The sequence below is a fragment of the Talpa occidentalis genome, unplaced genomic scaffold (assembly GCF_014898055.3).
Source record: "Talpa occidentalis isolate TD23 unplaced genomic scaffold, MPIMG_talOcc4v2.1 talOcc4.9, whole genome shotgun sequence".
Classification (NCBI taxonomy): domain Eukaryota; kingdom Metazoa; phylum Chordata; class Mammalia; order Eulipotyphla; family Talpidae; genus Talpa; species Talpa occidentalis.
This window is the reverse complement of record NW_023605305.1, coordinates 112,045,235-112,108,537: the sequence shown is the minus strand read 5'-3', so window position 1 is coordinate 112,108,537 and position 63,303 is coordinate 112,045,235. Positions and strand designations below refer to the sequence as shown.

At 48.4% G+C, this 63,303-nt stretch overlaps 2 protein-coding genes across 4 annotated transcripts; one reads left to right on the top strand and one right to left on the bottom strand.

The window, feature by feature from the left end:
• The first annotated feature begins 10,448 nt into the window (after positions 1-10,448).
• TRIM45 (tripartite motif containing 45) lies at positions 10,449-27,262 on the top strand. 2 transcript variants are annotated; one of them, XM_037501099.2, is made up of 6 exons: positions 10,449-11,166; positions 12,814-13,547; positions 16,207-16,336; positions 16,898-17,012; positions 18,015-18,141; positions 18,949-20,015. In XM_037501099.2, the coding sequence occupies exons 1-6, from the start codon at positions 10,679-10,681 to the stop codon at positions 19,095-19,097; spliced, it is 1,743 nt and encodes a 580-aa protein (XP_037356996.1). In that variant the 5' UTR covers positions 10,449-10,678; the 3' UTR covers positions 19,098-20,015. The 2 variants fall into 2 exon arrangements, with proteins under 2 accessions (XP_037356996.1, XP_037356998.1); XM_037501101.2 differs by lacking the exon at positions 18,949-20,015 and adding an exon at positions 26,988-27,262 and having other exon boundaries at positions 10,475-11,166.
• TTF2 (transcription termination factor 2) lies at positions 27,061-58,343 on the bottom strand. Of its 2 annotated transcripts, none has more exons than XM_037501097.2 (23): positions 58,293-58,343; positions 58,105-58,207; positions 55,790-55,876; positions 51,672-51,738; positions 49,897-50,868; positions 49,481-49,595; positions 48,999-49,151; positions 47,934-48,061; positions 46,469-46,550; positions 45,193-45,309; positions 43,907-44,069; positions 41,136-41,241; positions 39,466-39,647; positions 38,625-38,778; positions 38,247-38,338; positions 37,135-37,217; positions 36,623-36,756; positions 35,692-35,862; positions 33,393-33,451; positions 32,437-32,587; positions 31,697-31,779; positions 30,321-30,395; positions 27,061-28,066 (listed from the first exon to the last, which is right to left on the bottom strand). In XM_037501097.2, the coding sequence occupies exons 1-23, from the start codon at positions 58,318-58,320 to the stop codon at positions 27,922-27,924; spliced, it is 3,450 nt and encodes a 1,149-aa protein (XP_037356994.1). In that variant the 5' UTR covers positions 58,321-58,343; the 3' UTR covers positions 27,061-27,921. The 2 variants fall into 2 exon arrangements, with proteins under 2 accessions (XP_037356994.1, XP_037356995.1); XM_037501098.2 differs by having other exon boundaries at positions 48,999-49,148.
• Between the last annotated feature and the right edge of the window lie 4,960 nt (positions 58,344-63,303).

Here is a 63,303-nt window from a genome sequence, read left to right as displayed (position 1 = left end):
CCGGGGAATGAACTAGTGCTGCAGAGGCTGCGGGCAGCCTCACAGCCCAGTGCTCAACCGCTGCGCCACCGGGGGAGGCCCCACCCTCCTTCTTATGGGGACATAACTCATACTGGGTTAAACCCCATCCATGTGATCCCATTTAACCTTAATTCCTATTTAATGGCCCTATCTCCAAATACAACCCCATTTTGAGTTATACTGAGATTTGGAGGCGGGGGGCACAAGCCAGCCCATGCAATAAGAGGGAACTAATAAAAGTTAGCTATTATTAAGTGCATGTGTTGGGCAAGGCAAATGAATGTGAAAGCAACCATAACAGCAGAGATAGGAACAACTTTGCTTTTTCCTCCTATTTGACCAAGAATACATGTTTAATGTTTAAACAGTTGGGTCACAACAGAAAGCCTTGTCCAAATAGCTACTGATTCAAACCAGGTCAGAGGCCCCTCGAAGACAAGAGCACAACAGCTCAGCAGGTGGATGCTGTTAAGGGGACTGAATTGGCTAATGGCCTCCCCAAACCACAGGTTACTACTTTAAATGTTACAAAAGACCAGAGAGCATGAAAAGATGAAAAATAAAACCAGTGTGGGTCCAATCTTCAAAGGAAGAGAACTGAGTGATAGGGGCAGTTGGATTCCATGTGACTAAACTAAATTGCTGAGAACTACAGCTGTCTGTGGGCTAGAGGTAAATTCAATCTTGTCTGTCCTGGGGCTCTCAGGATGGAAAATAGCTTTTTGCTTTCCTTTTCACTAAAACCCCTTTTACAGTTCTGGAAGGCTGAGAACATTTGTGTTTGTTAAAGTCATGCAGAAGAGACAAACATATACTTACCCCTGGTGCTATACAGTGTAAACATCAGAGGCAATTTGCAGGAGGAGGGCGATCCTTGGGGTCTTGTTAGAGAGGTGCGCTTGGACCAGACACACCTGCACTTGACTCATCAGGGTCAAGCATCCCAGGAGCAAGTGACACTTGCTCCTATTGTAACAAAAAGTCACACTTCCTCCATGCAACGCTGCATGCACTTGTAGAAAAAGAAGGGTAAGCAATGATGACTCTGGGGGGGTCCCCCAATTGAGGAAATGGCCTGGTTAGCTCCAAAGCTCAGGAACTAGTAGGTTGTTCTCCTGCCAAGGGCTTTCCAGGCCCTCCCGATGTGCATGCTCAGCCCAGAAAAAGGAATGATCTGACTATCTACAAGCCATTGTAGGGAGGGGCAGGCGATTTCCACTGTGTGTAAATGCGGTTGGACTACTGGCCAATTGAAATGGCAGTGCAAAAGGGTAACCGACTCTGTATGGAGATCTCCCATGGGTGCGGCTCCACATTCTGGGTGAGCCAGCTCCCTGCCAGGCATGGCAAGAAGAGACCTGGAGGACTCTGCTCAAATTCACATTAAGACCCAAGTTGTGATTTTTAAAAAGCAAAACAAATAAGGATTTGGGTGATCATTGTGTCAATATTGATTTATCATTTATAACTCCGTCGTGCAGAATGTTGATAGTGGGGAGACTGTGTGTGAGCAGATGGGATACATGAGAACTCTGTGCTTTCTGCCCAGTTTTGTTGTGATGTAAAACTGCTCTTAATTATGGGCCCTTTTCTGTGGTGTAAAGACGACCTACTCACTATGATTCCCCAAGCACAGAGCGCTTCTGAGTCCACTAAGTGATATATCCTTCAGCTGTCCTCTCTGCTGCAGATACTCAATTGCTTCCTGGGTGTATCGTGGTCCAGAATCCTACCATTATCAGTAATGAAACAGTAAAAATGTCTTCAGCATATCTTATGGAGCAAATGTAATTACACTAAAGGACAGGAACACTTTAGCAAAGAGATCACATATATTTTAAGCAGTTATAAAAAAATGATGATGCTCAAATTTTTATCTTCAGCTTTCATCGCTGTCTGCCTCTGCAGACGTGTTCCCAACAACTGCCCGGGACCATCGTCTGAGTCAGGGTCTACCTCTGCTCAAAAGCCCAAACTCGAGACACGAGAGTTGGTGGCAGGAAATCAGGTTTAATCAGGAACCCGCAACCTAAGGAATAAAAATAGACACATAGATCAATGGAATAGAATTGAGAGCCCAGAAATAAACCCATACTTACATTGGCAGCTGATTTATGACATAGGAATAGAAAACACACAATGGAGAAAGAAAGTCTATTCAACAATGGTTTTGGGAAAATTGGACAGCAACATGTAAAAGAATGAGACTAGCCCCCTCTCTCACACTATGCACAAAAAATAATTCAACATGGATTAAAGATGCGAATACAAGAGCTGAAATCATAAAATACATAGAAGAAAACATAGGAGAAAAACTCCATGACATTGGCTTCATGGTGTCTTTGGGGACTCAACTCCAATGGCCAGGGAAACAAAAGCTAAAATAAACTCACGGGACTACATCAAACTAAAAAGCTTCTACATAAATGAAAAAATATCATTAAAATGAGAAGACACCCTAGTTTGGACTAACCACATTTCAAGAGCTTAAAGGTTACCTATGGCCAGAGGTTACCACACCGGATAGGGCCGGTCTAGAGCAGTGATGCACACGGCACAGAAATGATAAGAAGTGTTTCTAGCACACAAGTTCAAGTCCCGAGCCGGCCCTTTAAGCCTTTTTTCCACCCAGATTGCCGCTGCACAGCGCCCCTCACACAGATATTCAGAGACATCCTCCCTGCAGGCCCCTTTGAAATCTGGTGCTCCCACAGTATCATTCCAAAGATTTTCTTGATGGGATTCTGTCTAAAAGAAAGTCGTGAAATGCTGAAAGATAGAAATGATTTGTCTTTCAGAGTTTCCTGAAGATACTATGAATTCTTCATTAATAATAGAAGAAAACTTTCAGGTCCTGTACACTGTGCAGAAAAAAATGAGGAATTTATTAAAACACAGTGGAGGTTTAAATGCTTCCTAGAAAGTAGGTACTTAAAAAAGTAGCTGCTGTCCATACAGACATAAATAACTAGGCTTTGCCTCGGTTGGTGGGGATTACTCATGTTTCCTTGCAACTAGGAACATTATTTATAATTCCTTGCAACATTGCAGGGACTAATGTATAGACTTCCCTATATGACATAATATATTGCATTCTATCCCGGCTCTAAATGCTGTTATCAGGGTGCAATGCACTTTAGCTCAGGAGGGAGCTGTCATTTGTGTCAGGAAAGGCACTACATTAAATCACTGTCCGCCCTTTTCCAATCATCATATTCAGGTTTTATCACTCAGAAGAGTGAGGGAAAAGGCTTTTATTTGCTTAACATTTTCAACAGCACTTCCCTCCCCCCTAAAAAAAGGGAGGGAGAGAGAAAAACAGAAAGTAGAATGACTATAACAAAAGAATCTGCAATCCCAAAGATTCTTGTGAAGAAAACAGCATGACATAAAGCACAATGCATGAATGTTTTATTTATAGTCACAAAAACCATTATTAAATGCCTGCCTCCCATCCCAGGCCTCTTTGAAATAAAGGAGGAAATTAAAAAACAAATAGAATTGATATTTAACTGTAGATGGCATTTTTTAAATTAAAAAGTCTTCACTGAAAAATCAAAATATTTTCCTTTACACATCAACCTTTTCAAATACATAGTCTAATATAACCTTAATATAATTTAATAAAATGACATCCCTAGGATTTTATTTAATGCATTTCAGTAAAGGAAAAAAATAATAAAAATGAGACTTGGAGAAGCATATGACTGTGTAACACAACAGAGCATTGTTAACTAGTGAGGCTGAGGAGTGGGTGCTTGGGCATTAGTTAATTCACTTCTCTCCACTTTCTCGGGGGTGGGGGGATAGTAAGGGGGACCCGAGTGTCAAAGCTGCCCTTTGGCTACTCCTAAGGCCTAGGTGCATGGACGTTGTCCTGGTACACCTGGAGGAGTCTGCACAGGTACTGGAAGAGGGATTCTGATCATTTGTCAGGGAATTTCAGGTTCTACTGGGATTGTGTGTGTAAAAGGGTTTGGGGGTGAAGATGTACTCTTAGAATCCCTTGGGCCTTGGGAAGGCATGTGACTGGAGAAGGGTCAAGGGGGTTCTTTCAAAGCAAAGGGCTCATCACGGCAGGGACCCAGATGATTGGGTCCAAAAGCAGGACTGATTGGAAACAAGTTCCTAAGGACAGATGAGTGGATTAAGAAGATGTGATATACAATACATAATGGAGTACTACTCAGCTAAAAAAGAGAGGTGAAATCTTGCAATTTGCAACAAGGATGGAGCTGGAGGGCATTACACTAACTGAAACAAATCAAAAGTAGAAACACAAACCCCCAATGATTTCACTCATATTTGAAATAATAATTAGAATTAGCTCAGGCGACAGTGAATTTCCAGATAAAAATCAAATGCAATGCGACAAATTCTCCATTCTACCTATCTCAGTTCCAAATACACAAAATAGAACACAAGCAAAGCACCATCTCAACTTTATTAGTTGAGATTTCATTGCAGTTACTTCCACCAGATGGCACTAAAGACTCTGCATTTTAGGAATCAGACTCAAAATCAGAAGGCAAAAAGAATATAATGAATAAAAAAAAAATAACAGAAATAAACAATGACATGTGTTGTCATTGTGTTAGTTTCTTAGAAACTAACCTTGAGTCTTGGCCATTACTGGAAACATTTAGTAAACCACATTGTTTCAGACCCGGTGCCCAGCGTTGGGATGCAAAATAAAACCTCCCTGGTCCTCAGGAGCTCAGGGTGGGTGTGGAGGGTGCTAGGAACACAGAGGGCAGAATCCGACATGCAGGCAGGCATAAAATTGAAATGCTGCTGCTGGAGACTTGACAGAGGCCATGCCGGGATACTACAGGCGCCTCAAAAAAAGACGTGGTCTTTGGAGGATTCCCAGAGAAACTGAGCTTTGATGAATGTGTAGGAGTTAATGAGGGAGAGAAGAGCGGGCAGGCTGTCCTGAGCTGAGCGAGTAGCTGGTGCAACCATGAAAAAGGCTGAAGCACTCCGGGGTCAGGAAGTGTGAATTCCCCGCCTCGCCAATAACAAGTCTTTATTAGATGCCTGCTGTGTAGACATAGTTGGTTGCCAAGGGCTTTTCATCTCAAAAGAGAGATGAAGAATGTGTGTGTGCACACACATGATGTGTTATTTGTGTTTACATGTACACAAACACACATGTACATAAACACACATATGCACACATAATTCACTTAAAATTACAACGTAGTACAAACGGCAAAGTGAAATGTGTAGAAAAAAGAGCTATTAGAGCTCTGAAACCTTGAAATCTGAAACCTTGAAATAACAGGATGTTTGGATAAATACCAAATGGTGTCGTTTATATGTGGAACATAGAGAAACCAAACAAAGGATCAGACAGACAAACTTAAAAACTGACCCTTGAAAGCTAATCATAGATCTGAGGCACCCAGGAGGGAGGGGGAAGGGAAAAAACATAGGGGAGAACACATGGGCTGTGGTGGGGACTGTGGGTGCTTTGGTGGTGGGAAAACTATGCTAACCACAACTGAGGAGGGAAATCTATATTGAGAAAAAATGAACAAGGATGTAAAATAATGATATATCGTTTAAAAAAAAAGAAATGACAGGGGGTTTCCAGGAGGTAGTATGAAGAAGGTGTGATGTAGGGGTAGGTTTAAATAATAAAAGTGGAAGAATTCTGCAGCCAAAATTGGCAAAGATTAAGAAGCCTGCTTGGCAATGCTGAGGGAATAACTAAAAGGCCAGTCTCGTGGACCTACTGCGGAATCCAGAGCTTTGCTATAGAGATAACAAATGACTGAAACATTTAGAATGAAGACTGACTTAGACCGTTTTATAATTAATTTGGAAAAACTGTGTAGGAGTGATCCAGAAAAGGTGATGTGTTGGGATAACTCAGAGACGATTGTAACTCGAGTTGAGAGTGATAAAGTCCTGTGTCAGCCTAAAAGTCTGCAGTCAGGTATTGGCGGCTGGGATGGAAAGATACTGGTACCTGCCTGGAGATGGAAAGAGAGGAAGGAGGCCAGGAGCACTATAAGGTTTCAAGCTGAAGGGGAAGGAGATGATATCGTCAAGAGAATAAAACAGGAAAATTCAGAGAGCACAGTCCAGTGAGCAAAGCAGCAGTGACATTCAAGACACGTGGGGTGTAAGGTGAAGGGGACGTATTCGGTGTGATTTGTAATAGATGTCAGGAAAATGCAGGGTAAAAGTTAGTACCGGAAGTGCAGATCTGGGGATCATCTGCATAAGAGGAAACGTGGACATTTGGGTTGTTTCCATAGCTTAGCTATTGTAAATTGTGCTCCTATAAACACAGGGGTGCAGTTGCCCTTTTGAATTCATGATTGTGTCCTTTGGGTAAATACCTAGGAGTGGAATTGCTGGATCGTATGGAAGTTCCATCTTTAGCAGGTTGAGGAATCTCCACACAGCTCTCCATAGTGGTTGGACCAGTCTGCACTCCCACCAACAGTGCAGAAGAGTTCCTTTTTCTCCACATACTCACCAACATTGGTTGCTGCTAGTTTTTTTAATATGTGCTACAAATAGATGACTGGATCAGAAGATGTGGTACATATACACAATGAATATTACTCAGCATTCAAAAAAGATAAACTCATGCCATTTGCAGCAACATGGATGGAGCTGGAAGGGATCATGCTCAGCGAAATAAGCCAGAAAGAAAAAGAAAAATACCGGATGGTCTCCCTCATAGCAGGAATCTAGAAAACTTAAATAAGGGACCAGGAAAATGAATAACTACAAGAAAGTAAAAATCAAAATCAACAGGCAACTATAAACCAGAGGCACACTTGAGGGGGGGGAGTAGGATCAAAACAAGGGGGGTGGGAATTGTATGGGGACTATAACCAAGATGAAAATACATACATTGTGCAAAAATGAAAAATGATATAAAAAATAAATAAAAAAATTAAAAAAAGAGGAAACGTGGAGAGAAAAGGTGGGGAATAAAGTATAGGAAGGCGAACAGCAAAGCAGAAGCATCTAAGCTGCCCAGGAGAGTCGAGTATTTCAGAAGCCAATAAGGAAGTAAGGTTTAAGGACGGAGAGGCTCATGACAGTGGTGAATACTACAGGACTCTAGGTTAAGGAAGAGCCAGTGACGTGGTCACTTCGGACCTATGAGAAAAGTTTCAATAAGAGACAGGAGTCAAAGTGAGTTTATTCAGGGGAGGGAAACAATAGGCAGTGATCATGACTGAGAAGAAAATGAGACTACCCTTGAGAAATGTAGTAGTGAGAGTCACAAAGGACAATAAGTGAAAAGCTGTTGGTGGAGGAGGGTCTGTTTCCTCCTTCAGTGCTTGGTTATAACTCTTGGATTAAAAAAAAGAAGAAAGAGGCTTCCCTGGTGGTCTAGGGGTTAAGTCACAGCGCTACCATCGCTACCACCACAGTGGTCCACCCAACAGCCTGATTGCTCCCCAGCTGGGGAGCTACCCACATGGCGCAGCAGACCTCTCCTGTTTCACCTGCTGCTCCCCTCAACAGTGGATTTCAGTAGATTTGCCCATTCTGCTCCCCACTCTCTCTCTCTAGTGAATTCTTTCATCTCTCCCCCACCCACCTCTGGCCTACACTCCAGTTCTTCTACACAAAAATAAATAAAAATCTTTATTTAAAAAAAGAAACAGGGGGCCTCCCCGGTGGCGCAGCGGTTGAGCGCTGGGTTGCGAAGCTGCCCGCAGCCTCTGCAGCGCTGGTTCGATCCCCGGCTGCTCCCCGGCCACTGGAGGAGGGTCCCACATGGCGCGCAGACCTCTCCTGCCGCCCGCTGCTCCCCTCAGCAGTGTACTTCGGTCCTTCTGCCTGCTCTGCTCCCCGCTCTGGCTCTGGTGAATTCTCTCACCCTCCCGCGCTTCTGACTGTACCCAGTGCTTGTATAAATAAATAAATCTTTACAAAAAAATAAAAAAATAAAAAAAGGAATAGGGCCTCCCTGGTGGCGCAAGGGGTTAAGCATCGCACTATGAAGCAATCCGCAGCCTCTGCAGCACGAGTTTGATCCCTGGCCAGGGAGCAACCCACAAGGCGCAGCAGACCTCTCCTGTCTCACCTGCTGCTCCCCTCAGCAGTGTATTTCAGTCAATCTGCCTGTTCTGTTCCCAACTCTGTCTCTGGTGGATCCTCTCACCCTCCTACCCTGCATCTCTGGCCTGTACCCCAGCTCTTGTATGCATAAATAAATAAATCTTTAAAAAATAAAAAAGGAAGAAAGAAATATTAAGAAAGGACTGACTGAAAAATCTAGGAGCAGCAATATTTGGGGGAGGCAGGGAACACTAGACACAGAGCAAAGATCTTGAGGGGTTAACTTTGAAACAGAAGGCAGTTGGGAGGGGTAAGAGAAGAATCATAGGTTTTTAAGTAAAAACTAAGTAAATTCTTCAGCTAGTCTTGCTCTTCTCAATTAAAGGCAGTTACCTGTTGAGTTTATAAGGGATCACATGTTTACAAAGGTGGAAAGGAGACGGCATAAGTGTCTGGGATAGAATCTTAGACAAGGCATCCTAAGAGTTCAAGTCTCAGGTGTGTTACTTCGGGCTTATCACCAGGCCTCTTTGAAACTTAGTTATCTCAGAGTTGCTGAAAGATTAAATGGGATAACGAACATGGAAATGATAAAGTACTTCTTAAACAAGAGAAGCCTGGACACCTGCCATGCAAAATGTGAGTGCATGAATAAGAGATGGGGCAAAGCAGCAGGGAGGCTGGATGAGGTTCAGAGGAACAACATATAGCAAACCCAACTGCAGTTTCTGCCACTAACTGCAGCTCACAGGAACGGAGAACACAGATTCTGAGTCAAAGCAGGCGTGGAGAAGTACAAGAGTCTGAAGCGATGGAGGTAAGAATTCTTTTAAGACAGACCTTTGTAGGCATGCTTAGTTTTGGAAATGACATGTAATTTTTAAAAAGTGGCATTTGACTCATTGAAATGTTACATTTTGGAAGTGGCTAGGCTTTCCAACTTTTTAATGTAGTTTCCTTTTCATATTTTGCAGTCAACAAGTTTTGTTTTTCAGACTGACATTGTGTTTTGAAACTCAGGCTCCAGGCACTGCGCCTATAGGATAAAGAAGACATCAGCGACAGGGCTGCTGCTCCGGCCAGGCAGGCGGTGAACAAGGCAGCAGGAGGTGACTGGGCACACCAGCCTCGCTTAGGGGACTGGAGACCGCGGCGGGTCAGGAATCTGGATTTCTGGAATCTGGATTTTCCCCTGAGCCGAGCCAGGGCACTCGTGGTAAGGACACCTTAAAGGAGGCGACACATCGCAAAGTAAAGGCCGCCTCATGCGTTCATCATCCCGATGGTCTTGTGAGCCCACAAAGGGTTTGTGGCTCTTTGACATCCTGCACCACCCCATTGTGACAGCTGCGGCCCCCCAATGGGCTGATAAACTCAGCGGGGCGCACTCGCTCCTTTGCTGCTGCACCTGAGCGCAGCGTTCTGGGTGACACGGTTAACCCTTAGGTCGCCGGCACGCACGGCCCAGAGGGGTGAGGCCACGACTTCTGCACCCCCAGAAGCAGGGGCCCAGCCCCCCTCTCCCAGGCCCCTCCACGACCACCCCCACCCCAGGCGGCTGGGCCCAGGCCAATGCCAGGGTCCCAGCACCCGGCCCTGGGGGACCCCTAGCCCCCGGGAAAAGCCAGTGACGGGTCTGGTGATGAGCCCCCGAGCGAGCGCCGGCCCCCCGCAAGCCGAGCCCGGGCAACTCGGAAACTGAAATAAACTGGAGAGACCCAAGGGCCGCCCGTCGCCGGCGCGCGCAGTGACGCGCCGCCCGCCGGAGGCCTCCGGCCCCGGAAAACGCCGCTTCCTACAACTCCCAGCAAGCTCTGCGCCGCGCGGGGCCGACTGACGGCACCACCCGCCAATGGGAGAGCCCGATGTGGGCTCCCGTGGCCAATCCGAGAGCGCCGGGGGCCGTCCCTGCGGCCGGGGGCAGGTCGCCACAGCGACGACGAAAGGGGCGGCCCCGCGTAGGGTGACGCCGCCGGCCCGCGCCGCTGGCTCGCGGCCTGGTGCGCCTCCCGCCGCGCGGCCGCCCCGCCTCCAGGCCCCGGCGAGCCCGCCCCTCCGGGCCATGCGGGCGGGCGAAGATGTGGGGCTTGCGGAGCGCAGAGGCTGCCCGGGCCGGCCCTCGGCAGGGCGGCGGCGCCCGGCCCCCTCGACGGTGATTGGACTCGCTGAGTGACGCGCGCCGGGGCCGGGGCGGGCGCGGCCGGCGCGGAGCCCCCTGGCGCGGCGGGCCGGGCGGAGGGAGGCGCGGGCGGCCCGGCCTCGTCACGCGGGGCGGGGGCGGCACTTGTCGCGCGTCGGGCGCGGGGCCGGGGGCGGCGGGAGGGGGTCGTCGTGGGGGCGCGGGGCTGGCCCGAGACCTGGCCGTGCCCGGGGCGGGGGGCTGGGGGCCTGGGGGGACGGGGGGGCGTGCGCGTCTGGTATGGGAAGCCGCGGAGAGGGGACCCTCCTGAGCAGATCTGCGGGTGGTTCCCTTTCGCCCTTTGATTTGCCCGCGAGAGAGCTCCCATGGTCTCTGCTCGAGCTCTGGAAACGTCCTCTCCGGGGGGGCTTAATCACGGCTACTTCATTATAGAAGCACCCCTGGCCTTTTCTGATACTGGGCGCGAGCGCGGGGAGCATGTCCGAGAGCAGGAAGCCGCTGCTGGCCTTCATGGGCAAGCTCCCCGGTGGGACCGCACCCGGGAGCTCGGGCAAGACTCACTGCCCTTTGTGCATGGGGCTTTTCAAGGCCCCCAGGCTCTTGCCCTGCTTGCACACAGTGTGCACCAAGTGTCTGGAGCAGCTGGAGCCCTTCTCGGTAGTGGACATGCGAGGGGGAGACTCGGACACGAGCTCGGAGGGGTCCATATTCCAGGACGTCAAGCCACCCGCGCTAAAGCCGCAGATCGGCATCCTCTGTCCGGTATGTGACGCTCAGGTGGACCTGCCCAAGGGTGGCGTGAAGGCTCTAACCATAGACCACCTGGCCATGAATGACGTGATGCTGGAGAGCCTGCGTGGGGAAGGCCAGGGCCTGGTGTGTGACCTGTGCAGCGACAGGGAGGTGGAGAAGAGGTGTCAGACCTGCAAAGCCAATCTCTGCCACTTCTGCTGCCAGGCTCATAGGTAAAGACGGGTTACCCCACCTGGTGTGGCTTAAGAGTGGAATACAGAGAGGTGTCAAGACAGAAAGCCCTTGGCGAGCAGATGGAAAGGAAAGCTTTTTCAAATGCCACGGAAGGTCAACGATTAATAGACGATGGGAGAGCAAATACTCAGACCAGTGGTGAAGCCCTGGAGGCTTTTATAATACCCCTGGTTATAGCAACAAAGGTTTGCATAGTCCCTTTCCATTTACAAAGCACATTCACATTTTCTTTGGATCGTCAGTCCACTTGGATAGTGGATAATTGTACTGGGTGCTGGAGAAACAGGAGAATGAATTCAGTAGTATAGCCTCTGCCCTTGATCTCATTTGATCCTTGCAACTCACAAAAGTAGGCAGTGTTCACCCCTGTTTATTTGAGGAAGCTGAAGTTCAGCAATATCGTATGATTTGCCTAGGTCCCACAGCTGGTAAGTATGTAACAAAACAATTTAAAATCCAGATCTTCTGATTACATTCTGTGCTCTTTCTATTAATGGCTGCTGCCTTCTCTATGCAGAGTAGTGACTGGGGACTGGGGGGACCCCACCCCAGACTTTGCCTTGTGCAAACCTCTAGAGTTCCTCTGGAGTTGGAAAGGTAGGCTGGTTGGTGCTAACAGGGGTTCAGGTTATGTCTTTTATGGTATTTGATGGGCAGCTTGTCACATGAACAGATCTCTGCCTCGTCTCTACCCTCTTACGCCAGGTCATCAGATATAAAATGAGCAGAGTTTTAGGATTAGTTTAAAATACTTTTAAAATTCTGCCTTCCATGTCTTGTCTGACCTCACCAACAGAGCAAATGAGAAGTCTTCAGTCTTTCTATTTTTAACTTGTGATTATATGATAGTCTGTCTGCCTTGCTGCGAGCTAAACAGCTGACCCTGTTTTCTCTACAGCCACTCTTCTGGTGCCAGAACAGACACATAAGTTTCAAGTTGCTGCAGTGCTAACAGTGACTCTTGACTAGTCACTGTGGTTTCTTAGGGATCCCCCTGAATCTCTTGAGGTACACAGAAAGTAGAATTAAAAAAAGCTTTGATTCACTGACTTGACTTCAGTGAAATACTTCTAAAATGTGTATAATTCTCATTGAAGAAAATTCTAGCTTGCCGCTTTGGGTAACAGAGGCATCAGGGGCGGGAAATGCTTTGCCAGAATCTTAGAGGAACGCTGGGGAAGAGTTCCTGCTGCGGCCAGCTAACTGCTCTTCAACTGCCTGGGCTTGGTACCACGCCACCCGGCACCGTTTCTCTCTCTTCAGTGCTGGCTTGCACCATGCTCTTTCCTCTAGCTTGTAAGAGTAGGCTGTGGGTCTTGTCTAAACTTACCAAATTCACTCTTTGGGGAGAGTTCTAGGGTCTAGCTGCTACACTGTAATGGAGCCATGTCCCAAGCCAGCAAGCCCTCGTCCACTGTCACGGACGCTGTACCATGGCCCTGTCCGGAAGATGCTGTCCCCATGTACAGCCGGGGAACTGGAATCACGAGATGGGGTGGCCAGGGGGAGGTTAGAGGGAGCAACTGACCTCAGATTTGTTGGACTTCAGAGCCCCTGCTCTTAAAACTGCCAGACTGTCTCCCAGCTCGAATTGTTCCCTAACCTCTTTCTGCCTCTGCTCTCAGGCGGCAGAAGAAAACGACTTACCACACCATGGTGGACCTGAAAGATTTAAAAGGCTACAGCCGGGTTGGGAAGCCCATCCTGTGCCCTGCACACCCCGCGGAGGAGCTGAGGTTGTTCTGTGAGCTCTGCGACCAGCCCGTGTGCCGGGACTGCGTGGTGGGTGAGCACCGGGAACACCCCTATGACTTCACCAGCAATGTCATCCACAAGCACGGGGACACGGTGCGGGAGCTCCTCAAAGACACCCAACCCCACGTGGAGGCCCTCGAGGAAGCGCTGGCACAGATCAAAGGGACAAACAGTGCCCTCCAGGAGCGAGTGGAGGCCGTGGCAGCCGACGTCCGCACCTTCTCTGAAGGCTACATCAAGGCCATTGAAGAACATCGGGACAAGCTGCTGCAGCAGCTGGAAGGCATACGGATCCAAAAGGAGAACTCGCTGCAGCTGCAGAAGGCACAGCTGGAGCAGCTGCTGGCAGACATGCGGACCGGAGTGGAGTTCACCGAGCACCTGCTGACCAGTGGCTCAGACTTGGAGATCCTCATCACCAAGGGGGTGGTGGTAGAGCGGCTCACTAAGCTGAACAAAGTTGAATACAGCACCCAGACGGGAGTGAACGATAAGATATGCTTCTCCCCCCAGGAGAAAGCAGGCCGGTGCCGAGGCTATGAAGTTTACGGAGCCATCAATACCAAAGTGGTCGACCCAGCCAAGTGTGTCCTCCAAGGAGAAGGTAGGCAGACATTGCCCTCTGGCACTGAGAGAGCAGCACACAGGGGCTTGGCCTGTGAGATCTGTGGCCCTTCTGGCTAGGGCCTTCAGCCAGCCAGGGAGAGCTCCCTGCTGGCCAGTTGGCCAAGAGGAGACTTACTAGTCCTACTAGGATAGCGACCCCTCCCTCTTCCTTCGGGTTTGTTTGGGTTGATACAGTGGATGTCCTGTGCAGGGGTGAGCCACGAACCTTTTCCAATTTGAAAAAAAAAATAGTAACTGCCAAGGAACGCAAGGATTGTGCTGTTTCTCTAAGATGACAGAACATCTTAGAGATGGGGCCCAGAGCAGGTGGCAGCTTAAACTTCAGGACAGGGCGAATCCCACCTGCGCAGGGAGGAGCGTGGCAGGCCCAGGCTACAGATAACAAGTTCTGAAGGGGCTTTCGAGGAGCGAGGAAGATAAGATTACTTTCTTCTATCCCCTTTTTAGTTCACTATCACTGGCATTTAAAAGAATAGGGTAGGCATTTCACTTCGCAGAGGGAAAGATGATTCCTTTTGACCAGTGTTTTGGTCCTTAAGGAAGCATGTTATCCAAGCATACATTGACAGTTCAGTCCTGACGGGAAGAGTGTATCCTAGGTTCACCCCGGTCCTGGCATGGGAATTTTTTTAAAATTTAAATGTTATTTTTATATTCCCCATGCAATTACAACCCCCTTATTTTGACCCCAATCCCTCCTTTCCCCGCCCCCCACCCCCCATAGAGTGTCTCTGGTTCATAGTTGTTTGTTGATTTTGATATTTTCTTTCTTATAGTTATTCTTTTTCCTGGTCCCTTATTTAAGTTTTCTAGATTCCTGCTATGAGGGAGACCATCCGGTATTTTCCTTTTTCTTTCTGGCTTATTTCGCTGAGCATGATCCCTTCCAGCGCCATCCATGTTGCTGCAAATTGCATGTGTTTATCTTTTTTGAATGCTGAGTAATATTCCATGGTGTATATGGACCACATCTTCTTGATCCAGTCATCTATTTTTGGGCATTTGGGTTGTTTCCAAAGCTTAGCTATTGTAAACAGTGCTGCTATAAACATAGGGGTGCAGGTGCCCTTTGGAATTAAAGTTTCTGTGTCATTTGGGTAAATACCTAGGAGTGGAATTTCTGGATCCTATGGAAGCTCTATGTTTAGTAGGTTGAGGAATCTCCACACAGCTCTCCTTAGTGGTTGGAGCAGTTTGCACTCCCACCAACAGTGCAGAAGAGTTCCTTTTTCTCCACAAAGTCACCAACATTTGTTGTTGCTAGTTTTTTTAATATGTGCCATTCTCACTGGTGTAAGATGGTATCTCATGGTAGTTTTGATTTGCATTTCCCTGATGACAAGTGATGTTGAACATTTTTTCATATGCCTGTTGGCCATTTGCATTTCCTCTTCAGAGAAGTTTCTTTTTAGCTCTTCTGCCCATTTTTTGACTGGATTATTTTCTTTGTTGTTGTTGAGTCTCATCAGCTCTTTGCAGATTTTTGTGATCAGTCCTTTATCATTAGTGTTGGGTGCAAAAATGTTCTCCCAGTCGGTGGGGTTTCTCTTTGTTTTTGTTATTGTCTCTTTTGCTGTGCAGAAGCTCTTTAATTTGATGTAGTCCCAGCTGTTTATCTTTGCCTTCACTATCACTGCTTTGGGTGATGTGTCTGTAAAGATGTCTTTGATGTGCAAATCCCGTAGTGTTTCGCCTATATTTCCTTCTATGTATTTTATGGTTTCAGGTCTTATGTCTAGTTCTTTAATCCATTTTGAGTTGGTTTTTGTGCATGGTGTTAGGTGGTAGTCAAGCTTCATTCTTTTGCATGTAGCGACCCAGTTTTCCCAGCACCATTTATTGAACAAACTTTTTTTGCTCCAATGCGTAGTCTTTGCTCCTTTGTCAAAGATTAGTTGATCATAAATCTGTGGGTTTATTTCTGGATTTTCTATTCGATTCCATTGGTCTATGTGTCTGTTCTTGTTCCAATACCACCGGCATGGGAATTCTTAACCGTTTTGTGGGCCTAGGTCTCTTTGAGAATCATTGCTCCCAAAGGAATAGCCACTGATTGGGGCATGCCATTTCAGGAGATTCTTAGACCCGTTATAAGCCTCTTCTTAGACCTCATTGTAGTTCATGAATGCCTGGAAAGAAACCTCTTTCATCCTACTGCTACACTAGGAGCTATAGCTACTGAATATTCCCCCCCAATATTGGCACAAGCTACACTGTAGTTCTCACCACATGAAGCATCCAGACTATACCCCCCGGCCATTCCAGCAGGATCTGCAGAGTTTTAGGGTTGCCAGTCTCTCACAAGGTCTAGCGGTTTCTTCTCTGAATGCCTATAGCCAACCCTGAGTACTTCCAAAGCTTCCTTAGGGCTGAAGTTAAGATCCAGAAGTCCATGCGATCCACGAGCATCCGCTGACTGAGAAAGCCAGGCTCACCAGAAAGGCCTCCCCAAGAGGTGTGCCCCGGAGCCAGAGTAGGCAGAGAAAGGAGCAGGAAACAGGAAAGCACCATCTTTTATGGGAAACGGGAAGCACAATCTTTTGTTCTCAAGAGAAAAAGCAAGATGGTGTCTGATCTGGGGCTGTCGCTGCTGCAAGTGGCCTTTGAGATGAGGACTGAGTGTTTGTCTTTCACAGATCTCCACAGAGCCCGGGAGAAACAGACAGCCTCTTTCACCCTGTTTTGCAAGGATGCAGCAGGAGAGAGCATGGGCAAAGGGGGCGACAACATCCAAGTCACAGTTGTCCCTAAAGATAAGAAAGACAGGTTGGTAATTCCGCAATCAGGTGTTCCGGGGAATGAGCAGTGAGGAAACCGGAAACTGGGGGCCACTCGCAGTAGTGGAGAGGTACTGCCTGGGTGCGACCTCCCTCCGATGATGCTGTCAAAAACATGTGATGTTGCCAGTTGGGACAGATGTGTTTTTTTTACCTGGGCTTTATGCCCATATTCAGTTCTCTCAAGGTCTCACCTGCCTTTCAGATTGTCTTCCTCCCAAACTTTGAACGGACTGAAAAATACTCTGTTATACCAGATGGTGTCCTCCGAATTCAGCACCACTTTCTACTCAGTTGTGCTGGAAGCACCTGCATCTGTCTCTGGAATTCAAGGAGGGAGGACGAAGCAGGGAGGGTCCAAGAAACTGGCACCTGTGTTGCTTCCCTTCTGCTGCAAAATTAATTTCTGAGACAAGTGGAAGAAGCGTCCTGCTTGGGGGACCTTCGCGATGAACACTGACTTTAATGGCTGAGGATTTACCTGGCAGAATAATGGGCAGTTGCAGGGGCTGATGAGAGTGTTTTATGTTGAACGTTCATGTCCTTGCAGTCCGGTGAGAACAATGGTCCATGACAACAAGGACGGCACGTACTACGTCTCCTATACCCCCAAGGACCCCGGTGTCTACACTGTGTTGGTCTGTGTCAAAGAACAGCACGTGCAGGTGAGCGAGTCCCGGCACCTGCTTCCCTGCGCGCCTTTCCCCGGCCCCCAGGTCCTGTGGTCGTAGGATGTGGAGACATTCCCACAGGGCCACGTGCACGGAGGGAGCGAAGTCAAGAGGCCCCATTTTCCTTCTCTTCAGAAATGCCCCCAATTTTGCTGCTCTTACTTGCACCCGAGGACGCTGGGCACCCCTAGGAACGCCCCGTCCCCCTTGGGCTTCCTGGCAGTTAGCTTGCATTCTCCGTCTCCCATTGGTTTGTTGGAGTCTTCACTTGGGAAAGATGCTCGACTTCAGGGGACAGTCTGCTCGCGGACAGGCGTTCGCGTTCCAGACTCTCGCTCGGGAACTTCCCGCGCCGCGCAGCCTGCGCCTGACGTGCACTTCCAGGAGACGGTTGGCAGAGCCACGCCTCTCCTCTCAGCCAGCGGCACCTGGTTAGGGCAGGGGCTGGCGGAGGTGAGGGCGGATGGGCCGAGACCCTCGAGGGGACCCCCGAAGTCTCAGACATCTCCACTGATCACCCCTCAAGAATGGAGCGGCAGAGACGGGCTCCGTGAGGGATAGCCTGAGTGGGTGCCTGGGGCACCAGGCGGTCTGCGTGCTTCCCCTGGGCGAGGCTCCGGTGGGGCAGAGCCCGCCAGGAGGAAGCTTGTTAGTGCTGCGGCTTCCTCCCCCCTGCCTGCGGGCTGGAACAGTCCCTGCCGACACAGCTGTCACCCCAGTCAGTGTGCCGGGGGTTCAGCCCCGTGGAGGAGACAGCACTCGTGCCGAGGAGTGAGCGCTGTCAGGAGCGTGCCAGGAGGGCGGCGGGCCCCTGGCTCTCCCCTCCTCTGCACCTGCCAGCTGGCCACCGTCCCCTGGTCTCTGGTCCTCCTGCCGTCCTTGTCCCTCCAAGGACAGGACCCCCGTGGGACTTGCACTGTTTAGCCCTTGTGATGCTCAGCACGTCCCTGTTGACCCACACCGTGCCGTTCTTTGCTCTTGGTCTGAACACTGCAGGGCTCGCCGTTCACCGTGACCGTGAGGAAGAAGCACCGCCCTCACCCGGGTGTGTTTCACTGCTGCACGTTCTGCTCCAGCGGAGGCCAGAAGACCGCGCGCTGCGCCTGCGGGGGCACCATGCCAGGTGAGGAGGCCCGTCGCTCTCGAGGTCGTCACCCGTGACCCTGTCTCCAGCAGAGGGGACAGCTCCCAGCCAGTAGGGGTAGGAGAGTCAACGAAGACGTGATTTCTAGGAGGTACAGTCTGGGCGTATAAACATACCCCGGTTCCGAAAGCTTCGTTTAAACCTTCCTTGTTCTGAAAATTAAGATGGAAGCTTCAACGTTTTGAGTTCTTAGAGTTTTGATGCAGCTCGCCCACCCACAGAGCCCTGTGCTGCGGGGGTGGGGGGGGGCTGACCTCAGACTGCCCTCTCCAGCGCCCCGCGCAGCGGGAAGGCCATAAGCCACCCCATTGCTTTTAAAACCTGAAGTTCTAACAAGGCCAGGCAGGGAGCAGACGATGCCATCAGTGAGGAGGTCGGGCTCCTTTCTTGGAGATGGGGTGAGGATCCAGGTCAGGCAAGAGGTCTCCTTTATTTTAAAATACTCTGCTGTTCCTCCTCTGGTGGGCCTGAAGATGGGCTTCCGTGGCCTTTTGCATAAGCACTTCAGACCTGCCTGTCTTTTTATTCCCACCGCTCTATCCGTCTCTTTGGCGGCTTAGTTCTATCCAAACCACGGCGTCCCCTGCAGCTAGCAGAGTGCACTTTTCTCCCGGCTGCCACTGGCCGTCACCCCCGTCTCGGGGAATCAGACCTCGCGCTCTCCCGCCGGGTGCTTAGAGCTGTCTCACTGCCCTGAGTGCGTGTGGCACCAGGAGCTTTCGTTTCCATGGCAACTGCTGGACGTCCCCGATGGTTGGTTTTCTTTCTCCACTTTGTGCCATGCAGGTGGCTACCTTGGCTGTGGCCATGGACACAAAGGCCACCCGGGCCGCCCCCACTGGTCGTGCTGCGGCAAGTTTACCGAGAAGTCGGAATGCACGTGGGCCGGGGGGCAGAGCGCCGCGAGGAGTCTGCTCAGAACCGTGGCCCTGTGACGCATCCCGAGCCCCGGCCTGTGAAAGCCGCAGCCTGCGTGACACCGGACCACCAGAGGGCCCCAGACCTTGACAAATCCCGGAGACTGAGAGAATTAAAACAAAGTGCCTTATCGTCTACTCACCGGTTCAAGTGCGTTTTTGTGAGTCACTCACTGACTGCAGGGGCCAGTGGTTGAGCGCGAGACCCCACCACAGCTCTCGGAGCAGCGAGCCGGCAAGGTCCTTTTCATGCCAAGGAAGCGCCTTCTGCTCTGTGAGGTGTGAGGTGTGCTCTGCTCTGTGAGGTGCTCTGGCAGCTGTGCCATTGGAACTCAGAGGCCACGGGAGCAGTTGGGATCCTTGCTTTGTGATGTCTGCCTTTTTGTTCTCCCTGAGTTGCCTGTGAGGTAGATATTTCCCTCAGAGAATAAAACCTCCTAGTGTCATTTGCACGGTTAGCCCTTTAGATGGGTGTCACCTGACTGTTGATTAGAGTCTCTGTCCACCCCTCCCCACCCCCTGCCAACACCATGTTCATCTCCTGGCCTAGGAGCCTGCAAGCTTCCTCCTCCTAGGTCAGGGGCATACAGCAGTAAGACATTACAAGAGGCGGTGTTGAAACAGGGTCCTATACACGAGCTCATGCCCGGTGATCGAGGCACCTTCGACTCCTGTCAGCCCTCTTGTGCAGAAGAACGCGTCCTCACTGCTTCTGTACAGAGACGTGAGCTGGCTCTGCTCCTGGGATGTGCCCGCTTAGCTGCTGGAGTTGGAAGGGAATTTTGGGAGAGGGACAGTGTGGTGACTCAGCCCAAGGTCTTCCATGTACGTATTTTGTGTGTTCTTCTTAGACTCCTGATTTCTTACATGGTGAAAACTCAGCATATATTAAATATAATTCTTGAAATCTGCATTGTAAGAACCATTAAGAAGTGGGTGACTCATTCAAGTGGTGAGTGGGGTCTGGCAGAGGAATTGAAGTAATGACACGAAACAGTGACTGTCAGGGCATCATGAATACAATTTCTCCTCTAGACTCGGGGTGTTTGAGGCTATGGTGTAGCTCACATCTGAGAGATTCACTGTATTTCCATCTACTTCTGGAAAGATTGCCCTCAACCCTCCCTTTAACCAAAATCTGATTTCCCCAGAAGACAGAGTTCCCCAGAGTTCCCCAGTTCCCCAGAGTTCCCCGTAACTCTCCCAAATTATTAGCTCTTCTCCTTATCAGCCCCTGGGCCCCAGGGCCCGGCAGATGTCCTGCTGGCTCATCCCTGCTGCGTTCAGATGAGTGGTTCTCAACCGGCAGTGATTGTGCCCCCCAGGAGAAGTTTACTAATGTTTGGGAGACATTTTTCCTTCCCACAGCTGGAGGCAGGGGGCTGCCCGATCTGGGGGTGGGTCAGGAAAGCTGCTCAGGTCGGGGCAGCTTCCCCCAAGACAGAACCAGCCACACCCCAAATCACTCCCTCTCATCCCTTAAAGATGTCAGCACCAGACTTCAAACTTCTTAAATCCGTGACCAGTTCTCTCACGTTCTTAGCAGTCAGTCACCGCCCCCGCTTACCTCGACTTCGAGTACGCCACACCACGAGCCCTGGCCTTGCCGCTCGCTCCCTGCAGTCCTCTGCTGCCACCCATGCCGCTCCCCAGGACACCACTGCTGGGATTCCACCGCCTTCCCTCCTGCACCCCCTGCCCTTCCCTTCCTCGCTGCTCAGCGTGGAGCCCACAGGCCATCGCGAGAATCAGTCTCTGGCCGGCGGTCTCCCTCTGCCCTTCCTGCCCGGCAAAGCCCTGGCTTAGATCCCAGCCTCCACTAACCCAGCTGGATGACCCGGAGAAGAACAAACGCACAAAAGAACAAATTTAAGTCTCACCTTAAATGTACGGTCAGGTCAATAATGGTCACACCCGTACCAGGAACGGCTCAGAACATGACTGAATAGTCCGACATTTCTCAAGTTCATTTGCTCGCGCACTCTCCTAGGTGTTATCTCATGCTTTGCTCTCTTAAAACTCCAAGTTCTACCCTACTCGCCCTCTCCATTTATGACCTGGCCTCCTAGTTTCACAGAGTAAAAGAAGGACTTGGAAGACAATTTCCCTACCCTCCCACCACATCTTCAGACCTGCCCGGATGCCTATGAACGTGAACCCCGCTCCTTGTACCCTAGATCCCGGCCCAGCCCCACAGCCCGGGAGCACCGCTCCAGGGGTTCTCGCTCCACTGGGCTGCTACTTCAGGAAAGGCACGGGCTACCACAGTCCCCATCGGAGAAATAATTTCCCTTGATTCTTGCATTCATCTGCAAAGGGAACATCACCACAGACCGATTGACTTAAACAAGGAAACTGCTTCTCAGTCCAGGGCTGGACGTCCAAGGTCAAGGTGCAGCGGGTTTGTTGGCTTCCCCTGAGGCCTCTCCTGGCCTGCAGATGGCCGCCGCCTCTGCCTTCACACTGTGCCCTCAAGCGACTCTGGCTGTGTGAACACGTCTGGCCTCTTCCTCTTTTTATGAGGATACACAAGGGCCCACCCTCATGACCGCAAAGGCCCTGACTCCAAATACAGCAGGGAGGGGATTCGGGCTTGACTAGGAGTACTGGCAGAACACAATTCAGTCCACAACTCTTTTTTTCATCCCCTCGTCCCAACCAACCTTCCATTTTTCTGCTTCCCTTTAAAAAGAGGACAAAATAGGGCCTCCCTGGTGGCTCAGGAGTTAAAGACAGTGCCATCAAGCAAATGGCAGCTACTGCAGCATGAGTTCGATCCCTGGCCGGCCAGGGAGCAACCCACATGGCACAGCAGACCTCTCCTGTCTCGCCCGCTGCTCCCCTCAGCAGTGTATTTCAGTCAATCTGCCTGTTCTGCTCCCCACTCCGTCTCTGGTGAGTCCTCTCACCCCCCACACCTCTGGCCTGTACCCCAGTTCTACACATCAATAAATCTTCAACAACAACAACAAAAAGCAACTCCCCACCATGGGGACTCCACGTCACCCTTACCAGCTTCACCAGCACCTAACACATATTCAACCTGCTTACTGCATGTCCTCTCACGCTAGACTGTCAGCTCTGTGAGGGCAGGGAGCTGACATTCACTGCTCGATCATCCCGGAAAGGACCATTCTGGCGCATAGTAGGGGTTTCATCAATATTCTGTCAAGTGATTAAACATCTAACTGGTAGAATTTTTACTTTGTATTTCCTTATCTGTTTCTACAAGCCAGAGTCCCCTTCTCTCAAGGTCCATTTAACCAAATACCACTTAGGAAAAATCTTGGGCTTCTTTTCAAACCCACTGGATAAGGTATATGCACCTCAGGGACCAGCCCTACATTTTCCAATTACCTCAGACATCCAGGGACTTGCTTGCCGTGAAGCAGCTTGTTGTATTACATCACCTGCCACCCCGCCCTGTGTCTCTTGGTGAATCAGAGTTCAGAACTACGGATGAAAAGTGTATCATTTCAGTAGTCTCAGGTGTCAGTAACTGCGTAACTTCACTGTAGATAAAATTATACTAAACCAGAAAATTTCGGCAAGACAACTAGGTTCTGGCATCTGGCAATGCCCAGGCCTTTAAGCAATATTAATGGCAACAGTTCCATTACAAATGTCAAGAAAGGGCCTTCCCGGTGGCGCAGCGGTTGAGCGCTGGGTTGCGAAGCTGCCCGCAGCCTCTGTAGCGCCGGTACGATCCCCGGCTGCTCCCCGGCCACCGGAGGAGGGTCCCACATGGCGCGCAGACCTCTCCTGCCGCCCGCTGCTCCCCTCAGCAGTGTCCTTCGGTCCTTCTGCCTGCTCTGCTCCTGTTATAGAGCAATTAGCTTTGGGACATCCTTTTCCCCCTAACACTCCCAGCTCTGGCTCTGGTGAATTCTCTCACTCTCCCGCACTTCTGACTGTACCCAGTGCTTGTATAAATAAATTAATTAATTAATTAATTAAATCTTTAATAAAAAAAAAAAAGTCAAGAAAGTTGGGCCTCCCCTGGTGGTGCAGGTGGTTGAGCACCGCGCTGTGAAGCTGTCTGCAGCCTCTGCAATGCTGGTTCGACCCCAGCCAGCCCGCGAGGGTCCCACATGGCGCGGCAGACCTCTCCTGCCTTGCCCGCTGCTCCCCTCAGCAGTGTATTTCGTCAGGCTGCCTGTTCTGTTCCCCGCTCTGTCTCTGGTGAATTCTCTCACCCTTCCCTTCATCTGGCCTGTACCCTGGTTCTTGTATAAAATAAATTGAAAAAAAAAAAAAAAGTTGGTGCAGGGGAGGGGCAGGGTTATCCCTTGGCCTGCGCTACAACGGAGTCTAAACCCAATTTAATTCCATGGCCCTGCCTGCTGCAAAGCCTGGCAAAGGGTGATCTACAGAGTCCAAGACTCCAAGGTAAAGAAAAAAAGTCTGAGGACTTAGAGACTGTCCCCACGGTAACAGAGTGCGCCAGAAATCGCCTTAGCGTCGTGAGCGCTGGAGCGGCACCAAGATGCCGCGCTGTGATGAAAGTTGCAGCGCTGGTGTAACAGGGAATAAAAAGAGCCACAGATGAGAGCCTCCGTCCTCTGGGAGGTAACGGGACAAACACCTGCTGCCTTGGATAACAAACACGCACCGCTCCCCACCAGGCCCCGGCGGCTCTAACGTCTGACACGCAGTCACTCTGCTCCAGCCCGGAGGATGCCGGCCGGGGCGTGCCCGTCTCCACTAAGAGGTTGAGGGGTGAAGTGAACGCTCGTTAGCATCAGGCTGCAGGAAGAGGCGTTTCATTCTCTGCTTTGTTGTTAATGCTCACATCTCGATTGCGACTCCTTCACTGCCTCAGGCTTCCCCGCCAGGTCGCCTCCGGCTCTCAGGCCTCTCTCACAGCGCCCGGCTCCATGCCACCTTGCAGCCCCGCGGGGCTCCGCGAGGAACGTCTTCTCCCCTGCTAGACTGCTAGCCTTAGAGCAGGGGCTGCTGGGGTTCTGTTCACCCTCGCTCAGTAGTGCCTGGCATATGTATTTTTGAATTAATATGTGACTAATAAAGCAATAAAAGCACCTCCCCCCCCAATCCTTCCTTTCCTACATGATCTCTACCTACACTCAGGTCCAGCAAAAGATTCTGGGACTCAGTTTAGCAGACATGTGCAGCCCTGTCTCCCAGGCCCCTCCACGGGCACAGTTGGCTCTTTCATTTCCATCTCTGGTCCCCAGTGACTGGCTCCTGTGGCTTTCTGTAGCATGACTTACCTTGATTTCATTTACGAAAACATTTTAATCTAGCTTGCGTGACTAGGAATTCCAAATTCCTAATGCATTTCCTTTGGCGTCTGCAGGTATGCTCTCTAATCTTGATGCCTTTTCCTAGGGCCAGATGTTCCAGGACAAACTGTACAATACCCCACTTTGTAAACCCACGTGTCTCCAGGCAATATGGCAGACACCGAGATTTCCGACAACCAGGAAGGCCGCGCGGAGTGCAGTAGACTCTGGCTTCCCCTTCGAGCCCTGCTGGCAGCCACACACGCGGCAGACACCGTGGGAGGAAACAGCCCATGCACACGTACAGCCATTTAATACCGCGCACATGAGTGCTAGGAATGGCGTCCTCCATGCAGGCACAAGGCCCGTCTTCAGCACAGCTAAAGAAAAATCCAACTATAGAAACCTTCCGTGAAGGCAGTTCTGTTGCAGAGGAAATATCTCTGCATCTGTACACTTAGTGCTCAGGAAGGCAGCTCTTTGGTAACAGATGGTCGCCATCTGGATTTTCAGCTGTGCCTCGGCTGCTGTTTTACTCTCATACCCCCAGCCCTGGCCCTGCCGCAACGATCCTGGAACTTGTATGGTGCTTTCTAGTTTATAAAGAACTTTTTACCTTCATCCTTCATCCCTGTCCAAGTCCAGTGAGGTAGAAAGGAAGATTAAAAGCAAACAAACAAAAGGCCAGCAACACTGGTGGAAGGCAGGCTGGGTGACCCCGCAGGACGCACGGGGCAATGCCTGTCAGGTCACCACATGGCGGGGAGTTGGCATCTGCAAGGGGGTGCCTAAGGCCTGTGCTGTGCCCAGACCAGAAACTGACTCACAGTAATTAAAATAAACATGGGCTTGAGAGAAACATCAGGATGCTCCTCAAGCCAATTCCCAAGAAATTTCCACCCCAGGACTAGAATTTACGGACATGCGTTTGGTGTAGTCCACCCTGTTAGGACAGTAGTTGCAACTGTCCCTGCATCTCCCTGACATCACCAGGGTCTCACTATTCCAGAAACACCTACCCGAGACATGACTAGTGTATTTGCTTAGAGTCAAACAAGGCACACTAGAAACACTGTTTAAGATAAGAAGTAATCTTAGAGATTACATTTATCAAAGGCCTCTGAATAGCTGAAAATGTCAGGCTATAATCCTTGCACCTATTTTCAAACTAAAAGCAAGAATGCTTGAAGCTCATAGTTAATGCCACCTTTCTCCTAGACAGCGCCTGCAACAGTGAGCTGTTCCCCTAACGTGCCTCGGCTGGCATGACCAAACCTATCCAGTCAAATGGGTGGTGCATCTTTGCTCCCAATTTCCAGTGGAGCAGAATGAGATTTCTGCTAATCCTTACTCCTAACAAACGAGCCAGGATGCCCGGGACCTGCAACTAGCCAAGAATGAGGTAATCCACAAATGGCAGAGCCAAGGCCTGCCTGTTCTTACTGGCCAGGGAGCTGCTACTTACCTGAGTCTACCTGTGCCCAGGTGAGTTATCTCATCTGAATTCTCAAGGGGTCATTTTTCATTTCCTAATTTTATCAGGGGCCTCACTGTAGCTGAGGTCTAAAAGCAAGACCCACCTTATAAATGGGGAAAGCGAAGTGTGGAGAAGCGAGTGACCTTTTCAAGGTTACACTCCCAGCAAAGGGGACCCTGAAACTAGAGTTGAGTTCTGCACCAGAGCTCTTCTCTCCAGACAATGGTCTCTACATTGCAGCCTTTAGACCTTGCTCAATCCACAGTGTCTGAGTTTACAGAGGGTGAGGCCGTCTAGTGCTCACTCGAAAGAGGAAAATCATTTTCTCCAGGAAGAACTACAATGCTTTTGCATAGAAATTAACAGAATAAGTACTTTGGAAAAGATGGCTAGGGGGAAGAAGGAATATTTTCCCAAAGTATAGAAGTCCCAAAAGTTTGTGTTAATCAAGGCACGAACTGCTATATAACTGCTATAATCCCCCATATCTCAGAAAATTACTTCTTTATCATGTCACAGTCCGGCGTGGGTTGAGGGGCACACGCGAGAGGACTGTTCCCACAGGCATTCAGGAACGGTGGCTTACTGGTCAACCAGAAGGGCCCATGACCGAAAAGCGAGTTAAGAATCCCTGATCTAGTGACTTTCCGGTTCTCTTCCATCGGTTCCTGTGCATCCAGCGGGCTAATGAGGAAGCAGCAGCATAAAGAACCATTAGCGGAATACTATACAGCGATCAAAAAAGATGAACTCACGCCATTCGCAACAACATGGATGGAGCTGGAAGGATTATGCTCAGTGAAATAAGGCAGAAGGAAAAAGAAAAATATCGGATGGTCTCACAAGAAGAATGTCAGGGAACCAAATAAGGGATCAGGGAAAAATAAATAAATAAAAAAGCAAAACTAGCAGGCAACTATAAAGCAGAGACATTCTGCAAGGGAGCAGGAGGCAGAGGGATCAAAAAAGAGGAGGGAAGAGCACAGAGGACAATGGTGATGGAGCACGGGTGAACTGGTGGGGGGAATTTTATGGGGGGGGGCTACACCTGAGAGGAGACAGCACACACATTGTACAAAAATGAACAATGATATTAAATATATATATATGTATAAATATTAAAATGAAAAAAATAAGGAACCATAAGTTTGAGAGAAATGACTCATTATACCTTACTTGTCTCCACAGCCAATCACCTAGAACCCAGCAACACGGACCCAGGACACCAGTGAAGACGGTGCCCGGGAAGGGAACACGGTGTGGCGAGCACACAGCATTTGCTCCACTATTTTGTCAAGCCCGCATTTATTGGATCACACCAAGGATAATACAAATACCAAATGATGCCACCGATGGTAAAATGAAATGACACAACGATGCTCAATGAAGCGACGATACCAAATGCTCCAAATACTGTGTATTTGTAAAAACCACACATGTAATAAAGATGACAAAATAGGAAATGCCATGATACAAATACTACCCGTGTGGCACTATAGACAATGTACCGCTAAAGGATACAATGACCCAAAAATTAAATGAGCCACTATTACTCAATGGCACAATGACAGAAATACTAAGTGCCCCCCTCGTCCCTCTGAACCCCTGGAATGAGACAACCAAGAGCAATGCCCACAGGGGTCCACTCACTGCCCAGCCCTTAAGAGATGCTTCTAGAAGCAGCCTCTCTGGCAAGAGACGAAGATGGGATGGAGCCTGTGTAAGGAAGTAGAACACTGGGCACCCCCAAGCTAAGAGGAGAAAGGCACAGGTGCCTCGGGGAGCTTTTAGTTACGCTCATACGCCTCTCCCAGGGCTGACCTCCAAAATGGCCTCGCTCTAAAGCATGTTCTTTTATTTGAAGTAATTCATTGGTTTCTAGGTCACTCATTAATACGATTATCATTCACTTGATTATCATGATCAAATTACCGTCATGATATTTGATTAGCCAGTTGGTCAACACAATAGCTGACCTCTCCATTATTCTGGGGTAAGATGTAAGGCTCAGTGGTGACATGGAGAGGGGAGGAGAGCTCAAAGACCGCATAAGGTGGCTGTACCAAGATCCTAATAGAAATCAACAGTGGCGCTCACTGCTCTGAGCCCTACAGACAGGAGGTTAGATATCAAAAAGGACTCTGTAGTCATCCAAGGAGAGCTTGGTAACAAATTCTCCAGACCCTGACAGAACGTCTTTGGCCAAGTTTTTCTTTTTTTCTTGGAGCTCCAATATCTTCTCTTCCACCGTTCCCTTACAAACAAATCTAAAAGAATAGACAAGCAAATAATCAGAAACCCTAAGCCGGCAGATCTATTTATTCGTTAGTTTTAAATGACATTTCTTCCTTCCTTTTCTTAGGTTTGGTTAACAACCTGTATTTAGGAGATGCAAATAAATGCACGTCTGTTAAAAATGATGGGATGCAAATTGACTTTTCATTTCTTTCTGAAGCTAAGGTGAGAAAGGCCAAAATTTGTTAAAGATATGCAGAAGGCATGGTCAAAAAGCTGCATCATAAGGTCAGAGACCCAAAGGGTATCAAGTTTCTGCCAGGACAGGTGTGATAACTTCAGCGCACAATGTTCTATTTCTGTGCTAATTCACACTAAAAACAGGTTTTTCAAAATAATGAAACACCACTGTTGTCACTCAGCCACTCAACAAGTATTGATTAAGCATTCGCCACATGCCATCTACTATGCTAGGTGTGGGGCTGGAGAGACAATGTAGTCCTGCCCTCAAAAAGAACACAAGAGACAACAATATTAAGTGATGACAATACTGCAACATGGTAAGTGCCAAAATGGAAATGAGTCTCATGTGCCAACGGAGAGAGGGAATCTGTCTGGGGTATTCAGAGAAGGCTCCATGGAACAGTTAACTCTCAGTGTGTGGCTGGTAGGATGAGGAAGGGCTTGCCAGATGGCACAGGGAGATGGGCATGCCGGGCAATGTGTGCAAAGTCCACGTCTGTTGGAGGAAGAGCACATCAGCCAGTCTGGACAGAGCAAAAGTCAGGTCTCCGTCGTGTTGGAGTATAACGGTAGCTGTTCAATGGCTGATGGAGGCCAGATGATGAGTGGTTTTACACATCATGTTAAGGAGGTTAGATTTGAAAGCGGGGCATGGAAGTGGGGATAGGAAGGGAGGCTTATATGAAACATTTAGAAAACAAAATTAAAAGAACCTGACATGTGCAAAGTGAGAGGAGGGAGGAGTCTAGCTCTATGATCAAACAAACAACGAGGCTGCTCACAAACACAGGAGTTCAGAGGGTAAGTGATACCAGATGGGAGGAAGGAAGAATTTCAGTCTGTGACATTTTAGGTCCCTGGAACATGGATTTGCACCTGCCACCTTCAGTGTTCAGCAGGTTTAGAGGCAGGAGCTCAGTGAGCTGTGTGCACGCATGGATGAGTGAGTGAATGATGGGTGTATAGGTGACACCCAGCTTGATATTTAACAGAGATGTGGATATCTGGGTCTGGAGTTTAGGGGACAGGGGAACACACGATACAGACTGTGGACTTACTGGAGTGGAAAGGATGATTATGGGAGACGCATACAGAGTGAGTTGAGAGGCAGAGACAAGAAAATAAAATCACTGCGTTTGGCAAATTTTGGAACTGACACGTGCTTCTTAACGAGAGCGGTTTCAGTGGCGTAATAGGAGGAAAATCACTTTGCAAAAGTTGAGGAATGAAGGGGAGGTAAGCAAGTAGGACAGTGATTCCTGATTCTTCAGGAAACCTGGCCATGAAAAGGAAGAAAAGAAAAGCGGTTCCTGGTCAGAGAGGGTTGCAAAGAGAGGGACATAAACCACTGGTTTGTGCTCTTTGGAAATGTCAATGTCACGGAACACAGAGGCTCGGGTATTGCTCCAGATTAAATGAGACGGGTCAGACCGCTAAGGCCACACTGAGCTGGGGTTCTCTCGCTGTGAAGGACATCTCGGGGACAAGTGGCAAAATGGAGGCAGGTCCACCGATCAGATAACAGTGTCAAAGCAAACTGGCCGGACTGTGGCCAGTGGATTGCGGTTGCATAAGAGGGTCCTTCCATTTAGGAAATGTGCACTGAAGTAGCCAGGGTTACAGGAGCATCCTGCAGCAACTCCCTCTCAAATGGCTCAGAAAAAAGTTTGCACCTACAGAGAGTGCACGAGAATCAGCATTTGGCATTATTCTTGCAATCAAAAATTGGGGGAATTTTTTGGTGGTATTCTTGTAAGGATTCTTGGGTTCTTTTCTGTATGTCTGACATAACGTCAAAATAAAGGTTAAAAGCAGAAGACAGAAAGGAGGGTCCTTTCATGGGCTGCTCTGACTGGAATGGCTCATCATTAACATGGGCTTGTTCTTCTGCACCAACTCCAGGATCACCCCCAGATTGCTTGTGCTCCCTTCCTGACTGGGAGCATATGAGTACCAATACTTTACATTCCTCTAAAACACTCAAAGAGCCTTGCATGAAAGCACGACTTGGGAAAGGCCTAAGGCCAGGAGACTGCCGCCTACCTGTGTATGAAGACATCTTTCTTCTGGCCCAATCGGTAAATCCGGTCACAAGCCTGATCTTCAAGTGATGGATTCCTGTTACAAGACAGGCAAAAAAGCTGAATGGCACTGACGTCCTAGGCCAGGGGTCGGGGGGCAGATCCCACTGTAAACCATCCTGCAGCCTGTTTTTATAGGACTCTCGGCTAATGATGGCCATCACATTTTTAAAGGGTTGTCACGAAGAGTATGTGATACACCCTTGTAGCCCTGTGTAGCCTGCAAATCTGGCAATATTTACTCTCTCCCCTAAAGTAATTACACAAAAATTTAGAAAATCACCATCCTAGGTTATAATGGGATTCAGAAAGTCCCAGATTATCTTCTGCCCTCCAAAGAAAGATAGCGCTCAGATCATTCTAAGAACAGCTCTGAGCACCATCATCAGTTGAGAACTATAAGTAACAGAGGGGAAACCGGTGCTCAAAGCCATGACTAATGAGCTGGCTGACCTTGGCCCAGTCACCTAACCCCAACCCTCTGGCTCCAGATCGCTACTGGGAAACGTGAGGGCTGGCTAGCGATCTCTAAGGCCGCTGTCAACTTCAACTCCAGCTTTCTATGTTTCTACAGGGAAACTTAATTTGTTCCTTCTTAATAGCTCTCATTCTGATCTCCCAACTACTGCCTCATCTTTTCTCTTTAAAACCCTGGGCAACATTTCTCCATCCCGAAGTGGTGTAATTGGTCTGCTTCCCTTCAGCACATGTCCAGGGGCATCCAAGCAAAACCTAAACACATCCTCCCAGAAGGCAGTAGTGGGCGGCCCCTTTGTGCCAATCTGGGCCGCCTGGAGATGTAGACGGATGACAGTTCCCAGCAGCAACATCAGATGGACTTAACTGGAAAACCAAACGTGGCCCTAGTTCTCACACTCTCCTGGCCACACCCTAGCTCATGGCTCCCGCTGCCAGGGGCGGCGTGCGGTGAATGCAGGCGCTGGTGCTGAGTGTTTCTAATCTAATTTCACAATCTCATCTCTTCACCTGTCCCTCGGAGGGCGCTTCTCCCTCTCTCCGGGGTTGAGATTTCTTTGACTGTCAATAAATGTCTGAAATAAGGTATTTTGAAGAGGTAAAACAGAGTGAGGCAGCTCTCAGCCATGAGGAAAAGCCTTTTTGCCCAGTTTCCATGGAAACAGATGTTAGATTAACAATAAAGTGAACAGACTATTTTAAGGAGTCATTTAAAGCCTGCCTTGCTCGGGAATGAAGGCTGTCAAACAACACCCTGCTCTGATCTGTATCGACACACACGTGTGCACAGGCATGACCGTAGCCCGCTAGCCCACTGGCCTCCCTGCTGCGCTGCGGCAACTGGAGAAAACCAACCATTACCAGTGCATGTCCATAAGAAAAAGATGGTTTCCTCCGGTCAGGTTCAGGCCAACGCCTCCAGCGGTGAGAGAGATCAGCATAACCTTCAAAAGGAGGCACACCATTAACTCTGCACGGATGGGGCCTCAGACAGTCTCTCCCTCTGGCTCGGTTCAAGCCCACGGTCAACACAGCTAAGCAACGTGTTCCCGGCGTATCGCCTGCTGTCACAAACGTGCTGTCGTATGAAACGGTATGATGCCCTCCCCCCGCCTCACCTTCAAGATAACTTCCTTTTTTGGGTGAGTTAATTTCAAAACAACCGCGTGCCTGCTAGAATGTACCAGGGTTACAAGAGCAGGGTGGGTGGCCAGGTTCAGAGTCTCTCGGGCCCGTCAGTCTGGGCGAGCCCCGCCTCACTGCTACGATTCGCCTGTCACTCACCGAGTGCTTTCCACATTCTTAGCACCCAGAGGCGGAGGCGTGGATTCTCCCTCTTCCCTCCTCTTTCCTGGGGTCCTGCCGACCTTCAAGACCTGCCTCCTTTGCAAAGGTTCTCAGATCCTACCAGCTCTGCTGACTGCCCCCCGGCCCTCATGTCGGATCCTCTGTAGATCAGCCGCACACCTGATCAATTACAGACACCTGGAGAGATCAAGGCTGTGACTATTTTTACACTGCGCTGCTACATGCTGCTGCTCTCTGTGTAACTGGGAACAATTTGCTCTTAATTATTCAGCTCTGGGGCGACCAGCGCGTACCTGAGGGGATCTGGAGGTATTAAAGGCCTCCACCAAGTCCATTCTCTGCTTGGAGTTCACAGAGCCATCGATGGTGTCGTAAGTCAGTCCGTGCCTCCTGAGGTGCCGGGCCACAACTTTGAGCATGCTGGTCCACTGGGAGACGATGACACTGCAGGAGGAGCAAACACCCGCCCCGGCAGGTTAAACAAACTCACCCACAGGAGGCGCCAACGACCCCACTGTTCTCAGATTCAGCCATCGACAGTGCCTCCCTATTACCTGAGGGGTAAAGACACACACCTGGGTCCCGTGAGCTTCCGCTGTTCCTTGTCTGTAACTTACTGTGTGCTGAGTGAAGTCAGAACTACGTGGGGGCTACACTAAAACCATGAAGGTTGCCTCCTATCACCTGGGGGCAGGGGGCACTTCTGAAGGAGATCTTTGGTCCCACAGCAGAGGGGTGCAGGCTACCTACCGCCCCTTGCTGGCCAGAACAAGCTGCCAGGGTTTCTCTGTCTCACCCCCACCCTCCCCTCTGTGCTATGTTTCAATTAGTCTAAAATTTTTAGGTCCTGGCATCTCACACATACAAATGCAGATGCATAACCTGTATGGAAGGCTAATAGTCAGCAAAGCGAACCTCCTATGCCCCCTCACCCAGCTTAAGAACATTCCTGGCACCCTGCCCACGCACAGGCTCTCTCCTGCACCTGCTACCCCTTCCTTTTCCTTAGAAGCTTCTCTACTTTTCAGCATTTCTTCAGCTGCTCAGCTAACCCTGATCCTCTGATTTCCTTTTCGGTCTGTGCCACAAATATTCTCATTCGAAGCCACAGGGTATGAGCTGTATCTCAGTGCTTTCTGCGGAGCAAGATCAAGGCCCTTGATACAGAAAAGCTCAGACTGATGACTATCAGCGAGATCAAAGGTCTCTGCTTAATTATAAGCAACATGTGGACAAGGCACGCATTTACCTCTTCTGGGACCCTGGTTCTCTTCGGATTGCCTCCAACTTTTCCAGCAGGCATAAGATCTGGGGAAAGGTTACATTAACATATGTAGGCTTAAGTCAATTCATTTTTCTCCATTTTCTCTCACTTGAATTATGGAAACAGTCACTCACAGCACCTGGTCTGCCCCTGACTCCTCTCCGCACGCAGACCACTAGTTCTAAATTATAAATTCCTTGTTTTCCTCCCCTTTAGACTCACGAGTGGTCACTCACTGAGGATGACGGGGGGCCACCGGAGGCTGTCGGCTCTGCCTGCATCTCTAGGCCCATCACCCACTGCATCCGCCTCAAACGATGCTCCTCACAAGATTCTTCCTCCACCAAGTGACACTGTCTCACCTGTGTCCATGCCACCCCCTGCCTAGGACTCCTGTGAGTCAGCCTCACCTCATTTCTTGGAGGTCCCCTACAGTAGGGTTAGGCTTTGCCAGCCATGCCCCCCTCTAGCGCCCTTTCTGTCATCAGGTCTTCTTCACGCTCTATAGTGGCTGTGTAGCCATCGCCTCTTGCTTTCACCACTTAGGTACTTAGGTGCAGGAGGACGAGCCGCGCCTGTCTGTGCCCTGAGCAGCCGACGCACTGCCAGGTGAGAAAAGGTATGGGTCTAATGTCTGCAGAGTGAGAACCTGCTCCACTTTAGGACCTGCTGTAAGTGCTGCTGAAGAAAGAGGCCCATCCAGTCGAGGCACATGCTCTGAAGCTTCCAAACAAGCTCGCTGGGGTCTACCCAAACCCTCCAGTGCCCACTCACACCCACACAGGAGACTCAGTGAGACACAGGGCATGGCTTGGGAGAGCAGCTGAGCCTGTGAGTCCTTCCCGACTGGCTGTTAATACGGATGACCTTCCAACTGCATCTCAGGGCCCCAGGGTTCAGCCACAGGATGGTGAACCAGGACTCAGGTGATGAAGATGTCTTACGCCACCATCACCCCTTTAGAATGCCCAGTTAAGAGCTCACAAATCTCGCCAGAAAAAAAAAAGAGGCTCGGAGGCAGCCGGGACAGGCCACATTGTTACACTGGCAAACTGTGCAGCCCCTTCCAACCTGAACAAAGGCAGGAACCGGAACCCAGTCACCTGGCTGACTGATGCCTGGGCTGCAACTAAGTCTGAGGATTGAACCATTTTGAATTTGAAGAAGAAAGCAGGGACAGTAAGTACCTGATGTCTTGGGGACTCCACGCTGAGGCACTCTCTCCCACATGGTGGAGCTGACCAGAGGCCCAGAGGGCAGGATTCACGGCCCCTGAGTGGGGCTCAAATTCCAGGCCCTTCTGTGTGTTATCTACACACAGAAGGTTTATCTACAAAATAACCACCTTCCCTGTGTGAAACAGCCCTATGTTAATGGGCTTGTGTCAAGAAGTTTTGTGCATTAATACTACCTATGAGACCAGAAACACAAATTAACAAGAATGGAAGTTTTAATCAATAGCTAACTTCGAAGATGTGAGGGTATGAAGCTTGGCCTCACATGGTAGCCATCTTATGTTTCTCCCAAGTAACAGTGAGGAAGACCAAGGTAAATATTTGAAACTTTTCATTATCGTGATTCTTCCACAGCACCGCTCCCTTGGCAGCAACCTCCTTTCTGGTTACTTTGTTTTTTTTTTTAAAAAAAGCCCTTGAGAATTGAGGTTTAGGTGAGGAAGGGCAGGTTAAGATAGCAGCAGAGCGAAAAAGAAGCCCCACCTTTAGGGGCAAGCTTGTGGGCAGGACACCAAGCCAGGCAAGTGAGAGGCAAGGGGCCCTCAGAACAGAGCTCAGCCTCCCTCCCCTTGAAAAGCTCTAATGAAAAGGCAACAGAATGACTAATGAAGACAGAAGCTTCTGTAGGAAACGATCCTCGCAGATGGATGCCTTTCAACAGTCGGAGCAACTGTCGCCCAGATGTGTCAGTCTTGAAGGCCCAGGCTTTGTTGTTTCCCTTTAAAGCTTCCCAGAAACAAACTGCTGCTCACTTAGGTGCTGCTGACAGCGGGAGGGGTCCTCTGCCGCTAGTGCAGGACGGAAAATCCGCCTTGATGTTGAGGCAAGCCCAAACCACTCTCAAAAAGCTTGCTATGTGGTAAGAGCTTAGTATCACTCGTGAAATAAAATCAGAGTTTAAGACCAGAAGGCAAATCTGAGCAGCTTTCACCGAGCGGTTCTCGCCCTCCCATCTAGAGGCTGGACCCGCTTGGACAAAACCAGTGATCCCAGGTTGGGAAACGCGAGGCCTCAAAGTCAATCCGCCGCAACAGTGGTGACAGAAGTACCTTGGTGCTCTCTCTCGTGTCTTCAAACAGCTCCACCTGGAAATGTTTGCCATTGAGGGCGACAGTGGATGACAGCTCTGCGTCATGGAATTCGGACAAGGTCAGAGCGCTGAGCTGCTCCTCCAGGGAGAGGTCCAGGCCCTCGCTCTTCAGTTCCGACGGGTCCAGGGCCTGAGCAGGACAGGGAGGGGGAAGTGGGAGGGCAGCCGGGGCAGCAAGCCAGAGAATGCACCAACACATCACACCCAACACGCCACACAGTAAGATGTCTTATGATTTGTGATCAGAGAAACCCTGATGAAAATGGAACCTTGCACGTTTTTCCACCAAATTAAAAATAAATCAAATGATGGGTATTTCCAGAGACTTGCCAGACAGATCAGTCGGGCATTCCACCTCCCCTCGATGGAGCAGCACAGTTAATGAAGCTATTGAGCATCCAAGTATATTATCCCAATTGCTCAAAAGAATGACAGATGCTCTCAACTGTGGATGTGCCTCCATCTACCTGAAGGCAACTTTTCCAATTGTACAAATACTTGAGATTTCCTAACTACACTTAAAAGCCTTAATAATGCCTGAAGGCAGAAAATAAAAACAAAACACAATAACCAAACTAGCCTTCTAATATGCTAAAATACCAAAGTATTCAGTCTCCTTTTTAACAAAATGCAATTTCCCTTCTGAAAGCTTATTCAATACAAACAATAAAAACTGCTCTCAAGACGGTGGGGATGACCAAGCTCGATAAAGATGAACATAAAGTAAAATAAACAAACCAAAAAGCCCCTTCTTTTCTGCCCCAAGCCAAACCAAACCACTCCGAGCCCCATTCTCCTTGACCCAGCAGAACGGACCCCGTCGCAGGAGGCCGAGAGGAACTTCTCCAGCAGCGCCCGGGCACCACGCTTAAGAAAAGGGCTTTTCTTACCGTCTTCAACAAAGAAAGATGGCAGCAACACTGGCGGAGCCTCAGCAGCTGAGACAGTACGTTCCTCTTGCTGACACTCTGTGAGACCGTGGCTGTGGGGCATGCAGGGCCGCTGTACCCAAACTCCTGGGCCACTTCCAAGGAGGAAAACACAGGGTTTGAATTGGAAATGTGGGAAAGAATCAGGAACTAGATGTGGCTATTTTAAACTTCTTTGATCTAAGAATCAAAGGTGTAGTTATAACTCACTTCTGGACCAATGAAGCCCAATGAAAGAGTGGTTTTCTTTACAGACTTACTGGCATTTTAATAGAGCAGATTTTAAAAGTCATGCCAAAGAAGCTTAGCTCGCTAGGTCTAGTGCTAGTGGATCCGCATATTTTATTTGGGTTAAGATTCCTATTTGAGGTCAAGTCTCTGATATTAAGAATTCAAGACCTCCTTTCTGTAATTTTACTGAATCTGAACCCACATTTCCCCAGCGATGTGTGTATGAGGGTCCCACTTCTCACCTCTACTGAATGGATCATCAGAGCTTTCTTCAGACTGGTTGTCCTCACCTTCATGTCTTCTAAGATAGGACTGCACAATTGACCTGTCTCAGACAAAAAAAAAAAAAATGCACATAGGAGGGTTGCTAAGACCAAATGGTGGTTTAGGCCATGGTTACAATGGTCATCGCGGAACTGTGCTTGCAGGACCTGACCGCCTTACAGATGTGGTGAAATGAGGTCAGGTTCAGCAAGCACTAGGCAGAGGCAATGAAAAATACATAATTAACTAAAATACAAGTCATCTTAAAATAATTAACAAATGTATCAATACCACAGTGTTATTATTATAGGTAATATTAATTATATACTACATTGATTTAGTATATTAATATTTATGAATCTAACATCAATGTTATAGTACTCTTGATAGATAGTAAAAAAAAAGGTGCACTGGGGCCTCCCTGGTGGCGCAATGGCTTAAGACACAGCCCTATGAAGCTATCTGCAGCCACTGCAGCATGAGTTCAATCCCGGCCAGGGAGCTGACCCACATGGCACAGCAGACCTCTCCTGTCTCGCCTGCTGCTCCCCTCAGCAGTATACTTCGATCCACCTGTTCTGCTCTCCACTCTGTCTCTGGTGAATTCTCTTACCGCCCCCCCCATCTCTGGCCTGCATAAATAAATGTATGCATAAATAAATAAATAAATAAATAAATCTTAAAAAAAAAAAAAAAAAAACAAGTGGGTGAAAATAAACGTGGAATTCAGGATGGAAAGCTTTTGCGAAAGTACCAAGAAGCAGTGACAAGAAGAATCAGAAAGCAGTATATTTTAAGTTCCAAAGCACTTTCCCAAAAGGTGCCAGGAGGACCAGACCGACCCAGGGGACAGCGACCCTACTTGAAGATTCTATGCAAGGACATCAGTGAAGAAGAGGCTTGAAGGCCTTCCATGTACATGAGACCAAGGTGAGCTGGGGCAAGGGCAAGGGAACCCAGATGAAGGAACGCAAGTATCAGCTTATCAGTGACCCCATAAGGACGGTCTCAGGCAACCTGACCCTCCACTGGCTTGCCAGCAAGAAGAGAACAACGCGTGTGGGACGGTGCCTTGCCACTGCACACACACCTTGATGTTGCAAAAAGGACACTGTAAACTTCCTTTTCAGCTACAGAAAGCTCTAAGCAGTGAAACTGGAACACACGCTGGGGCAGCACCACCTGGAAGAATAAAATGAAAGAGGAGCTGGAATGAAGTTATGCCAGTGAACCAAATATTACAGAGCACATCCCCCAGGGTTGACACGGGAAATCCCATCAACCTTGGGACAGAATTCCCCCCTCTTCCCTAAAGAGGATGCTCAGCACTGCACAGCAACCCTAGGGTCCCCTCGTAGGAAAATGGGGCGCTCAGGGGCTCCCAGATCAAAGCAGATGACTGTTCAGCCTAAGACAAGGCCGTGGTCATGGCCCCCGGGTTCCCCAGGGACACACGCGGTGAGATTACCAAGGGCTTGCCGGCTGCATCCGTCTGCTCTTTTGTTCTCCTCAGCAAAAGGCTTCTGGTTAAGACACTTAACCGCTCTCCTCCCTTCTTTGTACTGTTGTCAACCTGACTCTTCCACAGACTCAACTTATCAAATGGAGAACAACGAAGAAATCTTTGTTGGGGAAGGTTGGCGAGCCGGAAAGGAGAGGTGTGGGAGGAGGGAGCAAAGGTGCAAGGAAGACAAGAGATGAAGACGCATCAGCTTTCCTGTTTCATCTGTCATCTTATCATTTTTAAAAGCGAATTCATTGCAAGCTCTGCTAGACAGATCAAAAGGACCCCAGTCAATAACAAAAACCACATCATGAAAACGTGAATTTGCCCATGAACGGTGTCTGTATCATCACAACAGAGTCTAGAAACGAGCAGAATTTATTCCTGATGCTTCAAAGGTCAGCAAAGGAATTCCACATCCTCTTATAGCCTCGTCTGAATAAAAGCAAGTATTTTAACATTGGCCTTCTCTTCCGTTTGCTTCAAATAAATGGCACTCCTGACCCCAGGCCACATGTTTTAATGCAGAACTAGGCTAATACATTCACTTAGCTGAAGAAAAATGACTGTTGTTCCCTTTAATTCAATCTGTCCTAGTTTTCCCACACATAGGAGCTGGGTGTAATCAAAGTCTGTTATCAGCCAGTCTGTGAAGTGATTATTTTCTTATAAATATTAATTCCTTTTGCCCTTTCAAGGAGGCTGCTCCATGAGAGAACAGCACACACCAGAGCTTTATCGTGAGATGAGAAATAATCGCGGTGTCTGGCAGGGTTCACATTTACACAATCCCAGAGTGACTCACTTCAGCAGTGAATACATGTCCAACAAGTTGTTCTGGATGGGGGTTCCAGTGACAGCCCAACGTGCACAGGCCTGTAGCTGACACACGGCGATGGAGGTCTGCACCTCATGATTCTTAATATTGTGAGCCTCGTCCAATATGATGCGAGCCCAGAGTATTCGAAGCAAAGGAGTCGAGGGACCCTGAAAGAAGCAGAAGTGAAATCCAACAACAGGATGGAAATACATGAATACTGAGGGCTCCCTCTTACCTTCAAACTGGGGACTGCGAGCTAGAGAGAGTGACATAAGAATGGAGCTTAAGAAAGCAAGAGTGGAGGGCCTCCCTGGTGGTGCAAGGGGTTAAGCACCATACTATGAAGCAATCAGCAGCCTCTGCAGCACCAGATCAATCCCCGGCCAGCCAGAGCGTAACCCACATGGCGTGGCAGACCTCTCCTGACTCGCCCACTGCTCCCCTTAGCAGTGTATTTCAGTCTGCCTGTTCTGTTCCCCACTCTGTCTCTGGTGAATCCTCTCATCACCCCCGTATCTCTGGCCTGTACCCCAGCTCTTACATGCATAAATAAATCTTTAAAAAAAAAAAAAAGAAAGCAAGAGTGGAAACTCCCAATTTCATCTTTCACAAGAATTCACAGTTGACTAGAAGATGGAGAATCAAGGCCTCCCTGGTGGCGCAAGGGTTAAAGTCTCAGGTGCACCGGGGCTATCAAGCTTTCGCCAGCCACTGAGGCACAAGTTCGATCCCCAGCCAGGGAGCTGACCCACATGGCACAGCAGACCTCTCCTGTCTCCCCACTGCTCCCCTCAGCAGTGGATTTCAGTGCATCTGCCTGTTCTGCTCCCCACTCTGTCTCTGGTGAATCCTCTCACCATCACCCCCCCCACCTCTGGCCTACATCCAAGTTCTTGCATAAATAGAAATAAATCTTTAAAAAAAAAGATGGAGAATCATTCTCGAGATCTCCCCAAATAAGAAATTTGTGACTATCCCATTTGCAAAAGCTTAATTCTTGGAACAACGCTGGGAAAAGCCCATAAGAAACCCTCTACGCACAAGGGAGACTATGCTGGTTGCCTAGTGAACGTTCGGGCTTTGTCTGGTTGTTCCGGGTTATTTAGCATCTGCTGATTGTAGTATTATTATTTGCAAACTCTTAGCTGAAGTGGAGGGAATGAGATGGCCTAGTTCTGAAATACAAATACTAACATAATAGTCTTCATGCCAAATCTAAAAATTATCCTGGCAATGGCTTTCTACTTGCTAGATAAGACACTGCCTAATTCATGAATCATTTAATAAAATCAGTTAGATCCCCTTAAAAAAAAAAAAATCACAAATACACCCCAAAGACCCTGAAATAAAAATTGCAACAAGTGAGAATTTCCTACACGCATGAGCTGGTTACCAGCATGACTGCAACATGGTGACTAGTGCTAAACAAGTGAAAACTGGGCCAGCTCCCTGCCTTTATCCCTGAGGAGGTGGTCTGGAGGAAGAGGGGAACAGAGAGAAAAACCCTGCACTTCCACAGATAGAATATTTAGGACGCTCCTGACCTCACAGAAAAGGGCACCTTCGCCACTAGCTCTATGATGCCAAAGACTGTGGCAACTCAGGCTGACTGGCCTGTGGTTCCACCTCTACCTCCCCAGCACCCCCAGCCTCACCTTCACACTGGGCTTTGCATCCGGAGTCTCTCCCTTTTGCTTCTTTGTGTGAACCTCTAGGGCCACAAGTTTATAGGAGGTGATGACGATGTCATATGTAGAAAGGCTATGCAGACAGAACACAGAGCAAATGGTAAATGATCCTCTTATACAGATGACGACGAGCCGGGGCCAGTCCCCTCACAAAATGCCTGCAGCTGGAAGGACAGAGCCTGGACTCATCAACTCACATCCTCTGTCCTCACACCATTTGGGAGGGGTAAATTTTACTCTCTTGGCCTCCTTATCTCTTACCCACTATGGTCTACCCACTCAAGCTAGATCGCTCTTTCTCTTCCTGGCCTTCCCCAGAATGGAAAGTCTCTGACTGGAGTCATATGATCTGCCCAGAAATAAGGCAGGACCAGGAATGAATGTTTAGTAATCTGATACCGACAGCACTCATGCCCAGGGAAGCAAGAAACCCTCAAAGCATCAATGCGGTCGCCTCGGTGTCCTATGATGGGTTTGTAAAAACCCATGAATCCCACTTTTGACATTCTGGTTTAAAAACAAATGCCATAAACTTGCCACACTCCTTCCGTACAAAGACTCAACACAAGGCACCGATCCTTTTCCCACGTGCCTAACACTGGCCTGAGAGGGTGTCAGCAAAGAGAGATGATGTGTCTGACTCGAGGCGGCGACGCCTGCACATTGCCCGAGCATCACAAAAACAAGCACTGAGCATGTGCCGATCGGTCTACTGGCACGTTCCGACAGAGGCAGGCATGGCGTCTGATCTGGCCAGATCCTATCAAGCTAAATATGACGCCAGTCAGAGACGTTCCATTCTGGGGAAGGCCAGGAAGAGAAAGAGTGATCCAGAAAGAGTGAATCTCGTGAGATGCAATTTAATTCTAAATAAAAATGCAGGACCACGGCAGGCTGCCCCCAGCGCTCTCTGCCAGAGAAGCCTGGGTCCTGCCAGCGCCGCCCGACACCTTTGCCGGCCAGAGCTTCTCCCAGGCGTGAGAGATGCACATGCGGGAAGGCCAAGAGTCACCAAGCGGTGCTTCCTCCTCCAGGACGCCCGCCTGTCCTCCAGAAGACAAGCATCCGCTCTCAGAGGCTGGCTGGAGACTGCAGAGAAGCAGAGACAACTCTGCTCTCACCCTGAGTAGGTCAGCGAGTATTCAACCCAGACCTCGCCTCACAGCTAGGAACAAAAACCAATTCCTTTTGAGCCAAAAGACAAGGACTAAGGACTAAAACTGCCATCTCGGAAACATTTTCTTTCCTCCTTCCAGGGCAGCTCCATTCAGTGATCTAATGCGAAACGCTTGAATCGAAAACTCTTTACGTGGCTCATATGCAGAAAAACATAGCCATTAAAATGTGATCCGCCCACACTGACTCATCATTAACAATTAAGCCAAGACGCTTTGTCAGAGCAGGCGGGTTTGAGACCAGCGTAAGCTCCCTGGCGCACCCTGGACCGGGCAGGGACGGAAAGACAGAAAAAGACTGGAAAAATGACTGAAATGAACAGAAGATGCGGAGAAAGACGGGAAAAGACAAGACTGCAAGGGGTACAGGGAACAGAAAGACGTGTGATGTCACGCTTGCTTCTCCCCTCGGACTTATCCCAGGGACTTGGGGCCAGGGGAAGAGGCACTTGAAAGAGAGGGATGTGGGTGAGCACCGCAGGGGGAGGCTGACCATGGCAGCCTTTATCTTCACTTTGATTTTGCTCCTTTTGCCCCAGACGTGCCCGACCCCTTCTGCCCCTTCTCTATGGGTCCCCACCAGAAGGCGCCTTAGACTTGGGGCAGGCTTTTGGGTCTCAGCTGCCCTGCTCTGGGCCAACCCTGTTGGGCTGGGCATGTACCCACAAGGGGATGGGGAACTTTGAGTGTTTTGTGTGGAAAAACTTTTATCTATTCTTTCTCTTCTCTGTATTGCACACTGATTGTACTAAAGCTCCTGTCTCTCGAAGGTCTTATGTCTTGATGCAGTGGCAGAACCTATTTCACGCAGGCAGGTTTGGGGGTCTTGGGGTTACCCCTTTCTTCGCCCCGTAACAGTTTCATTCACACTAAGATGGCCGGAACCCAGTCAGTCGCCAAGATGACCAAGACAAAGGAGAGGAAAGGCGCGTGCTGTGTGCTCTCCAGGCCCTTTAGAAAACATGGAGTTGCTGCGTTGGCCACAGACGAGCGAATCTACAAGAAAGGTGATACTGGAGACATCGCGGGGATGGGCGCCATTCACAAAGGGATGCCCCATGTGTGTTACCGTAGCGACACTGCAAGCATCTGTAATGTTACCCAGCATGCAGTTGGCACTATTGCAAACAAACAAGGATAAGAGTCTTGCCAAGAGAATGTTCATACTGAACCTATCAACTACTCCAAAAGCTGAGACAGCTTCTCGAAATCATGAAAGAAAATGATCAGAAATAAAAAGGCAGCCAAAGAGAAAGGCACGTGGGGTCGCTGAAGCGCCAGCCTGCTCCACCCAGAGCAGCGCACCTTGTAGGAGACCTTGGCAAGGAGCCTGAGCTGCTGCTGACCAGGCAGGCTCCTCAGGCCTCCCCAGCTTCCACAGGACAGTGCCCAGCACACAGCGGGGAATGCCATTTCCTCTCCAGAGACCTTCTGAAGTACAGGTGAAGGCCATTTGGTCTTCACAAATGTCACTTGCCCTAAAGGAAGGGTGGAGGAAACCCGTTGCCCTAAAGGAAACCTCAGTGGGGAGGTGAGCGCCCCGACCGCCACGTCTGCACTTACACCTCCGCACGCAAGTCCCGGTTTTTCCCATGATAGAGGTAGACGCTCAGTCTGTTGTTCTTTACACATTTTGCCACCTCATTTTTCCAGTGATGGAGCAGGGAAGCAGGACAGATGAGTAGGGTTCCACGGGAAGTAAACTCAGAGGAGTCTTGAGGGGGGCCTGGAGGGAGAAAACCAACACCCCGGTTATACCCATTCAACAGCTTTACCTTCTTGCGCGCATTAGCTTTCTCTTGACTCCAGTAATATGTTTATATTAAATGTATAAATACATTAAATGGTGGCTCTGATGCGACAGGTAGCTTATAGAATAGGAAATGGAAGAGATGCTCTTTTACTCTGAAACCATGAACGATTTCCTTATTTCCCCCGAGTGTCAGAGGCAGACACCAGGGAGGACAGGAAAGTGAGAAGCACATGGCCTTATTCTAAAGAGAAAAAAACAATAGTGCCAGAGTGGCCAGAAATATCAATTCCTAACTCCCCCGAGTTGAGTCATTACAGGGGGGGTTATGATTACTTTTTTCTAAAAAACATAATTAAGTCCATATTAAAACATAAGTGCTAAAACCCTTTTCTCAGACAAACATTACTTTGCACCAGCTGGCGATGGCGTCTGTGCTGCTGCCCCGAGGCCCCCATGCGTGTGCAGGGGATCCCGTGGCTCTGTCACAGGGACCTGGGGTCCAGCGGTCAGGCTGCTCACTGAGCCCTGATGCCAGACGGTCACAGATTTCTTCGCTGTCTAACCAAGTGAGAAATGTCCTTGTGTCCACGCAGCTTCCATGTGGTGCTGTCCATACCTACTGTGCAGGACCTTCAAAGTACTTACACAGCTAATGCATTTAAAAAAGAGATTGAAAGAAGATAGACATTTTCTAGACATTTCTGGAATTTCAGAAACTTAGAAAACAGCTTTTGCTGTGGTGGCTAACATCTGGACTGTGCACAGAGCTTCCCTGAAGAAAGAATATGCTAGTTAATTCGGCTCTACCCTGGAGACAGAGCCTCGACATAAAAAAAAAAATAGTCATCACTGTGCTTAAGCCAAGTCTTAGCTTTCTCCATACAATCTTTCTATGCAGAGGTCAAGATAAGTGTATACTAAAAAATAAAAAATTTATAATTTATAATTTAGCATATCTGATATCAGAAATAATGCCATAAGCAGCAGCCAAACACAGGTTTTCCAAAAGATGGGGTCCTTTACATGCCAGTGGGGTCCTTTCATAATTTAGGAATTTCCACTCTGACTCCAATGACTGGGGAAACAGCAGCCATACCATCTTTGGGGTGCCTCAGAGGCAAGTTTTTGTCATCTTCTTTCATTTTCTGTTGATTCTTCTGGGTCAAAATAAGTGCAATCATCGTGAGAGTTTTCCCTAAGCCCATGTCATCCGCTGGAAAATAAAAACAGACACAGCAGAGTTAATTACTTGGAGCAAAGGATCAACTCAGCTGAAGAGACATGGCCTGGCCTGACAGCTGGGAACTTGGATTTGGTGGGGGTTCCTCCCACTCCCCAAACTCGTAAGAGTGGCTCGCTGGGCCTAAACTCTGTAACCAACATAGTCCATGCGAACACCTGCTTTCCTCTGTGAGTTTGGAATTTCAGCACGTACCAGGCCGCAGCTACCTGTGTGACCAGCCACCAATACTTTAGGCACTGAAGCCCCAAGGAGCTCTCCTGGTAGGCAATATCGTACATCTGCTGCCCTTGCTGGGAGATTTTGGTTTGCCCTGCAAGTCTCACTTCATGGAAAAGGTCTCTGGAAACTTGCAACTAGTTTCCTCTGGACTGTGCCCCAAATGTTGCTTTCATTTGATGATTTTGATTTGTGCCAAATCAAAATAACTTTAGTATTTTACTGCTATAACTTATAGTCATGGGTACAATTACAGACAATTCCTAGCAAATCACTGAGTCCAGGGGTGATCCTGGGGACCCCCAATACAGCTATTTACGAGCTATGGTGCACATTGATCATGTTTTCTAGCAGTTGAGCACCTTGGAAAATTCTCAGTTGATGACTCCCCAAAGCAGAGCCTGGAAAACTGTCCCGTAGGCTGTGCAGCTCAGGCACAGCAGCTTTCCAGACCCCATGGACTTGTGCAAGACTCTGATTTAGACAAGTTCAGAGGAAGAGGCTCCCCGTGGAACTCTGTGTGTAGGAGAGGTGCAGACAGGGGTGTCTGTAGGTAGGGCCCCCTCCAATGACTGGTGGAGCAGAGCAGGCAGATGGTCCACAGGACACTCAGTATGTAACTTGGCTTCAGCCACTGCTCCTAGAAATCTGGCCTCCAGCCTGGCTTTCCACATCTCCCAGAGATTATGTGGATCACCACGGAATAAACTCCCCCTCTGCTTGATCAGTCAAAGCAGCTTCTACAAGTGAGACCTGACTGACCATTCAGCTGTGTTCTCCTGAGCACGTTGCTCAACTTTCTATACTCAGTTTCCTCATCTGTAAAATGGGGGCATGACCGTCCTAGCCACATAGAGCTGTAGAGAGGACTGAGAGACACACGTGTCGACGCTGATCGTAACACCATACTTACCCAGAATCCCTCCCGGTGGCTTCTGACTTTCCCGCCACAGTAACCAGGCCAATGCCTGCTTTTGGTGTAACAGCAAAGGCACCTGGCAGAGGTAACAACCAAAAGTTAGGTATGAATTCCTTGTGAGCACCTAGGCAGAATCCTGGCTGCCTGGATCCACAATCTACTTTCGTTGTTTTAAGTGATCCTCCCAATATTCTGGCTGTCAGGGAAGTTGCTCAGGAAGTGCTTGACCCCCACCCTCACCCAGAGCAACTGTGCATACTGGGTGGCCTGGGACAGTTGCCCAGCACCCTTACAAAAGCACCCCCTCACTCTTTCAGGGGCTGCTGCATTGGCCAAAGTCAGTTTCCACCGCTGGTGACCAAGACCTCGGACTGGTCACCCTGGTTTTTCCCCAGTATCTCTTAAAATTGACTCTCCGCTCTGCAGTCCACAGCCCAGCCTGCAATGCTAGTCATAAATGGCAACAGCCCTTAGCTAGAGTTCCCCTCTAGTCTTTTTCTAACTCCAGTTTGTGTTCTCTTCTGTGTTAAAAAATAATCTGGGCCTCCCTGGTGGCGCAGGCAGTTGAGTGCCATGCTGTGAAGCTGTCTGCAGTCTCCGCAGTGAGGGTTCCATCCTGGCCGGCCGGCGAGAATCCCACATGGCGCAGCAGACCTCTCCTGTCTTGCCTGCTGCTCCCTTCGGCAGTATATTTCAGTGGATCCACCTGTTCTGCTCCCCATTCTGTCTCTGGTGAATCCTCTCACCCTCCCGCGCATCTGGCCTGCACCCCGGTTCTTGTATAAATAAATAAATCTTAAAAAAAAAAAATTCTTAAAAACCCTGCTCAGAATCCTACAGGATTCCGTAATCCCTCCAGAGCTAGACTCATCTAAGATCCTTCGCCAACGCCAGGCCCCACATCAGGCGTCCTCCTGCTCAGTACCGTCACCTGCTGCTCCCAGCTCAAGCACAGACGTCACCATCATCACTTACTCAGACCAGTCTCCCCAGAGCTGGGGAGTTTGGTTTCTATCCTCTCCACTCTCTTTGGGCCTCTAGTTTCTTGAAGACACAAAGACAGGCAGCAGGTAACAACTGCCCTACGGCGGGGTTAATTTCTTCTGCATCCCTCGTACTTTGTACCTGATCTCTAGAGCACGTTACTGTCTAGCTTTGTCTTAGGTGCTTTTTAACTGTATCACATACATGTACACACATATTCGAGCCAGGCCCCTCACTAAGGCAGCAATTCTTCACGCCCTGTGACACCAAAAAATGGACACTTTACTGCCCCCGACACATGCGACATTAAGGCTTTGAGAAAGAAAAGGGGCATTTTTATTTCCTCAGTACTCAACAGGAGGAAAAACATGGATGGGCGGCCCCTAAAGCGCAATCAGATTGTCACTCTAGACAGCCTCCCCGCAGCTTCCCTCTCGGGAGGCACAGGCCTGCAGGGGAGGACACCCAGGCTCACCTTCAACCCAGCGGGGTCCTCTGCCTCAGCTGTCTCATCGGGACACGACTCAAGTGACTGATGAAGGGCGTACATGGCTTCCTTTGTGATCTGCCACTCCCAGTTGGGGCCATGGTGGTTCGTGGGGCCTGCGCGCAAACAGGGGTTATCTCAAGGTATCTCGGGTACGGTCCCCGCAAAGGCCACCAAAGGCAGTTTGGCAGACAGTGGGCCTGTGGGGACGGGGCGCTCTTGGCTCCAGACCCCCCGAGCCGCTCAGACCCCTCCACCCCCATCCTCTCGTTGTTTCTCTAGGTTGTAGTTTTTTTTTTAAATTACATCAAGAATTACTAAACCAAGGACGAAACAGAATGAATGAAAAATAAGATGACCTATAATATCTTTGGCAGAGAAAGAGAGAATGCAAAGGAGGAAAGTGGGCAACAGAAAAGGCCAAGCCAGGTGGAATTCAAGGCAGACAGTGCGAGGCACCTCCAAGGTGCACACCCCGAGCTGAACACCACCCTGGGAAGGGCCCCAGGCCTGGGATTAGCTGTCCCAGTCACTGCCAGTAAACCTGTGTTCCTATCCCTGCCTGCAGCCCAGCCAAGCACAAGAGCGTGTGGCTCTATGTGGGATCCTCGTCCTGTAGTTACTTCTCAGGTCATCACTTTCCGCAAAGTTCAAGGCGAAAAGACTCAGCTAGACAGGGTTTTAGCGTCGGTGACGGGCCTGCTGGTCGTGGCCTCTAGGTCACCCCTCTGCTCTGCCCTGACTCGCACACAGAACCACGCACCTGTGGGCCTGTCACCATCGTCTGATGGCACTTGGCGAGCTCATTCACAAGAACTGGCTGGGAGGCTCCTACGTGCCAGCCCCTGGGTGGACGGGTCAAGGTCAGTGAACAGGCAGACACAGTCCCTGTCCTCTGGGATCTAAACAAACCATGCAGAGCTCAGCTGAGTGTCACCTGTATTTATCACACAGGCACCTCCAACGCAGGACTGGCCCCTCCGGCCATACACACACAAGGGCTCCTGCTCGTGGTATTTCACTCATCAGTATGGCCAGGCCCTTGGGTTTTACCTGCAAGGTGCTGACTGAATCTGTTATGACCCAGAGGCTGGAGATCCTGATGCTGCAGGGGTGCGGGGGGCACCAAGTGCGGAGGCTCAGGCGTTGTTTTGGTGACGTTCTTCTGTGGTGGTGCTTGTGTGAGACTCTTCTCGTTAACATCTGCTTAAAAGCAAGAGATGAGAGTTCAGAAAAGTGTAGAAATTATTTGTGGGAGGTGAGGTCAAAGAAGGTGGGATCGACACCATTCTGACGTGCTGGGGAAGGCTTCCTGGACAGCGCAGCATCTAAACAGTCGCTTAAACAATGGGAGAGGGGAGGCCACAGGAAGTAGGAGGAAGTTTTTACAAAACCACAGGTATAATGGAAAAGAAAGCTCTGAAGCAGACGATAAAAAGGAAAGGTGAGTGAATTAACAGATTCCTTCTCAAAATGGTTTCTCAAAAGTCCCTTTGGAAAGTTCTCGCAAGCCCTGCAATCTGTCACCATCTTACCTGGCTCTGGGCACAGGGAGAGAGCATTAAGTCTCTCCTCCAATTCCTGGATTTGCGTGTGCAACTTCTGACCCTTGTCTGGAAGAGCCTGGATGTTCACCGAAGCCAGTATGCTCTGCAAAAGAGATCCCAGGAGGTGGGTCTCCCCTCTTGTTAGAAGGATGGCTTCAGATTATAATAGCCAAAGTGCTAACATTCTGAAAGTATGCTCTTCTAACTGTATGTGTGAAAACCAGGACTTTGGTTTTTGAAATCCAGCTGACTTATCAATCCTGAAAATATAAACATAGGAAAAGGCAGAAACTAAACATCCCTCTATGAAACCTTCCCACAGAGACACGTAACCCATGGACGCCCAGCTCTGCAAGAGCAAGCCTCGCCCTCACCTTAAGCATGAAGCTCCAGCCCACACTTACCTTCTTCTGCCTCAGCTGCGTAGTGAGGTGCACACGCTGGGCTGCTGGGTCCGAAGGTTCTACCTCCTTGGAAACACCTGAGGTCGGAGATGGTTTTCTTTGAGCGTTTCGACCAGGAAGTTGAAGGTTCTCCTGTGAGTCTGGGGTCGAGCCAGAGAGTAAGGGGCTCGCTGGCTTAGCAGACACAGAACTCACAGCATCTTCCTCGCTGTCGCTGCTGCTTGTGTCGGCCTCTTGCCTTTTTCCCAGGGCCAGGCCCGCGGTGGCCACGGGTCCTCTCAGAGCAGGCACAGTGTGAGGCTCTGCCTGTGGCTGGACACGGCCCTGGAGGAGCGGCCTCTGCTGGACGCTCTGCGCCCCGGAGCCATCTGGTGCCTTTGCTTCACTAGCCTCCACGCTCTTGGGGTGCTCCTTGCTGGGAGGTCCCCCTTTCTGGGGCTTGCCTATCGGGTTCTGACTGTGAATAAATTCAGACAAAGGCCTGGTTCCTTTTTCTCTCCGAAGTTCTGCTTCTTTCTGGACATAACGGCTCTCACCATCTGATCCCTCCTGAGGAGATGCGGGAGGCTTCTCCAGCTTCCTATGTGTGGATGAAATCTCCAAAACGCTGCCTTCAGCCTCCTTTGCTCCACACAGAGACCCTGCTGGCCCCCCTTGCTGCTTCTCTCCTGGTGCAGACTGCTTTTTCTTTACCACCAGGCCAGGAGAAACACCTTGCTCCACCCAAGAGTTAGACTCAGCCTTCTGTGTCTTCTTCTGATCCAAGGGTTGAGGTCGATCTGCCTTTTCCCGTTGCTTCGTGTCAGCCACCTTTTCCTTTTCTTCACCTTTGAGGAACTGTTTCCATACTGGAGGGTCTTGATTCTTGTCAAGTACCTTGAATGGGTTTCTCTGCTGGCCAGCAGAGTAATGAAGCAGCTTAGACGAATGCTGAGACTTGTTGGTTACAGAATGTTCTTTGACATCAGGATCCTAAAAAGACAAAGCAGATAATATAAAGAACAAACACAACCTTCATATCTGAAAGCCTTTGTTCAGAGGAAATGGAAACACAGCGAAAGCAGACCAGTATTTCCGATCACTCCTGGGATCTGTGGGCCTCTAGAAAAGACGATGCACCAAACACAGAAAAAATTGGTTTCTCAAAGCTCGGTTCCTTCTCTGTACACAATCATGGCTTTTCCAGGCCTCAAGGAAAAGTGTCACCAAATCAAATTGCTTTTATAATAGCACCAGCCACAATGGACACTTTCCATGAGAAACCATTCTCTCAGGTTGAGCTTCTCCCCAAACCTAAATGAAGCTCCAGGCTTGATTTGGGCTTCGGGAAGTTTTCACTGGAGGAACCCAGGATTGTTCAATGGATGGCTCCACTGACAAAGCCTTGTTATTTTTCCAGCTCCAGTCCTCACATACAGGTCTTTCCTAGTTCTAACATTCTTGATTATGATTTATACTCAGTTTATACTAAAATTAAATAGATCAGTCTATAAAAAGATGCTGAAGTTGGCCATGAAAATCTAAATTTTTCCCCACGTAGGAGACTACTAGCTATGTTTTCAACCTCAAAAAATAGTGAGGTGAAATTAATAATTAAATATTTTTAATCTTGCTTATAACTCAATGATGCGACATCCCCACAAGAAGAGAACCGTCTGGCAGAGACAGTCTGATGAATACCGGCCACTTTACATGGGACTTCATGGTTTTTTCAGGTGGTGCTACAGATTAAACAGTGTAACACGCAGGTTTGAAAAGAGACGAAGAAATCCTACCTGCCACGGGATATTTCCACACCACCGCTTGCCCTCTGCCTTACTTTTACTGCACCGGAAGAACAATCTGATGAAGCAGAAAACACAAATAACCGAAGCTGTGAAAATGCACTAAATCAAGAGATGTATTTATTTTTAATCAAAAACAAACAAACAAACAAACATGTTACTGCTATTTGATTCTGCTTATGAAAGGTTACTCGAAACCAATTATTCTTAAACAGGCATTTTAACATTCTTTACTACATAGTACAGTTGTGGGGTGAGACATTAAAGAACAGGCGTCACAGTAATACGACTGGCACAGGTTTATTCCTTTTACTCTACAAAGAGTGTCTACAATGGAGATGTCCATCAGCAATGGCTGCTAAAGTCAGAGAGAGCGACTGGACCTTCTGTGTCCCCGATGGGAAGACATGTCACTGCCTTATAAAGTGAAATACAACAAGCACAAACACAAAACCCAGTCGAACCAAAACAAGCAAAAACCTAACTGAATCTGGTCACACCCCTAGATGCAATGACCAACTTACGGGAAACACCTAGAACTAGATCATGGGGGTGAAATGAAGCAAAATCCTTAGAGTGGGAAATGCTATATGACAAATATCCTAATTCCTTCAACAAATAAATTATAAGGGAGAAGAAAAGATGGAGGGCCAACTTCAGAGACTTAAAAGACACTGTCAAGTCAGTGGATTTCGTGGACCTTCTTTGGCTTGATTTAAACACAAACTACTTGAAAACAAATTATGACATCTCAGAAGTAACTGGAAACTTATACTCCAACCGGTTATTTAAAAAAAAAAAAAATCCTTATCTTTTAGAACTACAGACTGAAGTACTGACAGAAGAAATAATGTTATCTGGGATCCATGTCAAAATATGGCAGAGGTTGTGGGGTGGAGTGGGTAGAGCATGTGTGGAACAAGATTAGCTATCGGTGGGCGATGATTGAAGCTCATGTGCTGCATGATTCTGTCTCCTTTTGCCTGCATTTGTGATCTCCCACTAACGACAAAAACTGCAAAGTTACACCTCTGTGCTGGAGAGTCCCTGACATGCAAAGCCAGGCCCCACCCCAGAGGTGGCGTCGCTGTCCCATTCCACAACCAAGCCATGCGCTCTCCAACACACCAGACTTGGCATGTGAACCTCCTTCCACCCCAAAAATATCCTCTTGAGCCCCACTTGCCCACCAAGTCCCCCATCACTAGCAGTCAGAATCCTAAGGGTCCTTACAGTCCTACTTCCGAGGCAAGATTTCCCACATTCCCCTCCCTGTCCCTCCACTGCTTCTGGACTTCTGTTGTGTTTATTTACATCACACTTGTATCTGCCCGTCTGCCACTATATTTTCAGCAGCTGGATGGTGATAATCACGTATGCTCTCTTAATTCACAACTGTGCCTCACCTTTTGCACAGAATCTTCAAATACTGCTGAGTGAAACAGAACCCATTAACTTTTCTCCTCACCTAAAATGACTCCCTTAAAAATTTTAATCCATTAAATAAGAGCTGTCAAAATACATACTTTATGTAGTAGTAGGTAATGTGTGCAATTGAAAGTCAGAGTTGGCAATGGAAAGCACCCCTTCACCGCACCCCTTCTGTCCAGTTCGCACTCCTTCCAACAAGTAACCATTCTTATTTTTTATTTACCTGTTTTTTATTTACTTTCACAGAGATTTTAATGCATATTCCAATCAATATGAACATATATTCCTCATTTTTTACTCTTCCACACATACGGGGAGGTTAGCATACATACCACTACTTTTTTTACTTAACAGTGTAACTTGGAGATTTTTTCTATAAGAGTATGTACATAATGGAGGTTTCCCCAAATACTATAAATAGATCTACCATATGATGCAGCAATTCCACTCATAGGTGTCCACCCACAGACACAAAAACACTAATTTGAAGGGAAACCTGCACTCCTGTGTTCACTGCAGCACTGTTTACAATAACCAAGCTGTGGAAACAACCTAAGTGCCCTGGGAAAACATAAAGCTGGATTTCCACCTCATTTTTTTACACTAAAATTCAAGATGGAACAAATACATAAATGTAAATTAAGTAAAATTGTAAAGTGTTGAAGGAAAAAAATAAGAGATTAATGGTTTTGGAATCCTAAGATAAAGCAGGCTTTTCTATGCAGGACATCAAATCCTGCAGCTGAGAGATAAAGGACTTAGTAATTTGACTACAAAAAAAAGCTTTCTACTTCCATATGGTAAAAGAACCATAAGCTAAATGGTTAAGACAAAACGCAAGCTAGGAGAATTGCTACACATTAAGAAATAGGTGGTGGGGTCGAGGGCTTGTAGCACCAGCCTAAAGAATCATCGCTGGGCTAGATAACCAGCCTGCCAGTCTGACCCAATACCCAACCACCCAAGGGGTTTGCTAGAATTGGGAAGATTTCAGTGTGATTAAAAATAAAATATTTTGACTAGCCCACTACTAAAATATTTTGACTAGTTTTAGTTCTTTAAAGAACTAAAACTTGTTTTAACCCATTTATAGATAACAAAATCTCCATCTAGTTTGACTCCATTAACTTGAGAACCAAAGCTGAAAAAGAAGAGAGAACATGAACTCAGAAGCTCCCTGTCAAGCACTGACGTATATAAGGGGAGGTGTGCTGAATCCTCTATGTCAAAGCAAGCCGCTTCCCAGTGGTTCTGAATGATTCTCAGCTTCTCCATCACCTGCAGAGAGCTCTGGCTCAAGGGTCAGTCAAATGCACCCATGTCAATCACCCAAATGACAGGTGAGTGGTGCCATCTGGTGTTGAAGGCAGAGAACTGCCTGCAAATGCAGCTACAATCCTGAACTTGAAAATGGACATCAGAGCCTCACCTTGGTTTACACCTACTCTCCCTTACCCTGCTGCACCTGTCTTCTAGCTCGGTTACTCTAATCCAACAAATTAATGGTTAATTTTATGATGTAAAGTAATTCAACTAAAACATTTTTAAAGCTTCAGTAAGAAGACTTCTAAAGTGGGTGACTTGACAAAGTAAAATCTTACAAACACCAGCAAACATAGTAAAGTGAAGATTCTGAGATTAAATGGAAGGGGTAGAGGAAAGAGATGTGTATTATGCCACAGTCACTGTCTAGTTGGATGTTAAACGGCCCTTTCGTAAACGTTTGTTGGAGGGCTTCCCTGGTGGTGCAAGGGGTTAAGCACAGCACTTTGAAGCTAGCCATAGCCACTGTAACACGAGTTCGATTCCTGGCCAGGGAGCTAACCCACATGGCGCAGCAGACCTCTCCTGTCTCACCCGCTGCTCCCCTCAGCAGTGTGTTTCAGTAGATCCACTTGTTCTGCTCCCCACTCTGTCTCTGGTGAATCCTCTCACCCTGGCACCTCTGGCTTTTACTCCAGTTCTTATATGCATAAATAAACAAATCTTGAAAAAAAAAATCAACTAACTTTTGAATTGCATGGAATATTATATAAAGACCATCATACCTGGCACCTGCTTTGCTGGCCAGCCTTCTCCTCCGAGTGCCCAACACCTACAATTCCGTTGTGTCAAACCTTTGTATCCTAACGTAGGGTATTAATCTGCATTGATTACATCTGTGATAAATACAACCCCTTTCTTATTCTAAGCAAATACCAACTTATCTCTCCATACTAATGACAAATATCATCAGCCATCTATATGGACCTCCTCGCCCTGCCTCTGAGTCCCCATAAAAGTAAAAGGAAACTAACATGTACTGAGTATGTAACATGTTAGACATCTTTACGTGTTACCTTGTTCCATTACTGGAATAAGAAAATTGACAAGTTAGTACAAATTAATTACTGTTGGTGGGCTTATGTTATTGGCTCCTTGAGAACTTGAGAGGGATGAAGTTGTGGTTTATCCTGAAATTAACCACAGGTCAAGCTTCTGAGATAAACTAGTTGCTCACCAGTTATGGAGTGACAGACCAGCAGACAGTACAGCCCAGAAGATACTCAATCCACACAGAAATACTGTTTGATTTTAATTATGGTTTTAAAGAACACACAATTCTGGGAAAATATTCCTGTCTGAAACCTTTCTGGGGCAAAAAATAACAACACGAAGTGTTCCTTTTGGATACTTACCTTTGTTCTTTCTCGCCCTGCAGTGCAAGCAGACCTTGAAGTTCTACCACAGAGTTCTCATGCAGTAAACAATGAGAAACAGGAATGCTAGAGGAAAAAAAAAACACCAAACATTTGTTTGAGGAGGCAGACATCAAAATGCTATAAAATCCAAACTTTAGGCTTTAACTGTGAGTTTGGCATTCCCTCCGCTGGCTGTGTAAATCCCACAAATTTTTATGCCTATGTGTATTCCTCCAGGGAAAGAGTCCAGTTCCATCTTTCCCACTCCCAAATTAAGACAATAAATTTATCTTTTTCCTGATGACTCAAAGTTTAAAACTATACTGTGCTACATGAACTCTATATTGTCATAGCCCCAGGGAAGACAGAAGTATCTAAGGCTGTCTGTGAATTTCCTCCATTATCATTTTCCTTCAATAACCTGTGAGCTGTCGGTGTCATTTACACAGCTACTTTATGGCTGGTACGTTTTGAACCCTTCCAACTTCTCATTATTAAAGTATTTACATATAATATTTCAGAATAAATAGGATTGAATGAAGCTCTAGTGTTCTACTAGAAACTATGGCACCTTTTTCTTTCTTTTTGCTTATATTATTGCTTTCTATTTGCTTATATTTGATCAGACATTGTCCGTATTAGTTTATCAAGTAACTATCTTAAAGCAAACAATTACTGTACTCATTTGTATAGCAATACATTTGTATAAACAGCACTCTATAAAAGGGCATGTTTCCTTAATGTAAAACCAAGTCTTATGCTGCCATTAATTTCTACAAATCTGAAAGTGCTTTCATGTTTAATGAAACTTGAGCTAGATACTGAGCCCAAGAAGCTCAGTATAGAAATCAGAAATTGTTGGCAGCCTGCCGCCCTAAAGGGAGTACCTGTTCACTCTGCATAAGGAGTTCCCCCAGAGGTTAGAAGTTCAGCAAACAGAACTTCTTCCCAGAATTGACTCCTGTTCTCTAAGGACGAAATGACTTGTTCACAGGTTCCCTACTAACTAAAAAAACTTGTTCCAGCAGTAACTTACTAATTTGTAGCATAAACACAATTGCACATTTTTTCTTGTTCCTTGTTCATATCTTTAATAAAATCTTGGGTTGGGAGAGTGAAAGGCAGAGCTGCTCTCGATGGCATTCTCCCCACGCTGTTGCAAATTCATTTAGACTCTGAGTCTTTCTTAATAGCTGAGAACTTCCCATTGGTTGACCACAGCAAGAAATTAATAGTAAATCCCGACATGAAATGTTGATAGCTCGAGTTTTTTGATTGGTCCCTTCCACCTTAAGGTTGACACTGCTTACTCAAAGTCATTTTGGATTTAATTAAACTGGATCCCACTAATTTCCTTAAAAAAAAAAAAAAGTTCTCAGTGGGCTAAGAAAGTATTTGTTTTAAAACTTTATTTCCTAAATCTAAAAAATCTTTCACTTAATTAAAGCACAATATAATCATGAAAAGGAAACATGAAAAGCTAATATCTGTGTTGAAAAAACCCCATTATTTTCTAGTATTAATCCAGTATGTGTCTAACATAATATGGAAGAAAAGAACTTTTCTGCACCAAGTTCAGTAGAGACCAGGAAGAGTGGTCAATGATGTGATAGTTATAAAATTCACTTAAGAGACTGTGGACACCAGGGGAAACAGTACCACTTTTTGAGAAGTAGTATTAACTTTTCTCACTCTAAAGAAGATGATAATTTCTGGGTCTCAGCTTTCAATGTTGAGAAATCAGCAAGCGGAATCACATCCATTACTTGCAGCACTGATCCCAAAGGGACTTGTTTCTTTGGGTTCTCAATCTCACCATTTAAAACGTTATTTTTTGGAGGGGCTGGTAATCTACCAGAGTGTCTGAACCCCCAACAATTTGGGGGTTTGTTAGGGGGAAAAGGCAGTCCTATAACAGATTAAGCCTAAAACTAGTGCAAAACAGGGACCGATTACTCCCCAAGGCCTGTAAGCCCTCACTTCCTAAAGGACGGGGTGACATGTCAGCAGAAAGGAGTGTGGTCCGGGACGGACTGGGGACCTCAAACCCCACGTGGGAAAGGCCCAGGGGGTTCAGAAGCAGCTGCTCCTCCATTTCCAGGGGAAGGGACCAGCGGCCCAGAACGGGAGGGTGGCCGGACAGGGGAGTGACCACCCTGGGCTCCACAGGCAACAGGAGATCAGAGTCGCCCCAACACCCCAACACTGTTCCGGGAGGACCAGCCACCTCGAGGACGCTGGCCCCGCGGGCAGGGGACCCCGCCCCCCAGTCCCCGAGGCTGCCCCGGGGGGCCGCGCCCCGCGAGACCTACTCGGCGGCCCTCACGAAGTCGCACGCGTCCGCCCGGCAGATATAGAAGCTCTTTCCTTTATTCGGGCCACTGCGGACGCCCGTCTTCAGAAAGCACAAGGTCCCTGAGGAGAAAAGGGCGACAAGATCACGCCACGCGCCATGAACGCACCCCCGGGGACCCCCGGGACCCCAGGCGGCGGCCCTCACCGTGCTGCGGGCAGCTGACAGCCTCCATCACGCTTCCGCCGCCTGCTCCGCCAAGCCCCGCCCCTGCTTCGGCGTTTGACTCCGCCCCCTCGTCGAGAAACCAATCATCATCCAGCTTCCGAAGTCGTAAGCCCCGCCCCCGAAATGCACCGCCTGGCTGGTCCTCTCAGCCAATGGCACAGGGAGCGCGCCCACCTCCAACCAATCAGAGCCACCCTCCGTTTGCCGCGCGCCGAAATCAAATGGACAGCGCGAGAGAGGGCGTGGGGATCTGGCCGGACTTCCGGCGGGCGGGGCGGGGCTGAGGCGGGAAAGAGGGGTTTGGAGGCGGGACTTCCGGGGCGGGAGGCCCTTGGGTTGCGGGTCGGAAGAGGAGTTCGCGGGACGGAGGCGTCGGGCTCTGGGGGTCACCGGCAGGGCCCGGGGAGTCGTGCGCGACAGCCGAGGGCGGGAGCTCGGCCGAGGACGCCCCCTGGGGCTTCTCGGTCCTCTCCCCACCGGGCGCCGGGCTCCGCCTCCGGGCTCGTACTCCAGGGGCTGCATCCCTGGGGTCCAGGCTGCACCCCCCGGGCTCTAGGCCCCACCCCTGTGCTCTAGGCTCCACCCCTGAGCTCTGGGCTCCACCCCTTTGCTCTAGGCCCCACCCCTGGCTCTAGGTCCCACCCCTGTGCTCTAGGCCCCACCCCTGGCTCTAAGCTCCACCCCTGTGCTCTAGGCCCCATCCCTGGCTCTAGGCTCCACCCCCGGGCTCTAGGGTCCACCCCTTTGCTCTGGGGTCTGGGCCCCACCCCTGTGCTCTAGGCTCCACCCCTGGGCTCCAGGATCCACCCCTGGGCTATAGGTACCACCCCTGGGGTCTAAGCTCCACCCCCAGGCTCTAGCTCCACCCCCAAGTTCTAGGCCCCACGCCTGGGCTCTAGGCTTGGGCTTCGGGTCTGGGCGTTGGCCCTGAGCTGGGGAGGGCGTCCTGTCCAGCGGCCCTAAGCGGAGTAGCCAGCAGGATTGCTAGCCCACAGACTCCCCAGCACTAGGAAACCTTCAATTAGCGTGGCTTGTAGACTTCGCTGCTTGGCTCTCAACCTGTTGAGATGGGCAGCATTTTTTTTTAAACATTTATTTATTTATGCATACAAGAGCTGGGGTACAGGCCAGAGATGCGGGGAGGGGTGTGTGTGTGTGTGTGAGAGAATTCACCAGTGACAGAGCGGGGAACAGAACAGGCAGACACTGAAAAACACTGCTGAGGGGAGCAGCCAGAAGTCAGGAGAGGTCTGTTGCACCATGTGGGTTGCTCCCTGGCCGGCCGGGGACCGAACTCGTGCTGCAGAGGCTGTGGATTGCTTCATTGTGCGGTGCTTAACCCCTTGCGCCACCAGGGAGGCCCCTCATTCTTGTGTACTTTGCAGAAGAAAATACAGAGGAAAGGCATAGAAAGATTTACACTTACAGGTTATTGGAGAGGGGCCATATGAAGAATGTTAGAAATGCTAGAAATCTCTACACCAATGGTCTCTAATCATTAACATTTGCCAGATTCATTCATTCATCTTCTGTCTCTGTGTTATTTTTATTTATTTATGCATACAAGAACTGAGGTATAGGTCAGAGTGCAGAGGGTGAGAGGATTCACTAGAGACAAGAGTGGGGAACAGAGCAGGCAGACTGACAGAATACACTGCTGAGGGGCGCAGCAGGCAAGACAGGAGAGGTCTGCTGCGCCATGTGGGTAGCTCCCTAGCCAGGGATCGAACTCATGCTGCAGAGGCTGTGGATAGCTTCATAGTGTGGTGCTTAACCCATTGCGCCACCAGGGAGACCCATAGATGGGCAGCATTTTATGACGACCCCGAGACTCAGAAGTTTGAGTCACTCAAGGTCGTGAGTAAGTGGGCGACCAGTGGACAGGCGCCCAAGGCACCTCTCAGCCACCCCTTTGTGCACAGAAAGTTCTCCAGGCACTCAGTGTGGTGTCCCGAGCTGTGCATGTGGAGATGGATACCACACGGGGGAAGGAGATTACCTTTAGTGAACAGGGACTTTATTTTGTTTTGTATAGTCAGACTTTTTCTACCAGGATGCTTTTGTAATAGTGAAAATTGAATGTGGAGTTAATTAAGAGAAAGGGGATGCTGAAAGCGCAATCAAGTTAATAAAAGAAATAGAAATCAGAGACTTAGTGAAATAGAAATGACTTCCTATCACAGCTATTGAGGACCAGATGTTCAGACATAGGGGACAGCATGTGCACCTGTACTTATTGGGACATTAGGGCAGAACAGCACAATGTCCAGGAAACCTGGGCCATATGGTAAATGTAAACGCCCTGGTGACCAGCAGGGAGACAAACTTGAAGTATCATTTATTTAAAAATTGGGGGCCTTCTTTGTGGCACAAGGGGTTAAGTCTCAGCACTATGAAGCTCTCTGTAGCCACTGCAGCACCAGTGATCCCTGGCCAGGGAGCTGACCCACCTGGTGACCTCTCCTGTCTCCCTCAGCAGTGGATTTCAGTCAATCCACCTGTTCTGCTCCCCATTCTGTCTCTGGTGAATCCTCTCCTCCACCCCTCGACACCTCCAGCCTGTACCCCAGTCCTTGTATCCATAAATAAATAAATCTTTTTAAAAAATAAATAAAAACAACTTGGTAAACAGCTTTTTTTGTGCCCAATGTGGAGTATGTGCTTGAGAACATTTATTTATGCACAAACATGCACAAAACAACTATTCTAACCATAAGGAACTTCGTATTTGGAGGAAGCTGAACCAGCACACATTGAACATTTAAATAACAATATCAAGTAGTGTTTATATGTCAAGATGAGTGGAGTTATTGGTAAACTGAAGTGTTAAAGATGTAAAAGTAGAATTAGTTTAAACATAAAAATTACCCCTCTGAAACACCATGGGTCAACTTTGAGATAAAATTAGCAAAAAACAAATAGGAGGAGGCATTTTCAATAGTCCCAGATTGTAATGCTTATATTAAGTGATTTTTATGCAGATATTTAATAGCTGCTGTGTTGAGAGTAGGCCATAAATACTGGATTTACAGGAAGAGGGGCATAGCAATTCTTGAATAATATATTGAAACAAATAAGACAAAATCAGAATCTCCTATGTTTTCCATTAAGGAAGTTCTTCCTTTGCAAGTACCCAAACCAGTATCCCTGGTCCAACTCTATGAAAAGCTTGCACAGCCAGATCACAGAAAGGAAGAATCATTCATAAATTTGGTGTATATAAGATGAAAATGTTTAGGCTATGGACAGTTAATCCCACCTGATCATATTTATAGGAGTTTGGATAAAAGGATGCCAGAATATCAGCATAAACTATAATAAACTATATATACACTTCCATATGTACACAAACATTAGTGTATGTATATTGATTTTTCTTTAAAGCTTCATTTATTCAAAATTAATGCCTAGGGGCCTCCCCGGTGGCGCAGCGGTTGAGCGTTGGGTTGCGAAGCTGCCCGCAGCCTCTGCAGTGCTGGTTCGATCCCCGGCTGCTCCCCGGCCACCAGAGGAGGGTCCCACATGGCGCGCAGACCTCTCCTGCCGCCCGCTGCTCCCCTCAGCAGTGTACTTCGGTCCTTCTGCCTGTTCTGCTCCCCGCTCTAGCTCTGGTGAATTCTCTCACCCTCCCGCGCTTCTGACTGTACCCAGTGCATATATAAACAAACAAACAAACAAACAAACAAACAAACAAAATAAATAAATAAAGCATGCCTCTATAAAAAAAAAAAAAAAAAAAAAAAAAAACAAAATTAATGCCTAGGCTAGATCCTAGAGCCAGTGGTTTAAATTCATAGGATAATGCAATAAATCCTTTCATTATGGGGCTAGGCAATTGCTATGTGTATGACAGAATTGCTCTAAAACTAGATTGTAATAATGACTGCACAACACTACAGATTTACTAAGACTCAGAACTGTACACTTTAGAAAGGCGAATTCTGTGGTATCTAAATTGTCCCTCAATAAAGCTATTGACAGGACCTCCCTGGTGGCACAAGGGGTTAAGCACAGCACTGTGAAACTATCTGCAGCCTCTGCAGCGCCGGTTCGATCCTGGCCGGCTGGCGAGGGTCCCACGTGGTGAAGCAGACCTCTCCTGACTCTCCCACTGCTCCCCTCAGCAATGTATTTCAGTCGATCTCTCTGCTCTGTACCCCACTCTGTCTCTGGTGGATCCTCTCACCCCCCACACCTCTGACCTGTACCCCAGTTCTTGTATGCATAAATAAATAAACCTTAAAAAATAAATAAGCAAAGCTATTGACAACCAACAACAATAGCAAACCCACAATGCATAACATTGTACAAAACAGCAAATGTATCAGATAGTTTGACACCCTAAGGAAATTAATGGTGAAGGAGTAAATAATAGAAATTCTGTAGTTTTTTGACACATGACATTAATCCTTAAGCACACTGGTTCTTTAACTTGTAGACTAAAATCTGGAGTGGTACAAACACTAATTTTAATTCTAGGGGAAATGAAAGAATTATATCTTCTCCGGTCAATATGGTGTTGGCTGACCTGTGTTGACATGCTAGACAGCTCTAAGATAAAGTACTGAGGATAAGTTGCCTGAAGTTATATTCTTCTGGATTGTTGCTCATTGCTTGGGGATGGGGTAGGGAGAAGTAACTAATTTTAAATGGTAAAGAAAGGATTTTGCCCACTTGTTTTGAGTTGTAGTCTGAGACAAGTGCTTTTACAAGCATTCTCACATTTAATTCTCATGATTACCTTGGCAGTATTACCTTACCTTTATTTATTTATTTATACAAGCACTGGGTACAATCAGAAGCGTGAGAGGGTGAGAGAATTCACCAGAGCCAGAGCGGGGAGCAGAGCAGGCAGACGGACCGAAGTACACTGCTGAGGGGAGCAGCGGGCGGCAGGAGAGGTCTGCGCGCCATGTGGGACCCTCGCCAGTGGCCGGGGATCGAACCGGCGCTACAGAGGCTGCGGGCAGCTTTGCAACCCAACGCTCAA

Coding starts and splice junctions, on each gene's coding strand:
- TRIM45 (XM_037501099.2), top strand. CDS start 10,679: ATGTCCGAGAGCAGGAAGCCGCTGCTGGCCTTCATGGGCAAGCTCCCC. Junction 13,548..16,206: donor GTGTGTCCTCCAAGGAGAAG/GTAGGCAGACAT, acceptor TGTCTTTCACAG/ATCTCCACAGAGCCCGGGAG. Junction 16,337..16,897: donor CCTAAAGATAAGAAAGACAG/GTTGGTAATTCC, acceptor ATGTCCTTGCAG/TCCGGTGAGAACAATGGTCC.
- TTF2 (XM_037501097.2), bottom strand. CDS start 58,320: ATGGAGGCTGTCAGCTGCCCGCAGCACG. Junction 44,070..45,192: donor TCTGAGGCACCCCAAAGATG/GTATGGCTGCTG, acceptor TTCTCCCTCCAG/GCCCCCCTCAAGACTCCTCT. Junction 41,242..43,906: donor CGGGACTTGCGTGCGGAGGT/GTAAGTGCAGAC, acceptor CTGTCTGCATAG/CCTTTCTACATATGACATCG.